Below are 72089 nucleotides of genomic sequence, written 5' to 3' on the forward strand. Positions count from 1 at the left end.
CGGGGTGTCAAGTGTCACTGAACAAGAATATAGGAACACAACAATGTAGCTACAAGACCTATACCTGTAAACGCAACTTAAAGCGGCAAATAGGCAGAGATACAAGATGGTTTGGTCCTAATAACAACCTTCATTTATTTACAAGTCTAGAGAATGTATTTAGTCTACGCATTATGCCTGTTGGTGGCTTCGCAATGATGGCACTTCATTCAAGGTTCACATATTTAGTAGAGCTCATATTACAAGGGTACCTCTGTCTAAATAATTGAGCCATGCAATACTACACTGGCTGGAAAGGAAGTGGAGGACAAGAACAATGTAGCCTACAACCGGCTCTACAAACAACCGTAAATTAGCAAATACAAAGTGATAAGAACATACAACACTAACATGTTTATGTGTTCTTGACATTCAATTAAATTAATCTACACTATGAACAAACTGTTGTGATCTCCAGAAGCAAAAAAAGGTGACAATAACTGCAAGAGGCATGGTCTTTAGCAAATCCAACACTTATCCCACCCACGGGTAAATACATGAAATGATGAGAATACCCGTTTGCTCCTAAGCACAACTGCCCTATCCTGGAACAGAGCAGAACACTATGTTCTGTGTTTCTATTTCTCCTTTTACTCTATCGCAAAGAAAATATGCCAATTCTTTTCCACAGAAATGATTCATTCCAAGCTAAAATTGATGCTCTCATCCATTGACACGAAGAAGTGAGTTCTCCCATATATAAGACAAATAGAACAATTTCCACATACATATGACAAGAGGATGTGAATCCTTTCTAATCTGAAGGAGAACCAAACACTTGTAGTAGATACTCTAAACATCCTAGAATAGGTAAAATCCTGGAACATAACAATAGGTTTTATTGAAAATCAAAGTGGTCTCAAATGCAATGACATTTTGTCATCCGTACTATGCAAACCAAAGTCACTTATCTAGATTACTGAGGTTCAGGCACCAAGCTCAAGAAAACAATTGCACAAATGTTAAAAAAACAACAGTTCATCAATAATCTCAAGAAAATAATGTGACAGTTCCATTGCGAGCATTCAAGGCTCACTTAGTCCCCAAGTTGCATCAATTTTAATATTCGACCATAGTTGAGTGCTATTCAATAAGAATAACGGAAATCTAATTTTACTCAGGAGCTCATGCACATCAACGGAGCTCACATAAATCTAATTTGACATTAATATTTTAGATTAATCAATGCTACAGGAAAGTTGAACCTTTATTCCATAACCCAGATAAGCTAGAGCCCCAAGGTTAGGCATAAGTACTCCATCTGTAAATAAATATAAGAGTGTTTAGATCACTACTTTAGTGATCTAAACGCTCTTATATTTCTTTACAGAGGGAGTACAAATTTCTGTTGGGAACAAAAAAAGATGGTAAATTTTTAAGTGCAGAGAGCAACTCCAGTCTGATCCTTGATTCCTTGTGGTCAATAAGTCCCTACAAAAAGGTTCTCGTTCAATTACAATCAATCGATCAACCAATCATCGAGGAGAGGAGAGCAGGTGCCTCGATTTATACTGCTTGTCCTTAATTAGTTGGTTCCAACAACAGATTGATCTCTGTGTCGCCTGTTATCGCCTATCATCAAGTTAAAACGTTACCAAAATTACTATGAGAAGAATCACCTCTACTGGCTTCCTTGGTAGACAACCAAAGCAACTCCACGGGAAAGGTGCTCTTTTGATCCACATAGGGGTGGTTTCAGGATTCAGCAGAGAGAACTAGCTCACATAAGGGGGGAAAAGAAAGACTCCAGCTTAGCATTATTACTTTTACTGGTCATGGGTGGAACAAGGTTCAGTGTGGGCAACTACTACAACTTATTAAGCACAAACTACTTCTCACCCACTAACTGGGGTACCTTAGCAGAATGACGAGTGGAGGCAGATATGTAAACTGGAGCTACTTGGGTTTGAGGTTACCAACACTTATGTGGCGATGCTATCGCACTCGAATACCAGATTAACAATTAGTAATTGTGTACCATGTAGAGTGGAATGATGGCAATAGACAAACAATGCTATTTTGATTGAATTGTCAGCAAGAGAAAAACATGCTGAAGGTATGTTGGAGATGTGATGCCAATAACATGAAAAGTCTATTTCTTATAAGATTCATACTTATAATTTGGACTTGTAATCTGAATCAATGAACTGCACTGTAGGAATCTCAGGAACACAACACAAGACAGAAAAAAGATGATGACAAAATAAGTAAGAATGGATTCATGGATCTTCACATTGTACAACAGCCTAACATGGACACGTGAGCTGGAAATAACCAAAAAACTAATACAATGCGTCTAACAAGGATAGCTCAGCATAACCTTTAAAAATAAAGTCCAACCAGAAATAATAAACTAAAATACAGTAGCAACAGAAGGAGTAACCAGCAAGTATGTGCACCAGTAACACCACTACATGCTAGAGATAACCCAACTCCACATAACGGACCATGACTGGTGAAAACTCTGCAAAAGAAATCAAGTTTTACGCCTACGAACATGATCATTGTGATTGCACTATACGAACATCATAGCCCATATCTCAGGTATAGCTCAGTTTGGGTTTGCGCAAGGGATACATGGGTCATTTGTGCAACAAGTAATCACTACTGGCTTTCAAAGGGCTGCCGCATCACAGAATTACAGGGCCGGACCACGAGTATTTCTAGGCATAAGTGGTGTGAATTCCAATCAGACCTGCTTAAATATAGTGCTTGTACTAGCACTAGGTGGTCCAAGAAGCAACCATTTCTGGATTCCTTTCTGATCCATATAATTGGGGACAGTTCTTGGTACAAAGGGAATTTCATCCTTGGTTCCATTAAAGTCCCCAGGAGAATCCGGAAGTGAAAAAAACTCCCATGCAAAACGTGCCAATGCCTAGTCACAAAGAGAAGAAGAAAACATTGTTAGAAAAATATTCAGATCTAGCTTAAGCTTTCAAGGAAACAACGATAGGATGTAATTTCCATTTAACAATGATACTTACTGACTCCCATATTTTTCCTTTGATGTTGTTCTGTCCTTCTTCCTCATAACAACAATCTTCATAAACCCAGAAATGTGTATCACGTGGAGACTCAACATTTGTAACCTGTAAGCATCATGCAAATGATGTGAGAAAAGAGCTCTTCTAAGGCACATCAGTTGCCTCTGTGATGAGAACAATAGATGAGGCACATCAGTTGCAATCTGTTTGGCTACTTCTAGATACTTCTGTTGTGGTCTAGTATTTCTTTTCTTTTCTTTATCCTACCAACTGTTTTCTAGAGTCTTCTAGTTGTGAGTAGCTATGAGTAGAATGGTGAACCTTAAATAATGTTTCTAGAGAGTATTCCAGCTATAAGTAGAAGCATGTGAAGTCTTCCCAAAGCCCTATAAATAGAGGTCCTCACCTCTACTTTGTACGAAGACTATGTACCCACTACCTATAATAGAACTTGTTGTTCTTATCTAAGATCTTGTTGTAGATCTTGTGCCCTAGGAGTTCTGGATTGAACTCTTGCTGCCCTATCAGCCTACATTCGCCTCTAGAGCGATATCTAGCACACCACGTTGAAGTTGTTCCTTCAACACTTGTGCTGAACACATTGTAGCAGCAAGGTGGAGTTGCTCCTCCACAACCTTTGTGCTGCTTCAGGTGGTATCAGAGCCTCGTTGACCCATAATCGTTCTTACTGTCCTCTTCGAGAGCAAGTTGCAGAAAGCAATGGAGATTTTGGAGAAGAGGATGGATGCTGCTGAACAACAAATCAAAGAGCTGCGTGAAGATCTTAATAGGAGATTTGAGCAGCTGGTTGAGATGATAAGAAAGGGTGTCCCCCTGCTACCAATGAAGGAGATTCATCTAAAGAAGAGGAAGATGTTCATCAAGCAAGAAGGAGAGGTAATCTTGGAGCAAGACCACCACGACAACATGTTGTTCAACGTGCTTCAAGAAGGCCAATTTATGTTGAAGCTTCTGAAGTTGAAGAATACGATGATGCCCTTGAAGAACCAAATCTCTACGCATATCGGAGAGCACCCAACCCTACATATGCAAGAGATACATACAAGGTGAAAGCTGAGATCCCAAGTTTTAATGGAAATGTTAACATTGAAGGGTGCCTGGATTGGTTATATGAAGTGGAGACTTTAATTCTTTGAGGTCATGGAGGTTTCGGAAGGTCGTAGAGTTCCTTTGGTCGCATACAAGCTGAAAGGAGGAGCCGGTGCATGGTGGCATCGCGTTCAAGAGGAGCGCGGGCTGAGAGGAGAACCTCGTGTTAGGACTTGGCGACAAATGAAAGGCCTCTTGAAAGGGAGATTTTTGCCCGCTGATTATGACCAGATCCTATTTATCCAATTTCAAAATTGTGCTCAAGGAAATAGGACTGTTTCAGATTACACAGAGGAGTTTCTAAGGCTACAAGTGAGGTGCAACCTTGCTGAAACTAAAGAGCAACAAGTTCCAAGGTACATCAATGGTCTCAATGATGCTATTCAAGATCGATTGATGATGCAACAAATCTGGTCCGTTGATCAAGCACAAGCTCTAGCCTTAAAGGCCGAGAGGTTTGTGAGGATGAGAAAGACAACTAAGGCTCCATATCCTCCATACCCTCATACCGAAGGCTCATCTAGGAGCCAACCTAATAGAGTGGAAGAGAAGATCACTCCACCAAAGACAAAACAGCCCATCCCAAAGCAAACTAGAGGCAAGGGTAAGGCAAATGAAGGCCCAAAGTTCTATAAATGTGGTAAAGAGGGACACATATCCAGCGGTTGCTCACTAAGGAAATTTGTTAACACGACTATCCATGATGGTGAAAGCGATGAGGAAGAATACAAATCTGAAGATGTAGACGGACAAGAGGTTTGTCAAGAAGAAGGTGAAGAGGTGGTATGTGTGATCCGTGTGTCCTATGTTCCACACCACAACTCGATGACACACAACGGAAGAAAATATTTGAGAGCAAGTGCATGGTGAATGGCAAGGTATGCAAACTAGTGATTGATAGTTGCGGCTGCGAGAATCTTATATCCCAGAAGTTGGTGGACCATTTAAAGCTTGAAACCCATGATCATCCAAATCCCTACACTATTGGATGGATCAAGAAAGGTGTGAATATGAGGATCACCATACAATGCAACATGCCACTTTCTTTGGGTAAGCATTATCGCTCAAATGTGTTTTGTGATGTGGTTGACATGGATGCCAGCCATGTTCTTCTTGGGAGGCCTTGGCAATTTGATGTGGATACTACACACAAGGGCAAGGAAAATTCTTACTCTTTCATTTGGAACAAGAGAAAGATCATTATCTTACCAAACAAAACCGAAGGTAATACCTCTAAAGGAGGAGGGAAAAACTATGTTAACTATCTCCCATACCTCTCATGAGTTTATGGAAGACTTGAAGGACGCAGATTTGTGTGCTGCACTTGTTGTAAAGGGAGAAGAGCACCTGACTGTTGAAATTCCAGCAAAGGTACGTGGTTTATTGGCAGAATTTCAGAACATACTTGGGGAGCCACATGGCTTGCCACCGATGAGAGGAATTCAACATAGAATTGACTTAATTTCGGGAGCAAGTCTTCCTAATCTTCCACACTATCGAATGAGCCCAAAGGAGCATGATATATTGAAGGAGAAAGTGGAGGAATTGTTGCAAAAGGGGCACATACGAGAAAGTGTTAGCCCATGTGTTGTACCAGCCCTACTCGCGCCAAAGAAAGATGGATCTTGGCGCACGTGTACGGACAGTAGAGCCGTTAACAAGATCACCGTAAGGTACAGATTCCCTATTCCCCGTCTGGATGATATGTTGGATCAGCTTAGTGGAGCAAGAGTGTTCACAAAGCTAGATTTAAGAAGTGGATATCATCAAATCCGTATAAGACCCGGGGATGAATGGAAGACCGCCTTCAAGACAAAGGAAGGGTTGTTTGGATGGCTAGTCATGCCATTTGGCTCTCAAATGCACCAAGTACCTTTATGCACTTAATGAATCAAGTCCTTAGACCCTTCTTATCCCACTTTGTTGTGGTCTATTTCAATGACATCTTGATCTATAGCAAGGATGAGGATGAACACTTTGATCACATTCGGAAGGTGCTAGAACTACTAAGGGAAAATGAGCTCTACGTCAACTTGAAGAAATGTGTTTTCCTGCAAACACAACTTCTTTTCCTAGGATTCGTCATAACATGTGACGGCATTCGTGTTGATGATTCTAAGGTTGAAGCAATCCGAGAATGGCCAACTCCTAAGACCATTTCTGAGGTAAGAAGCTTTCATGGCCTTGCAACTTTCTATAGGCGATTTGTGAAGAATTTCAGCACTGTCATGGCACCAATTACCGAGTGTTTGAAGAAAGGAAAGTTCCAATGGACAGAAGCAGCTGAAGCTAGTTTCAATGAGATTAAACAAAAGCTATCACAAGCTCCTGTCTTGGTACTACCTGATTTCAACAAGACTTTTGAGTTGGAGTGTGATGCAAGTGGAGTAGGCATTGGAGTTGTCCTATCTCAAGAAAGGAAGCCCATTGCTTTCTTTAGTGAGAAGTTAAGTGAAGCTAGACAGAAATCGAGTACCTATCAGCAAGAATTATACGCCGTTTTCAGAGTGTTGAAAACTTGGGAAGTCTATTTGCTTCCTAAAGAGTTCATTGTTTATAGCGACCATCAATCCTTGAAGCATTTTAGAAATCAAAAGCATGTTGACCGCATGCTAGCAAGATGGGCAACATATCTGGAGAGGTTTAACTATCTCATCATGCATAAATCTGGAATAACTAACAGAGTGGCCGATGCTTTGAGTCGTCGTGCATGCCTCTTAACTTCTTTTGAAGCTGAACTTCCGGGCATGGATCAAATAAAGGAGTTGTATGAGGGTGACGAAGACTTTGGCCATGCTTGGGTAAAGCACGCAAGGGGCCAGCCATTAGGTGATGACTATTTGATGCAAGATGGATATCTCTTCAAAAATGATCGTTTGTGCATTCCAAGAAGTTCTCTACGTGACAAGCTGGTTAGAGAGCTCCATTCAAGTGATCTTAGTCGCCATGTTGGACGGGACAAGACTATCGCTAACCTGGAAGCTCGCTACTTTTGGCCACAACTAAAGAGAGATGCTGGAAAGTTTGTTCAGCGATGCCCTATATGTCAAACCTACAAAGGCCAAGTCCAAAACACAGGGTTGTACATGCCTTTGCCTGTTCCTGTCGCTCCATGGGAGGACATCTCTATGGACTTCGTCTTGGGCTTGCCAAGAACAAGACGAGGGAGTGATGTTGTGTTTGTGGTCGTGGACAAATTCTCTAAGATGGCTCATTTCATTCCATGTCGCAAGACAACGGATGCTCATCATGTGGCAAACCTATTCTTTCGAGAAGTGATCAGACTTCATGGAGTTCCAAGGTCCATCGTCTCAGATCGTAATAGCAAGTTTCTTACTGCATTTTGGCTCACTTTGTGGAAGCAATTCAACACTAAATTGAAATTTTCTAGCACTGCTCATCCACAAACAGATGGACAAACGGAAGTGGGGAACAAGTTTTTGGGTAATCTGATCCGTTGCATTTGTGGAGAAAGAAAGGGGCAATGGGATTTGGCTTTATCTCTTGCAGAATTCTCCTACAATAACTCCAAGCATAGATCCACAGGAAGGAGCCCTTTTTCCATTGTCTACACTAAAGTTCCATCACATGTGGTGGACCTGGTGAAGCTACCATCAAGGGGAAACTCAAAATCAGCATTGTCCTTTGCTGATAATTACACCGAGTTATTTGAAGAGATTCGCGGTTCTTTGGAAGCACAAAATCAGAAATATAAACAACTTGTTGATTGCAAAAGGAGGCCAAAATCATTCCACACCGGTGATAAGGTGATGGTCTACCTTCAAAAAGAGAGGCTGCCTTTAGGTGTTAAAGGGAAACTTAGGCAGCGAAGGTATGGACCCCTCTCTATCGTGAGGAAGATAAATGATAATGCTTATGTGATAGATCTTCCAAGTGATAATGCTTATGTGATAGATCTTCCAAGCGAAGGTATGGACCCCTCTCCAACACTTTCAATGTTGCGGACTTGACTCTCTACCATCCAGAAGAAGCGCTCTATGAAGATAACTCGAGGGCGAGTTCCAAACAACCAGGGGAGAATGATGAGGAACAATAGATGAGGAACATGAAAATATAATCATATGTCAAACCTGTTTGGCTACATCTAGATACTTCTGTTGTGGTCTAGTATTTCTTTTCTTTTCTTTATCCTACCAACTGTTTTCTAGAGTCTTCTAGTTGTGAGTAGCTATGATTAGAATGGTGAACCTTAAATAATGTTTCTAGAGTATTCTAACTATAAGTAGAAGTATGTGAAGGCTTCCCAAAGCCCTATAAATAGAGGTCCTCACCTCTACTTTGTACGAAGACTATGTACCCACTACCTATAATAGAACTTGTTGTTCTTATCTAAGATCTTGGAGTAGATCTTGTGCCCTATGAGTTCTGGATTGAACTCTTGCTGCCCTATCAGCCTACATTCGCCTCTAGAGCGATATCTAGCACAGCACGTGGAAGCTGTTCCTTCAACACTTGTGCTGAACACATTGTAGCAGCAAGGTGGAGTTGCTCCGCCACAACCTTTGTGCTGCTTCACTCTACAGGTAAAATAACTCTTTAAATTGTGGCCATCTATCCAAGGGCACTAAGTTGAAACAGAGCATAAGATGCTAGTGCCAGTTACCGGTCCTACCTACAGCAGGGAACTTACATTCGTCAATTAATTTAATAGAGCACTCTACAGAATGACAAAACCGTCACATTTATGAAAGAAAAGAAAGTCCTAACTTGTCGTGAAATGGGAAGTCCTGACAGACGGCTCTATAGAATGACAAATGATGTGATCAAAGAGATCTTCTAAGGCACGTGGTCTGCAATTACAGGGACTATTTACATCATGACCGGGTATCCAAGGTTGCTGTGCTAAAACAGAGCATAAGGTACTAGAAGGCACATTGTTGGCCACTGCAAGTGTTCAGAGACTGATTAAATCATGGCCATGTACCCAAGGGCACTGAGCTAAAATAGAGCACAAGGTGCTAGTGCCGGTTACTAGTCCTAGCTATAGCAAGGAACTTCCATTCATGAATAAATATTTAATAGAGAACGACAAACCATTACATTTATGGGAAAATTATAATTTGTCGTGAACTAGGTAGTCTTAAAAGGCATATGGCATTTATCGTTTCAAGTGACAAATTGAAAATTTAACGAACAAACTGATTGCTCCTTTTTTTCTTGTCAGAACCTGATATATATACATAATGATTACTAGAGTTGGGGTTAGGCAGGAGTACGCATGTTTAGGGAACAGCCACTACAGATCCAACTTACACCCTATTTATTCTTAAACAAAAAAGGAAGGGGCTGATTAAGTAAGTAGGAATCAGGTGGGTTTTGCTTCAGATCAACAACATGTACAAATCACTCTACCAACGGTACAACTCTAGAGAGGAACCATGTTAACAACCTGTCCAACTCATGAAATTTTTTAGAACAAAGAAGAGGTGATTAATTAATGCACCACTTGATAGATAACACATGTGCTACTGGATTTGCAATCCTAGTGAGGAACCATGGAAATTGAATCTTGGATTTCCACATGGAGCCATAAGAGAAGTTCAAATATCATTGTTTCTAAGGATCAACATTACTATTATAGAAATTAGTTACGACAGAGAATGACTAGCATAGAGGCACCATTAGCAACAGGGGATGCATAACTACCATACACCATGGTCCAGGTTTAGGGGAGATAGCAGTGTGTGGTGTAGCCACTCCTCAGTTCAGTTATAACCAAATAATACAAAAACGAACTCAGCCCAGAAAAACATACCCTGTGTCTCTCGTTGCTTTTTTGCTGTAGACTCTTGCCCGACAACCCAGATCCGAGTCCTGGACTTCCTTTCTTGCTACAGATTCTTCTCCGATGACCCGTGTGTGTCCTGGACCTGTCAAAGCAACCTAGGATGGGTCATATGGCTCCTTGATGTGCTGTCTGCTTGGCATATTCCTTCCAATAGGATGAGATCCTTGAATCCTGGCGACAAACAAGAGAGTGAGCAGCAAGCATGCCGTATGCTAACAAAATAAATCATGGATTCCAGTAGTGAACTAATAAAACAGTAAATATCTGAGAAGCCAAACATGCTGAATTGTGAAGTGACAGACCAATACATAAGCAGATTCATATTTCTGCATCAATGAAGTGCCACATCTCTATAGCCATCTATTTATTCACGAAGAATTGAAAAATAATACAAGCAAGGTTGGATTGGTCTGCTTCTCAGTAGAACTACGGACCCAACTAGTAACCTTGGCAATACTACACCCTATTTTTTTTCTGAAACAAAAGGAAGGGGCTGATTAAGTAAGCAGGGATCATGAGGTTCTGCTTCAGATCAACACCATGTCCAAATCAAATTTATTCGTACAGGAAACTAAACATCCAACCATGTAGGATCAGAGCAGGTAAGCTGCATAACAGAAAGCTGTAATGTTGCACAATGTCCAATCATAGCAGAAATATATGAAGCCAGACACCATCTCTAGCTAGCTACTTTAAAACAGAGCAAGTTTACATACAATCTGTAGGTCAGCTACAAGTAAACATCACCTACAAACCTAATAATGAATCATGGAGTTCTCATAGATAGAATGGAAAACAAATTAAAGCAATTTGTCATGGCCGGAAAAGACACAAATAATCTATGTGAGGAAGTGCAGATGCAGATCGAGATAAACACAACATGTATGTGTGCTCCTACTGCTCCACTTGTCAAAATTTGAAACTATTAACAAATACATATGATTGGCCATTGACAAGTAACTAAGCAAGTTGAGGTCTCCTCTTCCTGAGAAGGATGAGAAATCTGCTTCCAAAGTAACATGCCGAGTGATTTACTTGATAATTACACATGTCAGTTTTCAAACAAGCACTTGACAGGAAGGGGAAGGAAGGAGAGGAGGGCATACCTCGGTTGGGACCTCGTCTAAGACCTGCAGCTTGTTAGGAAGGGGTTGGAGATGCTGCTGTTGCTACAAGCTCCCAGCCTTCTATGGGAGGTCGACGTGCCATATCGAAGGCCAGCAAGAGGGCACAGGTGGAGCCCATGACGGCCCTCGTGGGTACGAAACTGAGTTACATCAGTTTTAAGCCACCAGAAGAATAGCTATGAATCAGACGCTGCCTCTGAATGAACAGAGGAAAATCACAGTAAAGGGGTCACCCTGGAAAAACAACAGGGCACGAAAAAACAGCAAGGCAGTAGCAATAACAAATTTATACAATATGTAAGGCAGTTACTAGCTAGCCATTGTTACAACTATCGAGACAGAGTAGAAAAAAAAGTTAAAAATCATAAAAGCCTACATTTGTACAGCCGCCCTATCAAATTCCCTAGTACATTTCATAGTTAACTTAAAGCAATCGGTCATCGGCGGACACAAATAATTTATGTGAGGAAACAGTGCAGACCAAGATAAACACAACATGTATGTATGTGGATCTCATCCTAGAGATACATGCGTACAGAAGAGGCATCTTTTATTTGAAGTAAATAAATAGCTGCAGACACTTTGATACATGCGTACAGAATAGCTGCAGACTAAAACCCCAGATATTAATTCGACAAGCACAAACAAATGTGAAGATAAACCCCTAGATGGCCAGCGCAAAATTGAGGTACTTTATTGAGCCGTGGACACACAGAGCATGAGGGGAGCGAGAGAGAGCAGTGGCTTAGCACCTATGCCTTTGCCGGGGAGGAAGACGAGACGAATCATGGCCAATCTGGGTGGTCTCCCACGCATCAAAAAGGCAAGGGAACGGAACTGAACCAAATCGTCGATGGGCACCCAAACTGCACAAAACCAGCCGCACGGGTCACAAAACATGGGAGAGAACAAGTAAAACAGTAAATAAATATCCAAGAAGGCAAAGACCAGTAGATAACCAGGTTCATATTTCTACATCAATAAAGTGCCGCGTCTCTATAACCATTTATTTTTTCACCAAGAATTGGAAAATAATAGAAGCAAGGTTGGATTAGTCTACTTCTCAGTAGAACTACGGACTAGTAACCTTGGCAATACTAAACCCTATTTTTTTCTTAAACAAAAGGAAGGGACTGACTAAGTAAGCAGGGATCATCAGGTTTTGCTTCAGATCAACACCATGTCCAAATCATATTTATTTGCACAAGAAATTGAACATCCAACATGTAAGGGTCAGCAGCAGGTAAGCTACATGGCAGAAAGCAGTAATGCTGCACAAGGTCCAATCATAGCAGAAATATATGAAGCCAGACACCATCTCTAGCTAGCAACGTTAAAACAGAGCAAGTTACATAGAATCTGAGGTCAGCTACAAGTAAACGTCACCTACAAACCTAATAATTAATCATGGAGCTCTCATAGATAGAATGGAAAACAAATTAAAGCAATTCGTCATCGCCAGAAAGGAGACAAATAATTTATGTGAGGAAACAATGCAGATCAAGATAAACACATCATGTATGTGTGCTCCTACCAATGTTTTCGAGTCGACGAGTTGTTCTGTGATAGCGACTCTTGACTAATCAAGACTCATGGTCGACGAGTCGACATGCAACCAGATCCAAATGCAAGTAAATAAGTTCAACACTTCAACACCAAAACATGAATGGCAGATAGAAACAACACATCTTCAAGCAATCAAGCCTCAAGATCCATGTCTTATTGGTATTTTCTGATTTGCATGAAGTTTGAGTTATTTAAAATGCTCGCTTTCATTATTAAAGTTATTTTTCATATAAAATATATTCCGTGTATGCTTTTGGGCCTATGTTTTAGGATAATTCTTATTTATTGACTTCTTGTGATAACTTCCTGAAATTCTACTAATGGATTAACACTTTTTTTCTGAAGGGAACTGATGATGCGGGAGACCCGTAGGCCGTAGCATGAATGCATAGCGTAATTCAAAAAAGTTGATAGTTGAGGGGTCAATTTGGGTGGGTTAACCTTTAAAGAGTTTGGGGGTGGAAACTACATTTATATTACAACTGGAGGAATATGGGATGCATGATACAGGATAAACTAGAAATAAAAGTTGCAGGCAGGCAAAACACGAAGAATGTTGATTAGATGTCAAACGATATGTCAACCATATGAAACGATGGACAGGTCACAGGTGTAATTAAATGATATATCAACCATACGAGATGATGGACAGGTTACAGGTGAAATTAAAGAACCTTGGGTTGCGGTCTGGGACGATTATGTTGGTGGCTCTGACTTCGGAAAGGAAATCGGCAATCTGACGCAGGTACTGAAAGAGACGAACTGTCAGTCAAGAACAACTACCAGAAGAAGTGCACAGTGCAGTAACAAAACATGAGGGGGCAAGTTACTTTACCTTCATGTTATACTGATGAGGGCACTGTAAGGCGAGTATTGAGGGATGAGGAGGCGGGCGGGGAGGGTTCCATGGATCATCGGGCTTATTTGTGGCGCTTTTACCGTTGCCTTCATGGCAAACAGCATCATCCTCTTGGGGTTTTGTCAATCCGTCTGTGGCTTTGGTAGTAGTATATCATCTTGGCGATCAACAGCTTCCTCTGTTGCGTGGCTAGTTTTGTGGACTGTTTGCATCGGCGTTGGCTGGGTGAAAGAGGAGACCGGGCGAAACAGTTGGAGTGAACAGATCAGATGCCCAGATCTCAGCTCGAAGTGGTGGCCGCTAGGAGACCGACGGACCGATGAATCCTCCACACATGAGTCGGGGGGCGGGGCGGGGGTGGCGCTATCAGGACTTGCTTGGGCGCCGGCGTGCCTCCGTTGCCTCCTCCTTTGCCCTGAGCCGGATCGAGAGACGACGTGTGGGTGTGGCCTGTGGGGTAGGGCCCTACACGTTATACGACTACCGGCCGATATCGGTCTCGTTACCATCGACCAGATGGCGAACCGGACCCGATCGAATACCTACTTGTAGCCAACCTATAGTAGTATAAACCTTGCAGCCTCGTGACCATCGACGATCCCCATCGATTTCTCGGGGCTCCGCCCGTGATGAAGATCGCCCGACGTAGGCGGCGACAGGACCGCCTGAGCAAGCTCAGCGACGCCACGCTGGGCCGCATCCTCTCCTTCCTCCCATCCAAGGAGGCGGCGCGCGCGGCGTTGCTCTCGAGCCGGTGGCGCGACGCCTTCGCCGGCGTCGACGCCGTGTCGCTGGAGGAGCCCGAGAGCCTCCTCCCGGACTACGAGGACCACGGCGGCTGCGGCTGCATGGACTGCACCTACGGCCGCCCCGTCGACCCCAACCCGAAGCCGCCCTTCACCACCGCCGTCACTGCCGCCCTCCTCGCGCGCCACCGCGTGCCTCACGCTCCCGCGCCGCCGCTGCGTGCCCTCCGCGTCGCCCTCAATGGTTACCACCGCGAGAGGGCCTCGACGGTGGACCATTGGCTGTCCTACGCCCTCAAGCAGGCCGCCCCTGCACCTCATAGGCTCGAGCTCGACCTCCGCCTCAGCCGCGAGCCCATCTGCAATCGCCCTTACTCCCTCCGGGCCGCCGCCAGCAGCTTGAAAGACGCGCGGCGTGCTCGACGTAAACGCAGACGCACCCCCGACTCCGATGCGGACGAAGCGAGCCGCCGCTCGACTCGCAAACGGCGGGTGCCGGTCTCCGACGACGATTCTGAGCCGGACTACCATGGGTACACCGTCCCGAGGATGCTTTTCTCCTCCGTCGCCCTACGGTCGCTCAGCATCGGCCCCTGCAGGCTCTCCGTGCCTGCCGCCGTCAGCATGCCGTCTCTCCAGACGCTCCTCCTCACCCGCGTATCCGACCGTGAGCGACACGTGCAGAGGCTCATCGACGCCTGCCCTCGCCTCGCCGACCTCACGCTCGAGGCCTGCGCCACGGTGACCACACTCTGCCTCCTCGGCAACCGCCGCCTCCGCAAGCTCGCGATCCGGTGCTGCCACAACCTGGCCGTCGTGGCCGTCAATGGCAAGCTAGACTCCCTGGAGTACCGCGGCGCGGTGCCCGATGCTTCTCTCCTGTCCCTTCGCCGTGCCGACCGCTCGAGTTTCACGTCGTGCAGTATCGACATCTGTGGCGAGGAGGTCTCGTCGGCGGAGGAGCTCGCTAAACTAGGAGAGTTTCTGCAGCGAGTTGCGTCCATCAATCACCTGCACCTGCGGTCCGCGCGCCTAGGCTCCGGCATACAACTCGGCGCCATGGCCAAGTTACCGGCGTTCACCAACCTTGTCCACCTCGAGCTAACCGGGCGCCTCGCGCACGAAGACAGCGACGCCGCCATCCCCGCCTTGAGCAGGATCCTCCGGCATGCGCCGAGCCTGGAGGTGCTCTCGCTGGCCTTCGACACGGGCCCAGGCGACGAGGAGCTGCGCGCCACCCGCGAAAGCTGGGAAGACTGCAAGGTGGGGGAGCTCACGAACGCGCACCAGCTCAGGTACAACGAGGACGAGCTCCTCCTGCCCACGCCGACGGTGACCATCCGCTGCCTCACGAAGCGGGTGAGGGAGATCAACTTGGTGCATTACCAAGGCGGGAGGGCGCAGAGAACGCTGGTCAAGTTCTTGCTCCGCGATGCTCCGGTTCTCGCCAAGCTCTACTGCGGATTTGCTCCAGGGCCACTGTCGATTCAGACCAAGCTGAGATACGAGATCCAAGGTTGGGCGATGAACAGGCCGAAAAATTGCATCTTCGACTAATTCATATTGTATACAGAAGCTACTGTAATGCAAGTTGATTTTTAGCTTAGTTATCTGGCTCATGCACTGCCTTATTTTTTGGACGTCGATAACAACCGACCGTTCGGTCTAGGAGCACCCCAGACCAAACGTTTCCTTCGGGATGGAAGGGGTATCGATCGAACAACTTGTTCGGGAGGACAACGCCCCAGCCCGAACGCCCCACTCACCGGGCCCTACAGGTCTTTTTCCTGTGAAAAGAAAAACGAAAAATAAAACCCATGTATGACTAGTAAAAAGCTCAGTTTTTCTGCGACTAATAAACACTAGTCTGTTGCACGATAAAACTGCCATGGACTTTTGCCATTCTATGGAAGAAATTGCCATGTTCAAGTTTATGTTTTCAAAAATGGCGCAAAAATGGAAGAAGTCATGGAAACCTGCATCTCTACAGTACGAAAAGTTGCCATCACCACGAAGATTATAAAAAAAGGGAAAGAGTTTTTTTTTTTGAGGATCAACCTTGCCGCTTTATTTAATTGTATGCGTTCGGAATCTCATCCGAAATTACATCGAGAACACAATCCGGGGGAATCCCCAACCAAACCTTACAAAGTTCATCCCCGACACCGACTTTCGCTAACTTATGCGCGGCAATATTAGCAGAACGACGAACCCATGAAACTTTAAACTCGGAAAAAGAAGTGAGCATCGACTTTATCTCTTGTATCCACGGCCCAGCACTCGACAGCTCCTTATGATGATTATTCAGCATCCGGGCCACCCCCTGGGAATCCAGCTCGACGTGTACCTTCTCGGCATTAATTTCCTTCGCCACCTCAAGAGCTCTCTTGCAGGCTAGAATCTCCACCGATTCGGGGTCGTCAACACCCCTGAAACAATGAGAGAGCCCCGCCCGGAAAGCCCCGTCTTCGTCTCGGATTACCGCTTCGCCTCCACCATTCTTGCTCACCTTAGAGACTGCTCCATCAGAGTTAACCTTCAGCCATCCAGTATCTGGAGGTCGCCATGTTTGCTTGAGCTGCTCCATAGCCGGGCGCGGATCAGAAGCGTGAGCCTCTTGCCATTCCTTGATGTGGTTAGCTACGTTCAGCATGATTTCATGTGGTGGAGCTATCATTTTGCCATCCCTCGCCTCGTTGCGTGCCAACCACAGTCCGTACGCCCCCTGAATCATGGCCGCCTTCTCCCCGTCCGAAGCTTCAGCAAGCCACCCGAGCAGCCAGCTCGCTAACACACTCTGAGAGTCGATCGGACTCGGTGGGATCGCCACCGAAACTCCCTTTTCCGAATGCAGAAGCTGCCAGAACCGTGCAGTGTGTTGGCACGACCAGAAGCGGTGCAGCACCGTCTCCTCCCGTCCACACGCGGCACAAAAAACACCGGGTTTAATTCTCCGTCGGTGAAGCTCAGCCCCCACTGCGAGGCCATTACGAATCAGTCTCCACATGTGTATCTTAGCCTTGGCTGGAGCAGATGTTTCCCATAGTGCCAAATACCCTCTATGTTTCAGAACCGAACTTGAACCCTCCGGCCGTCCGAACTTGGCATTGTTCAATGACATGCACAAGTGATATGCAGAACGGGCAGCAAAGTCGCCATTTTTTGTGTAGTTCCAAGCCGGATAGTCTTCAGTGCCCGGGCCCCCAATGGCGATTTGCTTAATGTCGTTCACATCATCGTCAGAGAACATGTTTTGCAATTTGTGTATATCCCAACTTCTGCCATCTGTAGTCAGAAGATGAGCAACCTTGGTCATACCTGGTACAAAAACTTGCCCCAAGGGGCGCATACTTCCTGCTCTAGGGATCCAATTCGCATGATGTATATTCACTGAAATACCATCCCCAATGCGCCATATAAGTCCCTCCCTCAGCAGATCCCTTCCATGTAAAATACTCCGGAAAGTATACGATGCAGACGAGGTTGCAGTTGCCGTCAAAATTGAGTCGCTGCTGAAATATCGTGCCTTAAGCACTCTAGCGCACAAGGATGATGGGACTTGCAGAATCCTCCACGCTTGCTTAGCAAGCAGCGCTTGATTGAAAGCCTCGGGGTCTCTAAAACCCATTCCATCGTCCTTCTTCGATGTACACATTTTCCGCCAAGAAATCCAGTGTACCTTACGCTCACCATTCGTTGCCGCCCACCAGAATTTTGAAGAGATCGAGGTCAGGTTCCGGCACATCTTCTTCGTAAGCTGAAAACAACTCATGGTGTGGTTAGGTACTGCTTGTAGTCCAGACTTGATCAATACTTCCCTCGCTGCTTTGGAGAGGCCTTGGCCCTTCCATCCGCCTACCTTTCCTTTCGAGCACTCTGTCACATATTTGAAAGTGCCCTCCTTGGACTGTCCAACCAGTGTTGGCAATCCCAGATACCGCTCGCTCAAAGCTTCGGACTGGACACCCAATGCATCTTTGAGTGCAGTTTTGTTTCCTTCCTGAAAGCCCTTCCCGAAGAAAATAGAGGACTTTTCTAGATTGACTCGTTGGCTCGATGCCTCCTCATATCTTAACAGAATATCTTTCAACATAACCATGTTATCATGCGATCCTTCGAGGAAAACAACACTTTCATCCGCGAACAAAAGGTGTGTAACTTGGGGGCCAGTGCTCCCAAACGACACTCCTCTGATGCTGCCCTCTTCTTGTGCTTTTTTAGTAGTGCCGAGAAGCCTTCCACACAGAAGAGAAAGAGGTATGGTGATAAGGGGTCACCCTGTCTAAGTCCACGGGAAGGTGAAAAACCCCGAGACAAACCACCATTGAGCTTTACACAAAAAGTAGCCGACCTCACACATCGCATGATCATATCAATCCAGCCCTGTGCAAAACCAAAGTGTTCCATCATCCGTTGGAGAAAAGCCCATTCAACTCTATCATATGCTTTCATCATGTCTAATTTCACAGCACAGAGCGGCTTCTTTCTCTTCCTCTTCCGAATCGCATGGACACACTCATAAGCCACAAGAACATTGTCCGTAATCAGACGTCCCGGAACAAATGCACTCTGCTCCTCAGAAATAAGAATAGGCAGGATAACTTTCAGTCTGTTAGCTAGAACTTTCGTTGCAATCTTGTATAGTACATTACAAAGGCTAATAGGCCTGAACTGTGAGAGGAGCTCTGGCGAGTTGCATTTTGGAATCATCACAATGATTGTTGCGTTAAAAGCCTCAGGCGCCCCTACACCATGCAAAAAATCCTTGACCGCCCGACAGACATCATCTCGAACTAACGACCAGTGTCGTTGATAAAAAAGGGCCGGTAGCCCATCCGGCCCCGGCGCTTTCGTCGGACCCATCTGAAAACGCTTTCTCAATCTCCTCGTCAAAAAAGGGAAAGAGTTGCCATGAAGTGATAGGGTGAAATTTTTTCTCTCTAGACACATAGAAAATTTTCAAAAAAAAATGGAGAAAACATTTTAAGTTGTGATGATATCGCACATGTAATCCCCATGGCAAAACAAATTTCAAAGAATCAAAACTTTTTGCCATGGAAAAAACAATTTTGAAAGAACAAACTTGCCGTGTTCTCAAACTAATTTGTAATGGCCATGACAAACTTCGGATGGACATGGCAAAAAGACACAATGAACCATGGCAAAAAATGCATTTAGTTGCCATGAAAAAAAAACATTTATAAACAATACTGATTTTAGTTGCCATGGCAAGTTTGCCATGTTTTTGAACATCTTAGGTTGCCATGTTTTTGAACATCATTAGTTCCATAGCAAGTTTGCCATGTTTTTGAACATCATTAGTTTGTCATGTTTTTTAACATTTTAAATGCCATGGCAAGTTTGCCATATTTTTAAACATATATAACTTTGCCATGGCAAGTTTGCAATGTTTTTGAACATGTTAATTAAAGAAGTTTGCCATGGCAAAAATGTTTAATTTTTTGCCATGGCAAAAATGTAGTACTTTTGCCGTGGGAAAAAAATAAAAATGTCATCGGTACACAAGTATATTTAAGATGCTACATAGTAAAATTTGCCATGTTCTATAAAATGTAAATTCACCATAATATTTAAATTGAAATTGCCATGGCAACTTAAAATAAAATTTGCAATGGCAACTTAAACTAAAATTTCATGTGAAATAAAAGTATTTTTGACATGGCAAAAATGGAGTTAAATTTGCCATGGCAAAAGTGAAGTAAAAATTTGCCTTGGCAAAAAATGGAGTTAAATTTGCCATGGAAAAAGTGAAATAAAAATTTGCCATGGCAAAAAATGGATTAATTTTGCCATGGCCAAAATGGAGTACTTTTGCCATGGAATAAATTGAAAAAATGGCATGGCTATACAAGTATACTTACCGTGCTATGTAAATTTGCCATCATATTTAAAACAAAATTGCCATGCTCTTTACAATAAATTTGCCATGGTAACTTAAAGTAATATTTGCCGTGTGAATAAAAGTATTTTTTCCATGGAAAGAATGGAGTAAACTTTGCCAAACAAGGGCTTGACAGAGGCTGTGTATGCTCTTAACATTCAGAAAAATACATAAAAAAAATCTGAAACCAATGCCACCGCTTGAATTGATTTGTAAAATACATACAAATACATAAAATACATAGAACATAATGTGACCATGAAAGTGATGTTCTAAAACATAATGCTAAACTATCTAGTAGAAGCCCAATTCTTGACCTCGCAATCAGCATGTGCCATGCATCATCTTTTTTTCTTGGCAATCTACAACAACAAAGAAACAAGATCAGTAACTTATGGTAGAGAAAAACCAGGTTGATAGAAACGTAAAATTTAAAGAAGCAACATATAAAGGTTGAAGGTCATGCGATAATTATTCCTATTACATATATTTAGTGGCATGTTCTAAACCATCAACACTTTTCCACCTTGTATATGAAATGAATGACCTGATACAATGTGCATTGTGTAGTATTGCACAAATAATACTAACAAAGAACTAAGAAGATAGCTTGATTATCACACCTCTTTACCGTACTAAAATTTAAAGCTACGTTGTTTGTTGAATTGCAAACATAAGAAACCATAGAGGAGAAAACAATTGAAACTTCAATATCCAGCCATAAAGAATGCTTACAGACCCTTTTCCATTTTTAGATGCACTATTTGCTCAACCAAATAGACAAGAAAACATGACAGATGCACAAATTGTACATTTACTAGTAGAAATAAAAACATATACAAAAAAAAGTAGTGGTGAAATTGAATGGAAAACATGTGCGTGCAGTTTGTTAGTTTGTCACCAAATAACAGAATGTTCACTTACAATATAGCATGTCTCATTTCTTGGTAAGATTGCAGAGAAACACAAATAACATCAATAAGCTCAAAAGCCAAATTTATTACATCTTTATAGGAAAAAAGGCTGCCAACTTGCTCTTATAAGAGTGTATCCATTTGTCATTATGTAGTCTTCGGATGGAAACAAGACGTGCCCTGCAGTACTCACAAGTAGAGGTTACAATTCATTGCATTTAGAATTGATTTACCTCCATATTCCACAGAATTAGTTCATACTCTGATGAACCAAACGCACTCATGCTAATTATTTTTAAGTTATACAATGTACTACAACCAAGGTGGAGTGAATTGATATATACTCCCTCCGTCCCATAATGTAAGATGCCTTTTGACACTACACTAGTGTGAAAAAACGTCTTACATTATGGGACGGAGGGAGTAATATGTAAGCGCTTGATCGTTGGTGAGATATGGGCATGGTCCTGATGCTGGCCTAGTCATTGTTTGGTAACTGCTACAGACTGCTAATCCCTAAGCTGAAGCGACCAAGCTATGAGGCATCATGCGCACGTAGCGACACCATGCGAGTGAGAGTGATGGACCCTACCGGCTAGCTGACTAGTCCATTGTGGCAACAACGGCGGCTAAACGGACAATGGTCGGCGACGGCAGGCAAGCAAACATCGGCAAGAGCAGCGGACAGCTTTAGTGTTCGCCCTACCCTAAATAAAATTTATCCTCCGCACACAACCATGGGCCTACATGTGTGGACAAACAACAATCATAGTTTCCCAATAGGTTGAAATTTCTCAATATTAAGGAATACCTGATTCAACAGATGACTGAATCTATTCTTTAAGTCTGTCATTTTCTCTAGACCCTTCTCCTGCATTACTGCAACTTTAGTAACCATAATAATGTATGCTTGAAGGAGCTGTATCAAAAACTACAGAATAGTACTCCATTGGACTAATCTACAGTAAGAGAACAAATGTTAGACTAGGGGAGTATGTATATAACTTGGATCATAAAAGTTACGAAAACTGATGCAATAATAAGTGTTCAACTAACATGAAATATCTCTTTGCAGCGAACCAGAGGGAATTGCTAGATAATTACTACTCTTTTTTCTCCAAGTCAGCCACCTCAATCTTGACTGCTGAAAGTCTGTCCTCGGCAGAATATATTAAAAAAAGGAAACTTCCAAATAGCATACTTATTTTCCACTAGTCATAGAACTTATGTGAACTGTATTTTTTAAGGAAAGCATAAGATGAAATCACCGCCATATTACAAGCACAAGTAGAATCTCCATTCTGTTCGTGAAGATACAGGTTCATCAGTAGGCAACCAGCCACACGTACCTCAAATTAAGTACTAACGCAGATCCCAGGGCCGATGGAGTGAACTGGAGGAAAGCAAACAGAGAGGGAAGAAAATAATCACCTTGGCGTAAAGGTTGCAGAAGCCCTTGACGAGGGTGAAGAACTTGGTGAAGCACTGCTGGAAGGCGTCCCTGAGGATGAAGAACAGGGTCGCTGGAGATGACGAACACGGACTAGCAGACGCAGATGGAGACGATGGAGCTGCAGATGGTCTTGCCGACGCCGCCCATGCCACCGACGAAGATCCACTCGAGGGTGTCCTGCTCCAGGTGGTTCCGCACCGTCGGGTCCGGCACGTCGCCGACCTGCACCATCGCCGCGGTCGACATCATGTCGCTCCTCCGATTCCGCGGGGTTGCCGTTCGGGGTGGGAGGGAAGGGTGGCGCCGGACTCATGAGGAAACCCTCGACGTCGGGATCGCGGAGCACGGTTGAGGCGGCCTGAGTGGGGAGGGAGGAGGGAAACCGGAGGAACCGGATCTGGCCTCGCACGATAGGATGAAGGTAGCGGTGGCGATGTGGGTACTTTATCGCTAGGATGTGTTTCTTTTTTCTTTTTCAACAAAGTGGTCAATAGTCGTGCGAAGTGGGAAGTGGCAAGTGGGGACTTTAATCCTAGCAACGCATCGATGTTTCGTTGGAGGGAATGCGTGGCTGTAGGGGGTTCTCGTTGTAGTGGATCTTGTGAAAGTTTGTTCTTATCCCCTAACTGGGGATCTTCTGACAATATTTTACTACCGGAAAAATGGGCTTTCCCGAATGTCCGTATCTTTACTGAAAGTGAAACACCGGGAGCTTGGCAAAGGCCACGTAAATTTACTTGCGCGTATGTGAGGATCATTATAATTATCATTGCAATATATTTTAGTGATATTTGAATGTATAAATATTAATATTTGAATTAGTAATATGTGAAGTAAACTAAAAATGTATATTATCTACGGATTTGCTAATTATCATCAAAGTTCTACTCCGGCCGATTTTCATGTGCCAAGATTTGTGTTTTTGTGCCGAACTAGCCTGGGTTGTCTCATGTTTACGTTGATGGTTGGCGAAGGTTTTCCGCAAACTAGCGTTGTATTTTTCGTGTCTTGGGATTTTTTGGGGTTTTCAAGTCAAGTGTTAAACCATACCTTTTCAATCAGGTGGCTACATATGTCGTCATGTTGTTTGAGCTCCGATGAGTAGTTAGAGAATGGGGGAAAATAGACAAAGGTGTTTCTCAATAGAAAATAATAGACAAATGTGGAAAAAATATATGCATTAAAAGTGTTGTAAATGTAGACGAAGAAACTACTCCCTCCGTCTCAGTTTACAAGTCCTACGCGTATACCTAGGTTGTCAATTTTATCACCATAATATAAACTATATAACACAAAAATTATACCGTTTGAAAATAGAACATCTGAAGTTTATATTGGTATATTTTTTGTAATATATGACTTGTATTAGGTTGGTCAAATTGACGACCTAGGGGTACACGCACGCCCTGTAAACTGAGAGAGAGGGAGTAGATAAAAGAGTGCATCATTCACGAGTGCCTTGTTTTGGGTTTTAATTCAAAAAATGGCACACCCATCGCATGCGAGCAACTGCACCTATTGCGACCCACATATAACTATATACATGTCACAATCACACGCAATTGTAAGGGTACACCGTGCTTGGAGAAAGGGCTGCATGGTCCCTAATGCGGTGTAACTACGGTAGAAGAGGGTTTGTTGGTCAGTTGCATGTCCATCACTAGACTCACAACTATAAGTATTGCAACTCAACTGCAACTGCATGACCACCAATATGATTACAACTAGGTTGGTAGGAGGTTGTTGCCTAGTTACATGTCTACCACTTGACATGCAACTGCAAGGGTTGCAACCCGGTTGTAACTGCATGTCCGCCAAGACGGCTGCAACTGGTTCGGCAGAGGGCGCTCTTGGCCAGTTGCATGTCCACACTTAGATTTGCAACTGTGAGTGTTTGTATCTGAGTGCAACTACATGGCCCATGGCTCCTGACGTGACTGCATCTAGGGGTGGGAGGAGGGGTTGCACCCAGTTGTATATCTATCATTACTTCATTAGACATACAACTGCAAGTGTTAGAACCCGACTACAAACTGCATGCTCCATGATATGTCTGTGATTGGGCAAGAAGGGGGTTACCGGTCAGTTGCATGCCCACCATTATGATGCAACTGCCAGCATTGCAAAACGAGTGCAACTAACCCACCATGCGGTTGCAACTAGGGGGTTGTTGGTCAGTTGCATGTCCATAAAAATGATTCTTATTTGTGCATTCTTTCATTTCCGTTTTTTGTCTTTTTATGTTGCCAACCAGATTTTTGTTCTAATTTTATTTTCTTCACTTACGTGTACAACACAAGACAACAAATACAATGAATAAAAAGCTAATCCTAAAAGTTCTAACAAAGCAATAACCACGAAACAATCGAACCCACTAAAGGCCCCACCCAACAAACATATGATGTCACCTTAGATGTGGCATAATATATCACTACTAATTATTTTTACACCTTATTATATATTGTATAATTGAAAATATTTATCGAATACAAGTAGCATAACATAGCAAAGATCTTTCCCAATGCATATTAAAGTGAGCCTTTTATGAGGTGGTATGTATGGTGAGGTCGGACACGAACCGGGACTAAAGGCCGCGGCCACGTGGAGCTCCACCTTTAGTCCCGATTGGTAACACCAACCAGGACTAAAGGAAATCTTATGATTTTTTTGATTTTTTTTATTTTCAAATTTCTGAATTATTTTAACCTCTAATCTCTAATCACCACCCCTCATCACTGCTCAATTTATCCTCTAATCTCTAATCACCCCTCATCATCTAACTTCCCAAACGGTCACCCATCCTCCCACTCCCCCAGCCTGAGCACGCTTAACTTCCGGGTTCTATTCTCCCTCGTTTCCAAGTCTGCACTTGTTGTTTTCTTGACAATAGTAAGATGTCAATCCTATTAACCCTCAGGAATTTAGCATGAGCATGAAGTGACACATTTCACTATTTGAGTTTGAAACTATTGTTTTAAAAAACAATAATTATTTAGTAACACTAATATTTCTTGAATAATTAGTTTGACCATTGTTTGACCACAGTTTGACCAGATTTGACCAAAATTCAAAAAAAACTGAAATAATTATTTAGTAACACTAATATTCTAGAATAATAGTTTGACCACAGTTTGACCAGATTTGACCATATTTTTTCCAAATATAAAATTTGAAACTATATTTTTTCTGTTACTAGTAAGTTTCCCACTAGTAAGTTTGAAATTTTTTGAATTTTTTTGCCTCTAGATCTTGAAAGCCCCGTACTTTTTTTCTGTTAGGTTTTTGAGGATTTTGAAAATGTTTAACGGGGTTCCCCCAATTAAATTCGGATGTAACTTTTCGAGTAGATGATTTTTCATATAAAAAACTTTTTAATCCGAGTTCGTATGCAAAAGTTATGCCCATTTTACAAATTCCAGAGAGATTTTGCAAATAAAGTCGAAATTCATATTTGTAAATTTTCCCAACAACTAGACCACATATCGCATGGGAAACTTATTTTATTTTATTTTTTTGACATTTCCATCATTTTCTTTTGTTTTTACGAAAACTGAAAAGGCGGTCCAGGGGGGATAGAGTTTGAAAATGGGACCTTTAGTACCGGTTCGTGCCATGAACAACCTTTAGTCCCGGTTGGTGCCACCAACCGGTACTAATGGGCATCGCACTCTTTAGTCCCGGTTCGTGGCACCAATCGGGACTAAAGGGCCCAGGTGAACCGGGACTAATGCCTTAGCCGCACGAACCGGGACCAATGCTCACATTAGTCCCGGTTCGTGACTGAACCGGGACTAATGTGAATATTGCCCTGTGACCAAAGCCCTGTTTTCTACTAGTGTTACGTCCCACTGTAAATTGTAAGACATATACTCCTTCAGTTTCTATGAATATGATATAATTTTTCATTTGTTAACCCCATGGAGAGTCCTCGAGCGACCGAACTTACTCATGCTACCCTTGAAAAATCTCACGTAGCATTTTTTTTGCGGGAACACTAACATTAGATAATGATATCCTGGGGTGACATGTATATATAGGATCTGGCATTAGGTGAGATCATAGGATCAACACCAAAATTTCATATTTAGACAATCCAAAAAATTCTGATATTTTTTCAACATACCTGCGAGGTATGTTTACAACTCTAAAAAACAGCTCCAAACTCGGTCTACAGTAAGAGATTCAAAAAAGACAAATTTGACTATGAATAGTGTCGGCTGGGGGTGAATAGTATTTGATACTATTCACATCTGATTTTGTCTTTTTTGGTTCTCTAAGTGTACTTTGAATTAGGACCTGAAATTTTTGAAGATTGTATATCAAACACAGATGTGTGTCTACAAAAAATTCAGAATTTTTGAACATGTTTTGAGTCTTCAAGAAATTGATCACATTGATCTCACCTAATGCCAGATCCTATACGAGTCTCCCACATGATATCCTCGCATGTTGCGCATGGCTTCTCGTATCCTAGACCCATACAACACCTCATAACCCCCCCCCCCCCCCCCCCCATGTCTCACACGATGCTACATCGCTGGAATTAGGGACGATAGATTAGGGATAGTTTGGGGGAGAAAGGGGTCTACGTTGTACCATGCACTTTGTTCAAACAGAAAAACCAGAGAGAGAAATTTATGTCCTACTTATGAGAACGAAGGGAGTAAATGCGGAACTCACATCGTTGTTATAGGTACTTTGTGAAAACACATCGGCACTTTATTCCTGAATAACACAATCATATCATACATCATATTCTCATGATATTATGAGAAGTTCCTAGAGACAGAAGTACCTAATAATTTAATTAGTGTGAGCGAGCTCTAATGACTGGCCCTTGTTTTTTTTTGGAATTTGATCATGTGTAGTGGCGAGAGTTGTGGTTGTAATGGTGGTAGGGATGTCCTCATGAGAATCGGTGTTATACATTGTCTTAAGTGTTGTGAATGCCTGCAATCTCTCGCTGGACATGAGCCCTACTAAATCCTAAGAGCCTTCATCTCTCTCTCTCTCTCTCTCTCTCTCTCTCTCCCTCCTTCTATCTGTCTACCTACCTATATATTTATTTTAGAGAAAAGACAGGGGCCCGACTTTACAAATTTTAGAGATCCATGCTGCTCTTTTGTTGTTGTCAAAATTTATCTTGTTTCATTCTTTTTTCTTGTTTCAAAGTATACCATCATTATTGTGTACCATCAAAAAAGATTAATGCACTTTTTTTTATCAGGTTTGCTGATACACAATGAAACATTATGATACACTTTGGAATGAGAGAAAATGGCTAATGTAACACTTTGAAGCAAGGCAAGATTTGAAAACAGTAGAAAAAAGTAGCACAAATTTCAAAGCAACCATGGACGGTGGATCCATGCACGTTGTCTAGTTTCATCTTGCAAGAGACAAGACTTAATTGAATCCTTGTTGCATCTTTTGAGTTCTTCCTCCTTCTCTCGGATGAACTAGCAATCCATTTCTCAATTTTGTGATTCATGTGCTCATGTATTCTCTCGTTTCCAGCGTCGACGCACATTGTTTCCAGAACCTTGGCATTTTCGGCGAAGAATTTGATGAGCCTGACTCCAAAGCAGTTCGTCTTCTCCTGCTGGAATTGCAGGCCGACTCTTCTTAAGCTCCTCCGCAAGCATTCGAACGAGCGGCCACGCAGATCAGAAGCCCCATCGTAGTTAACACCGTCATCCTCGTCTACGGCCACCATCGACTGTGATCTGCGACGCTTGGAACGACGGACGGACTCTTCGAACTGGGATGGGTATTTTCTTTTTAGGAAATCGAACCCGTAATAGATGCTCTTGTTAGTATCTTCATGCGCCGTGCTGAGCTTGATCTCGAGGTCGCGCAGCGACGGGCTGCAGCAGAGTAGGTTCGCGATCACCACCGCCGCCGTCTTGCCAGTAGGCGTGTACACTCCCACGAGCTCTAGGTGCTCGAGGCTGCGGAGCTCGGGCAGGAGCTTGGCTTTTCTTGTCTCGTTGGTGATGGCAATCTCCTCCAGATGGCGCACCCTCAACTTCATCTCCTTGGCGTGGATGAAACCTTGGACTGTTCCCCAGAAGCTCCGGCGGGCCGTGTGTGGGTCCCTATGTCGTTTGTAGCCGTGCTCAAGGAGAGTCAGTTCCGCCCGAGCCAACAGCGGCGGCGGCGGTTTCAGCGAGATATGTCGGACGACCCCTTGGTACCGGAAGTGGCGCAACATCGGCGCGTAGATCTCCATGGTGCCCTCCTCCTTCAAGGAGCACTTGTCAAGCACGAGTGCGGTGGCCGCCGGGAAGCTGAGAGAGCGGAGCTCGCCTTTTTCCGGCGGCGGTGGCGAGATACCTTCAGTGTTGTTCGACCGGCGTTCCTCCTCGAGGAGTATGGCCTCAAGATGGATGAAGGCTAGCAATGGCGCGGCGTCGACGATGCGCTGAAGTTCCTCAAAGGGAACATTGCAGTGTCGCATCCGCAACGACGACAACCGAGTGAAAAACGCGCCGGCGGCGGCCGGGGTGAGGCTGCTGCAGTTGGTGAGCTCCAGGACGCGGAGGGTCTCTGAGGGCAGGGAGCCGAGACCGAGCGGGTAGATCCCAAGCCCACGAATGTTGGCGCTGGCCTCATACTTGCTTCTCTCGAAGTACATGGGCTTCCCGTCGACGGAGTCCACCGCGGCGATCCGGAGCTCCTCAACGCTGCGCGCCGCCGGGTGGGAGAGCAAGCCGGCGAGCACGTCGTGGTGTTTGTAGTCCATGTCGCGGTGCAGGAAATCGTGGATCTTGCTGGCGCCGTTGGCCTCCACGCGGATGGTGAGCGCCCTGATGGGACTCTCGCCGTCGGCTTCAGCCGCCTTGTGGGCGGCGTCGAGCGCCTCGTGGGCGGCGGAGACGAAGGCGTCGCGCCTGGCGTAGAAGTGACGGCGGGCTTCGTCGCTGTAGAGGGCGTGGGGGTCGTCGTCCTTGTCCTCGTAGGCGCGCCCCACGAGGTTGAGGGTGCTGCCGGAGCGCCAGACGCCGCAGGAGAGCCAGAGCGGGCGCCACCGCCTCGAGAGCGCGGTGGTGAGCGCGCCCTCCCTGACGGGGAGGAAGCGGAGGACAAGGCGCAGGAGGTGGTCGCTGAGGCCGGAGAGACGGTCGTTGCCGCCGGAGGCCATCGTCGACGAGCCGCGAATCAAGCGATCTGCTTGTATTGTATCTCGATGGATCGATTCTGTGGAGGGGTCCGACCAATTGGGACCTAGATTTATTTGAGCTGGCTTGCGTCGCCGGGCGTGGTACGAGTTCGACTCAGACAGCGTGTTTGGCAATATTTGGGAGGGGAAATGGGAGTTTAGAATAGGGAGTTGTATTGAGATTAGACATGGGATGAGTTGTTTTATTCCCAATCCTCTGTTTGGCACACGATAGAAATTATGTGTGATAATTAAGGACAAATTGTATTCCCTTGTTTGGTTCATGGGAATTGACGAGGGACTTTACAAAGAAAGTCAAAATAAGTTATGATGAACGGTTAAGATTGACTCACTAAAACAATTCCCTTCCAACTCCAACCCCCTTCTGTGTTAATAAAACGGTGGGCGTTGGAGTCTCAAGTCCCATGACTATTCCCTTATAAATTCTCAATCCCTTCAATCAAACAATATATTTAAAGTCTTGTACCCCTTCAATTTCCATTTCCTAGCTCTAATTACCCCCAACCAAACATGCTGAGAGTGGAAGTCGAGTCCAGCTGCTCTACCATTAATCAGGGTGGACGACACTGGCCCGCTCGTGGCCCGCTCGGTCCCGACCAGCTCGGTCCTGGCCCGCTCAGAAAATTAGCCGGTCTGGTCCCTGAAATATGGACCGAAAATTCTTCGGTCCGGTCCGATTAAAGCCCGGTCCGCTCGGTCGGACCGAAGAAGACCGAGAGAAAAGGGGCGATTCGATAATCATGGCGCAATCACGCGATAATTCGTTGCTACACCTACATGGAAATAACTGCCCAGGATTCTTCAATTGATTCTCCCCTTATTTGCTCCTTCCGTAAAAGTAGTTACCCTAGCTAGCACGGTCGTATCAAACTATCAATCCCACGACTAACTCCACGATCTTTGTTTCCTTTTATTCGCAACTAACGAGAGAAACAACTACGATCCGATAATTATGGGGCCATCCCACAATTAACTCCACGACCAATTTTATCCACTCATCCACGGCAAGGCCAGACATGAATAATCGTGGGCACATGCACGCGATAGACTGCTTGCATGCAATAGAGAAAACCGCTAGAGATAAACATGCACACGTTCATGGCTAACATCACTTCCAACAGCACGTCGTCTACCTCTCGCCGCCGGCTCTCGCACACAGACGCCTCCTCGCCACAGCACCTGCGCACGTCGCCCACCTCGCATCTGCGCCCGCGCAAGTCGTCGACGGTGATGGTTGGTCGGTCCACTCGGTCCGGCCCGAGCTTCACCGCCGCCGGTCCGGTCCCTGGAAACAGAACCGTGAGGCTGGTCGGTCCGGTCCGGTCCGGACCGCCGCCGGCCGGTCCAAATGGCAGCTCGGTGAGGGACCGGACCGGCCCGGACCGTGTCCACCCTGAACCATTAAGTCCTAATCCATAATTCCATGCTTGAATCAATATTTTCATCGGAAATACGCTTGAATGAACTAATTGATCATCTAGTAATTATGAACTTAGATCGATGGGGCTCACAATCTGAGGACGTTATCATTTCTCTGTTAATGTGTCTATCATTTGTCTGCTATTTTTTGGAAGAATGGTCTGCGAAAGTGTCGACCTGTCTCGAACTTTTTGTTCCGTCAGAAAAAAAACATACCTCAACTTCTCAAAGCTAACGTGGTAATCAACTCATGTGTATAGGAGGTGAGTTAGAGCATCACAAAGCTCTCCCACGGCCGGCCAAAAAAACTGAGCACTCCACTGGTCTGCTCCACTAATAGAAAAAGGGGCTTTCGTTCGGGCCTGGCCAGCCCATTAGTCCCGGTTCTGCCACGAACCGGGACCAATGGAGGCATTTGTCCCGGTTCGTGAGCCCAGGGGGCCGGCCAGGGCCTCGTGGGCATTGGTCCCGTTTCGTCTGGACCCATTTGTCCCGGCTCTTGGCACGAACCGGGACCAATGAGCCTCGCTCCTGGCCCACAACCATTGGTCCCGGTTCGTGGCAGGAACTGGGACAGAAGGATGGCCTTTAGTCCCAGTTCCAGCCACGAACCGGGACAAATGAGTTGCCTATATATACCCCATCGCCGGCGAGCAGAGAACTCCACAGTGCTCTGTTTTTTACTGGCCTGCGAGGAAGGGCATTTGGGTGCTCTAGCTCACCTCTTATGCATGTGAGGTGTTCGATGAAATGCCCGAGCCACACTAGTTAAGCTTTCTCCTCTCGAAGCTCGACCTCCGAGCTCCATTTTTTCCGAGATTTGTCTAGATTTAGCGGTCCGTCACGCCCCGTCCTCATCTTCACTGCCGTCGATCGCCCGCGCCGATCTCGTCGCCGGCACCACCGTGGTGAGCCTCTTGTTCTTATCTTCTTTCTGAAAAAAAAATCTTACTTTAGATATATACTTGTCTAATTTTCTTACTTTTGACACACATAATTATATATAATGCACGCAGATGAACCGACAATGGATGTACGGTGACAGACACACCTCTGAGTACATTAAGGGCGTGCATAATTTTCTCGAAGTGGCTGAGGCGAACAAGCAGAATGGTTTTATGTGTTGTCCATGCCCTAATTGTGGGAATACGAGGTCTTACTCTGACAAAAAAATCCTTCACACCCACCTGCTTTATAAGGGTTTCATGCCACACTATAATGTTTGGATGAAGCATGGAGAAATAGGGGTTATGATGGAAGACAGCGAAGAAGAAGAGGACGATGACAACTATGTGCCCCCTGAATACAGTGATGCTGCAACGGGGGAAGCTGAAGATCAAGAGGAAGCTGAAGATCCAGAGGAACCAGACGATGTGCCCGATGATGATCTCCGCCGGGTCATTGTTGATGCAAGGGAAAAGTGCGAAAGTGAAAAGGAGAAGCTGAAGTTCGATCGCATGTTAGAGGATCACAAAAAAGGGTTGTACCCCAATTGCGAAGATGGCAACACAAAGCTCGGTACCGTACTGGAATTGCTGCAGTGGAAGTCAGAGAATGATGTGCCTGACAAAGGATTTGAGAAGCTACTAAAAATATTGAAGAAGAAGCTTCCAAAGGATAACGAATTGCCCGACAGTATGTACACAGCAAAGAAGGTCATATGCCCTCTAGGATTGGAGGTGGAGAAGATACATGCATGCCCTAATGACTGCATCCTCTACCGCGGTGCGTACAAGGATTTGAACGCATGCCCGGTATGCGGTGCATTGCGGTATAAGATCAGACGAGATGACCCTAGTGATGTTGAGGGCGAGCCCCGCAGGAAGAGGGTTCCTGCGAAGGTGATGTGGTATGCTCCTATAGTACCACGGTTGAAACGATTGTTTGGAAACAAAGAGCATGCCAAGTTGATGCGAAGGCACAGTGAGGACCGTAAGAACGACGGGAAGTTGAGAACACCTGCTGACGGGTCGCAGTGGAGAAAAATCAAGAGAAAGTTCTGGGCTGAGTTTGCAAGTGACCCAAGGAACGTATGGTTTGCTTTAAGCGCGGATGGCATTAATCCTTTTGGGGAGTAGAGCAGCAATCATAGCACCTGGCCCGTGACTCTATGTATGTATAACCTTCCTCCTTGGATGTGCATGAAGCGGAAGTTCATTATGATGCCAATTCTCATCCAAGGCCCTAAGCAACCTGGCAACGACATTGATGTGTACCTAAGGCCATTAGTTGAAGAACTCTTACAGCTGTGGAATGGAACAGGTGTACGTGTGTGGGATGAGCACATGGGGGAAGAATTTGACCTAAAGGCGTTGCTGTTCGTGACCATCAATGATTGGCCCGCTCTCAGTAACCTTTCAGGACAGACAAATAAGGGATACCATGCATGCCCTGTTTAGATGACACCGAAAGTGTATACCTGGACAAATGCAGGAAGAATGTGTACCTGGGCCATCGTCGATTTCTCCCGACCAACCATCAATGTCGAAAGAAAGGCAAGCATTTCAAAGGCGAGGCAGATCACCGGAAGAAGCCCGCCATGCGTACCGGTGATCACGTACTTGCTATGGTCTCTAATTTACACGTAATATTTGGAAAGGGTCCCGGCGGACTAGCTGTTCCGAATGACGCTGAGGGACGCGCACCCATGTGGAAGAAGAAATCTATATTTTGGGACCTACCCTACTGGAAAGAGCTAGAGGTACGCTCTTCAATCGACATGATGCACGTGACGAAGATCCTTTGCGTGAACCTGTTAGGCTTCTTGGGCGTGTATGGGAAGATAAAAGATACACCTGAGGCACGGGAGGACCTGCAACATTTGCACAAAAAGACGGCATGCCTCCAAAGCAGTATGAAGGTCTTGCCAGCTACGCTCTTACCAAAGAAGAGAAGGAAATCTTTTTTGAATGCCTGCTCAGTATGAAGGTCCCAACTGGCTTCTCGTCGAATATAAATGAAGTAATAAATATTCCAGAGAAAAAGTTCCAGAACCTAAAGTCTCATGACTGCCACGTGATTATGACGCAACTGCTTCCGGTTGCATTGAGGGGGCTTCTACCGGAAAACGTCCGATTAGCCATTGTGAAGTTATGTGCATTCCTTAATGCAATCTCTTAGAAGGTGATCGATCCAGAAATCATACCAAGGCTAAGGAGTGATGTGGCACAATGTCTTGTCAGTTTCGAGCTGGTGTTCCCACCATCCTTCTTCAATATCATGACGCACGTCCTAGTTCATCTAGTCGACGAGATTGTCATTCTGGGCCCCGTATTTCTACACAATATGTTCCCCTTTGAGAGGTTCATGGGAGTCCTAAAGAAATATGTCCGTAACCGTGCTAGGCCAGAAGGAAGCATCTCCATGGGCCATCAAACAGAGGATGTCATTGGGTTTTGTGTTGACTTCATTCCTGGCCTTAAGAAGATAGGTCTCCCTAAATCGCGGTATGATGGGAGACTGACTGGAAAAGGCACACTAGGAGCGGACTCAATAATATGCAGGGACGGGCATTCTTGGTCTCAAGCACACTACACAGTTCTACAGAACTCTACCTTGGTGACCCCGTATGTCGATGAACACAAGAACAGTCTGCGCTCCAAACACCCGGAGCAGTGTGACGACTAGATTACATGTGAACACATCAGGACTTTCAGCAGTTGGTTGGAAACACGTCTCAAAGGTGATAACACTGTTTGTGATGAGCTGTACTCGTTGTCCAGGGGACCATCTTCGATTGTATTGACTTACAAAGGAGACGAGATAAATGGGAATACATTTTACACGATCGCCCAAGATCAAAAGAGCACCAACCAAAATAGCGGTGTCCGCTTTGATGCAGCAACCGAGAGGGGAAAGGACACATATTATGGTTACATAATGGACATATGGGAACTTGACTACGGACATGATTTTAAGGTCCCTTTGTTTAAGTGAAAATGGGTCAATCTGTCAGGAGGCGGGGTACATGTAGACCCACAGTACGGAATGACAACAGTGGATCTGAACAATCTTGGGTACACTGACAAACCGTTCGTCCTAGCCAATGATGTGGCACAGTTTATCTATGTGAAGGACATGTCTACCAAACCGAGAAAAAGAAAAGATAAGGAAGCGAATACATCATACGATGAGCTAAAGCGCCACATAGTTCTTTCAGGAAAAAGGGACATCGTGGGAGTGGAGGGCAAGACAGACATGTCTGAAGATTATGAAAAGTTTCATGAAATTCCTTTCTTCAAAGTCAAGGCTGACCCAAGCATCCTGATAAAGGATGAAGATTATCCATGGTTATGGCGCAATAAGCAATTCACACAAGCGAAAAAAAGTGAAGACTTTCTCTCCACAACTATTATGATGATACCATGCCAACTTTCAACCTTTTCGTGGTTCATTTGAAATGCCTGTTGTAACAGATGAGTTTCCTTATGAAATCCTGATACTTTGAAACAGATTGTCCGTTTTGTACACGAAGTGCATCCAGTTTTTGCCGTAACCCTCTCTACTTTCTTGCACATGCTATGTGGGTGAAATGATGATACCATGCCAACTTTCAACCTTTTAAGAGTTCATTTGTAGTGTTTTTCAATTTCATGGTCTTATAGCTCAAAATAATCAGTAAATGCATGGAAAATAACAAATGAAGTCAGAAATGGTTGAAAATTGATGATGTGGCTTTGAATGGTGCATTTTGAACACAGAAAAACTATGGAGTTCAAATAAGTTCTAAAAAATGAAATCCCTTTGTAACAGACGAGTTTCCGTATGAAATCCTGATACTTTGAAAGAGATTGTCCGTTTTGTACACGAAGTGCATCTAGTTTTTGTCGTAACCCTCTCTACTTTCTTGCACATGCTATGTGGGTGAAATGATGATACCATGCCAACTTTCAACTTTTCAGAGTTCATTTGTAGTGCTTTTCAATTTCAGGGTCTTATAGCTCAAAATAATCAGTAAATGCATGGAAAATAACAAATATCATAAAATAAAATAAATAAGTAATTAGAAACAAAATAAAATAAACTTTAATAAAATATATAAGTAGAAACAAAATAAAATAAACTTTAATAACATAAATAAACTTTATGAAACTAAAATTATCAACGTATTTTCTGTTCAAAACATTATAAGCAACCTCTAGTATTATTGAAACTAAAATTATATAAAATTGATGCAACTAAAATTATCAAAGTTTTTTCTGTTCAAAATCATTTAAAGCAAAAAGAATTTTCATAAAGAACTTTTTTTGTTAGAAACTTTAATAGCAAAAATAATTATCATAAAATAGAATAAATAAGTAATTAGAAACAAAATAAAATAAAATAAATAAGTATTTTGTTGTAAGTAGAAACAAAATAAAATAAATAAAGCAAGAAAAGAAATAAACTGGGAAAAATAAAAAAAGCAACCTACTGGGCCACCACGGCCTGAATACGACTAGAAACCCACCCATGGGCCAGGATTCAGGCCCGTAGAAGGCCCAATATAGATACAGTGTGTTTAGGACCGAAAGCCTGCATTTGAGAGAAGCTCGAGAAGGCAGCAGGAGTGGGGCTTATAAACCACTCTCGAGCTCCCTCAGCTAGCGAGGTGGGACTAAACTTTCGTGCCGCGATGCGGGCAGCACAAGGCCTTTAGTCCCGGTTGGTGCCACCAACCGGTACTAAAGGCATACATTGGTACCGGTTCATGCCAACAACCGGTACCAATGCGCACCCTTTAGTCCCGGTTTGTGCCACCAACCGGGACCAAAGGTCTCTGCTTCCCGCCCTTTGGGCTGCTGAAAAGCGACCTTTGGTCCCGGTTGGTTGCTCCAACCGGGACTAAAGGGGTGCTTTGGTCCCGGTTGCTGCCACGAACCGGGACTAAAGGTCTGTCTATATATATAAGCCACGCTTGTAAAATTTTCGGTTCAGTTCTTTTTCACACTGCCCCGACGGCGTCGCCGCGTGCTCCCCTGCCCCGACGGCGTCGCCGCGCGCTCCCCTGCCCCGACGCCGTCGCCGCGTGCGCCCCTGCCCCGACACCGTCGCCGCACCGCCCCGCGTCGTCCCCGCCCCGGTCCGCGCCGCCCCGCGTCGTCACCGCCCCAGTCCGCGCCGCCCCTGCCCCGACGCCGCCCCCAGTGAGCCCCGGCCCCCGCGCCCCTGTCCTGCCCCCCGCTGCCACCGTAAAAAATATATGATTAGATGATTTTTTTTCCATAGATGTGATTTTTTTGTTCATATATCATATGATGTTTTTATATTGTTCATAGATGATTGATCATATTTGTTCATATGTATGCAAGCGAAGTCGTTGTAGTTAGTTGTACTATTTAGGGTTAGGGTCGTCGAGGAAAGAAATTAAGGAAAGAAGAAAAGAGGAAGAAAAGAGGAAGAAGGAAGAAGAAGAAAAATAAGAAGAGGACGAAGAGGAAGAGGAGAAGGAGAAGGAATAGAGGAGAAGAAAAAAATAGATTAAAATCTATTTTTTCTTCTTCTCCTCTATTCCTTCTTCTTCTCCTTTTTTTTTCTTCTTCTCCTCGGACATTGGTGACCAGGGGGGAGAGGAAAAGGGAAAATAAGAAGAGGAAAAGGAGAAGAAGAAGGAGAAGAAGAGGAGAGGAAGAAGTGGAGAAATAAATAAGAAGAGGAAAAAAGAAGAAGAAAAAGAGGAGAAGAAGAAAGTAATAGAGGAGAGCCTCTATTCCTTTCTTCTTCTCCTCTTTTTTCCTCTTCTTTTTTTCTTCGATCTTCTCCTCTATTCCTTTCTTCTTCTCCTCTTTTTCTTCTTCTTCTTCCTCTTTTTATTTTTATCGGGTATCTCGTTGTCGATATACCCCCTTCCCGATAACTTCGACATGAGGGGGGCGGGGGGGGGGGGGGGGTCGATAAATAATAGAAGTAGTTAAACAAGTTTATTTTTAGTAAGTACTACTTTATTTTATTTATAGTAAGTGCTTAGTAGTTGAACTAGTTGATTTAATAAAACTACTTTATTTTACTATATATAGAAGTAGTTTATTTTTAGTAAGTACTACTTTATTTTATTTATAGTAAGTGCTTAATTAGTAGTTGAACTAGTTGATTTAATAAAACTACTTTATTTAACTATATATAGAAGTAGTTTATTTTTAGTAAGTACTACTTTATTTTATTTATAGTAAGTGCTTAATTAGTAGTTGAACTAGTTGATTTAATAAAACTACTTTATTTTACTATAGAAGTAGTTTATTTTTAGCAAGAAAATTAATAGAACTAGTTTATTTTTTTAGTTCAAGCAATTATTCCCGCATCGACGTCGACGATGCCTATCCCGCATCCTCGTCGTCGACTCGGCGGAGGAGGCCAGCTTGATCAGAGGGGCCATGTCCGGGACTGGGCTCCGCCGGGCTGGTATTGGGAGGTGCTACCTTCCGGGGGGCGTAGGTTGGTGAGGAGCCAGCCCGTCGTTGACCCGATCCTTGTTTGGTGCCGGTCGCGTGGGCCAGTGACGGTGCCTAGGCTTCCGGACACCGCGGAGGTGGTACGTCACCGTGTCAGCGAGGAGGACGAGCACGTCCGTCGCTACATGGTTGCGTTGGAGGGCAGGTTCGACAATACCTGGCAGGTTCTTCAGGGATCTCACTGGAGCTATGATCCTGTGATGGTTCCTTCCCTTTGGGTGTCCACCGCCCGCGCCGATACCCGTCGGGCGCTACGGTTCTAGCTGTACTAGCGATGCTATATATATGTATGATAGTATTCGAGGTGTATTATGTTGGAAATATGCCATAGAGGCAATAATAAAATGGTTATTATTATATTTCCTTGTTCATGATAATTGTCTATTGTTCATGCTATAATTGTGTTATCCGGAAATCGTAATACATGTGTGAACACATAGACCATAACATGTCCCTAGTGAGCCTCTAGTTGACTAGCTCGTTGATCAATAGATGGTTACGGTTTCCTGACCATGGACATTGGATGTCATTGATAACGGGATCACATCATTAGGAGAATGATGTGATGGACAAGGCCCAATCCTAAGCATAGCACTAGATCGTGTAGTTCGTTTGCTGAAGCTTTTCTAATGTCAAGTATCATTTCCTTAGACCATGAGATCGTGCAACTCCCGGATACCGTAGGAATGCTTTGGGTGTATCAAACGTCATAACGTAACTGGGTGGCTATAAAGGTGCACTACAGGTATCTCCGAAAGTGTCTGTTGGGTTGGCTCGGATCGAGACTGGGATTTGTCACTCCGTATGACGGAGAGGTATCTCTGGGCCCACTCGGTATTGCATCATCATAATGAGCTCAATGTGACTAAGTAGTTAGTCACGGGATCATGCATTACGGAACGAGTAAAGTGACTTGCCGGTAACGAGATTGAACGAGGTATTGGGATACCGACGATCGAATCTCGGGCAAGTAAAGTATCGATTGACAAAGGGAATTGTATACGAGATTGCTTGAATCCTCGACATCGTGGTTCATCCGATGAGATCATCGTGGAACATGTGGGAGCCAACATGGGTATCCAGATCCCGTTGTTGGTTATTGGCTAGAGAGGTGTCTCGGTCATGTCTGCATGATTCCCAAACCCGTAGGGTCTACACACTTAGGGTTCGATGACGCTAGGGTTATAAGGAAGGTTTGTATGTGATTACCGAATGTTATTTGGAGTCCCGGATAAGATCTCGGACGTCACGAGGAGTTCCGGAATGGTCCGGAGGTAAAGATTTATATAAGGGAAGTCACCATACGGTCACCGGAAATATTCGGGGGTATACCGGTATTGTACCGGGACCACCGGAGAGGTTCCGGGGGTCCACCGGGAGGGTCCACCTGCCCCGGAGGGCCTTATGGGCTGTAGGTGGAAGGGAACCAGCCCTTAGTGGGCTGGGCGCCAACCCCCCTAGGGCCCATGCGCCTAGAGTTTGGGGGGAACCCTAAAGGGGGGCGCCCCCCTTGCTTGGGGGGCAAGCTCCCTCCCCCCTTGGCCGCCGCCCCCCCTCTAGATCTCATCTAGAGGGGCAGGCCCCCTTCCCCCTTCTCCCTACAAATAGAGGGGTGAGGGGAGGGCTGCAGCACCACATCCAAGGCGCAGCCCCTCCCCTCCCCAACACCTCTCCTCCTCCGCGTGTGCTTGGTGAAGCCCTGCCGGAGAACTGTCACTCCACCACCACCACGCCGTCGTGCTGCTGTTGGAGCCTTCTTCCTCAACCTCTCCCTCCTCCTTGCTGGATCAAGGCGTGGGAGACGTCACCGCTCCGTACGTGTGTTGAACACGGAGGTGCCGTCCGTTCGGCGCTTGCATCATCGGTGATTTGGATCACGACGAGTACGACTCCATCAACCCCGTTCTCTTGAACGCTTCCGCCCGCGATCTACAAGGGTATGTAGATGCACTCCTCCCCTCTCGTTGCTAGTAAACTCCATAGATTGATCTTGGTGATCCACCGACTGACATGCACTAGTTGCATAAGGTGGCTAGCGGGGGTCTGTCTCTCCCACTTTAGTCGGATCGGATTCGATGAAAAGGGTCCTTATGAAGGGTAAATAGAAATTGGCATATCACGTTGTGGTTTTGGCGTAGGTAAGAATCGTTCTTGCTAGAAACCTATAGCAGCCACGTAAAAGTTTGCAACAACAATTAGAGGACGTCTAACTTGTTTTTGCAGCAAGTGTCATGTGATGTGATATGGCCAGAAGGATGTGATGAATGATATATGTGATGTATGAGATTGATCATGTTCTTGTAATAGGAATCACGACTTGCATGTCGATGAGTATGACAACCGGCAGGAGCCATAGGAGTTGTCTTAATTTATTTATGACCTGCGTGTCAACTGGAACGTCATGTAATTACTTTACTTTATTGCTAACCGTTAGCCATAGTAGTAGAAGTAATAGTTGGCGAGACAACTTCATGAAGACACGATGATGGAAATCATGATGATGGAGATCATGGTGTCATGCCGGTGACGATGATGAACATGGCGCCCCGAAGATGGAGATCAAAAGGAGCAAAATGATATTAGCCATATCATGTCACTATTTGATTGCATGTGATGTTTATCATGTTTTACATCTTATTTGCTTAGAACGACGGTAGCATAAATAAGATGATCCCTCGCTAAAATTTCAAGAAAGTGTTCCCCCTAACTGTGCACCGTTGCGAAGGTTCGTTGTTCCGAAGCACCACGTGATGATCGGGTGTGATAGGTTCTAACGTTCGCATACAATGGGTGTAAGCCAGATTTACACACGCAATACACTTAGGTTGACTTGACGAGCCTAGCATGTACAGACATGGCCTCGGAACACAAGAGACCGAAAGGTCGAACATGAGTCGTATATCAGATACGATCAACATGAAGATGTTCACCGATGATGACTAGTCCGTCTCACGTGATGATCGGACACGGCCTAGTTGACTCGGATCATGTATCACTTAGATGACTAGAGGGATGTCTGTCTGAGTGGGAGTTCGTTAATAATTTGATTAGATGAACTTAATTATCATGAACTTAGTCTAAAAACCTTTACAATATGTCTTGTAGATCAAATGGCCCACGCTAATGTTGCCCTCAACTTCAACGCATTCCTAGAGAAAACCAAGCTGAAAGACAACGGTAGCTACTACACGGACTGGGTCCGTAACCTGAGGATTATCCTCATAGCTGCCAAGAAATCATATGTCCTTGAAGCACTGCTAGGTGATGCACCTGTTTTCCCAGCAACTCAAGACGTTCTGAACGCCTGACAGGCACGTAGTGATGATTACTCCCTGGTTCAGGCATGCTTTACAGCTTAGAACCGGGGCTCCAAAAGCGTTTCGAGCAGCACGGAGCATATGAGATGTTCCAAGAGCTGAAAATGGTTTCCAAGCTCATGCCCGGGTCGAGAGATATGAAGTATCCGACAAGTTCTACAGTTGTAAGATGGAGGAGAATAGTTCCGTCAGCGAACACATACTGAAAATGTCTGGGTTGCACAACCGCTTGTCTCAGCTGGGAGTTAATCTCCCGGATGACGCGGTCGTTGACAGAATCCTTCAGTCGCTCCCACCTAGCTACAAGAGCTTTGTGATGAACTTCAATATGCAGGGGATGGAAAAGAACATTCCTGAGGTATATTCAATGCTAAAATCAGCGGAGGTGGAGATAAAAAAGGAATATCAAGTGTTGATGGTGAATAAAACCACTAAGTTCAAGAAAGGCAAGAGTAAGAAGAACTTCAAGAAAGACAGCAAGGGAGTTGCCGCGCCTGGTAAGCAAGCTACCGGGAAGAAGACAAAGAATGGACCCAAGCCTGAGACTGAGTGCTTTTATTGCAAGGGAAACGGTCACTGGAAGCGGAACTGCCCCAAGTACTTAGCGGATAAGAAGGCCGGCAATACCAAAGGTATATGTGATATACATGTTATTGATGTGTACCTAACCAGCGCTCGTAGTAGCTCATGGGTATTTGATACCGGTGCGGTTGCTCATATTTGTAACTCAAAGCAGGAGCTGCGGAATAAGCGGAGACTGGCAAAGGACGAGGTGACGATGCGCGTCGGGAATGGTTCCAAGGTCGATGTGATCGCCGTCGGCACGCTACCTCTACATTTACCTACGGGATTAGTTTTAAACCTCAATAATTGTTATTTAGTGCCAGCTTTGAGCATGAACATTGTATCTGGATCTCGTTTAATGCGAGATGGCTACTCATTTAAATCCGAGAATAATGGTTGTTCTATTTATATGAGAGATATGTTTTATGGTCATGCCCCACTGGTCAATGGTTTATTCTTAATGAATCTCGAACATGATGTTACACATATTCATAGTGTGAATGCCAAGAAATGTAAGGTTGATAATGATAGTCCCACATACTTGTGGCACTGCTGCCTTGGTCACATTGGTGTCAAACGCATGAAGAAACTCCATGCAGATGGACTTTTGGAGTCTCTTGATTATGAATCATTTGACACGTGCGAACCATGCCTCATGGGCAAAATGACCAAGACTCCGTTCTCCGGAACAATGGAGCGAGCAACCAACTTATTGGAAATCATACATACTGATGTGTGCGGTCCAATGAGCATTGAGGCTCGCGGTGGCTATCGTTATGTTCTCACCCTCACTGATGACTTGAGTAGATATGGGTATGTCTACTTAATGAAACACAAGTCTGAGACCTTTGAAAAGTTCAAGGAATTTCAGAGTGAGGTTGAGAATCAACATGACAGGAAAATAAAGTTCTTACGATCAGATCATGGAGGGGAATATTTGAGTCACGAATTTGGCACACACTGAAGGAAATGTGAAATTGTTTCACAACTCACGCCGCCTAGAACACCTCAGCGTAATGGTGTGTCCGAACGTCGTAATCGCACTCTATTGGATATGGTGCGATCTATGATGTCTCTTACCGATCTACCGCTATCATTCTGGGGTTATGCTTTAGAGACTGTTGCATTCACTTTAAATAAGGCTCCATCGAAATCCGTTGAGACGACACCATATGAATTATGGTTTGGAAAGAAACCTAAGCTGTCGTTTCTTAAAGTTTGGGGATGCGATGCTTATGTCAAGAAACTTCAACCTGGAAAGCTCGAACCCAAGTCGGAAAAATGCGTCTTCATAGGATACCCTAAGGAAACCATTGGGTATACCTTCTACCTCAGATCCGAAGGCAAGATCTTCGTTGCCAAGAACGGGTCCTTTCTGGAGAAAGAGTTTCTCTCGAAAGAAGTAAGTGGGAGGAAAGTGGAACTTGATGAGATGACCCCTCTCGAACCAGAAAGTAGCGCAGCACAAGAAAATGTTTCTGTGGTGCCCGCACCGACTAGAGAGGAAGTTAATGATGACGATCATGATCAAGTTACCACTGAACTTCGTAGGTCCACAAGGACACGTTCCGCACCATAGTGGTACGGCAACCCTGTCCTGGAAATCATGTTGTTGGACAACGGTGAACCTTCGAACTATGAAGAAGCAATGGCGGGTCCAGATTCCAACAAATGGCTTGAAGCCATGCAATCCGAGATAGGATCCATGTATGAAAACAAAGTATGGACTTTGACAGACTTGCCCGATGATCGGCGAGCGATAGAAAATAAATGGATCTTTAAGAAGAGGATGGACGCGGATGGAAATCTTACCATCTATAAAGCTCGACTTGTCGCTAAGGGTTATCGACAAGTTCAAGGAGTTGACTACGATGAGACCTTCTCACCCATAGTGAAGCTGAAGTCCGTCTGAATCATGTTAGCAATTGCCGCATTCTACGATTATGAAATATGGCAAATGGGCGTCAAAACGGCATTCCTTAACGGCTTCCTTAAGGAAGAATTGTAGATGATGCAGCCGGAAGGTTTTGTCGATCCTAAGAATGCTGACAAAGTATGCAAGCTCCAGCGCTCAATCTATGGGCTGGTGCAGGCATCTCGGAGTTGGAACATTCACTTTGATGAGATGATTAAAGCGTTTGGGTTTACACAGACTTATGGAGAAGTCTGTGTTTACAAGAAAGTGAGTGGGAGCTTTGTAGCATTTCTCATATTATATGTGGATGACGTACTATTGATGGGAAATGATATAGAATTCTTGGAAAGTATAAAGGCCTACTTGAATAAGTGTTTTTCAATGAAGGACCTTGGAGAAGCTGCTTACATATTAGGCATCAAGATCTATAGAGATAGATCGAGACGCCTCATAGGTCTTTCACAAAGCACATACCTTGACAAGATATTGAAGAAGTTCAATATGGATCAGTCCAAGAAGGGGTTCTTGCCTGTATTGCAAGGTGTGAGATTGAGCATGGCTCAATGCCCGACCACGGCAGAAGATAGAGAAAAGATGAGTGTCGTCCCCTATGCCTCGGCCATAGGGTCTATTATGTATGCCATGTTGTGTACCAGACCTGATGTAAACCTTGCCGTAAGTTTGGTAGGAAGGTACCAAAGTAATCCCGGCATGGAACACTAGATAGCGGTCAAGAACATCCTGAAGTACCTAAAAAGGACTAAGGATATGTTTCTCGTTTATGGAGGTGACGAAGAGCTCGTCGTAAAGGGTTACGTCGATGCTAGCTTCGACACAGATCTGGATGACTCTAAGTCACAAACCGGATACATGTACATTTTGAATGGTGGGGCAGTCAGCTGGTGCAGTTGCAAGCAAAGCGTCGTGGCGGGATCTACATGTGAAGCAGAGTACATGGCAGCCTCGGAGGGAGCACATGAAGCAATCTGGATGAAGGAGTTCATTGCCGATCTAGGAGTTATTCCCAATGCATCGGCGCCGATGACTCTCTTCTGTGACAACACTGGAGCTATTGCCCTTGCCAAGGAGCCTAGGTTTCACAAGAAGACCAGACACATCAAGCGTCGCTTCAACTCCATTCGTGAAAATGTTCAAAATGGAGACATAGATATTTGTAAAGTGCATACGGATTTGAATGTCGCAGATCCGTTGACTAAACCTCTTCCACGAGCGAAACACGATCAACACAAAAACTCTATGGGTGTATGATTCATCACAATGTAACTAGATTATTGACTCTAGTGCAAGTGGGAGACAGTTGGAAATATGCCCTAGAGGCAATAATAAAATGGTTATTATTATATTTCCTTGTTCATGATAATTGTCTATTGTTCATGCTATAATTGTGTTATCCGGAAATCATAATGCATGTGTGAACACATAGACCATAACATGTCCCTAGTGAGCCTCTAGTTGACTAGCTCGTTGATCAATAGATGGTTACGGTTTCCTGACCATGGACATTGGATGTCATTGATAACGGGATCACATCATTAGGAGAATGATGTGATGGACAAGACCCAATCCTAAGCATAGCACTAGATCGTTTAGTTCGTTTGCTGAAGCTTTTCTAATGTCAAGTATCATTTCCTTAGACCATAAGATCGTGCAACTCCCGGATACCATAGGAATGCTTTGGGTGTATCAAACGTCACAACGTAACTGGGTGGCTATAAAGGTGCACTACAGGTATCTCCGAAAGTGTCTGTTGGGTTGGCTCGGATCGAGACTGGGATTTGTCACTCCGTATGACGGAGAGGTATCTCTGGGCCCACTCGGTATTGCATCATCATAATGAGCTCAATGTGACTAAGTAGTTAGTCACGGGATCATGCATTACGGAACGAGTAAAGTGACTTCCCGGTAACGAGATTGAACGAGGTATTGGGATACCGACGATCGAATCTCGGGCAAGTAAAGTACCGATTGACAAAGGGAATTGTATACGGGATTGCTTGAATCCTCGACATCGTGGTTCATCCGATGAGATCATCGTGGAACATGTGGGAGCCAACATGGGTATCCAGATCCCGCTGTTGGTTATTGGCTAGAGAGGTGTCTCGGTCATGTCTGCATGATTCCCGAACCCGTAGGGTCTACACACTTAAGGTTCGATGACGCTAGGGTTATAAGGAAGGTTTCTATGTGATTATCGAATGTTGTTCGGAGTCCCGGATGAGATCCCGGACGTCACGAGGAGTTCCGGAATGGTCCGGAGGTAAAGATTTATATATGGAAAGTCACCATACGGTCACCGGAAATATTCGGGGGTATACCGGTATTGTACCGGGACCACCGGAGGTGTTCCGGGGGTCCACAGGGAGGGTCCACCTGCCCCGGAGGGCCTTATGGGCTGTAGGTGGAAGGGAACCAGCCCTTAGTGGGCTGGGCGCCAACCCCCCTAGGGCCCATGCGCCTAGGGTTTGGGGGGAACCCTAAAGGGGGGGGCCCTTGCTTGGGGGGCAAGCTCCCTCCCCCTTGGCCGCCGCCCCCCCTCTAGATCTCATCTAGAGGGGCCGGCCCCCTTCCCCCTTCTCCCTATAAATAGAGGGGTGAGGGGAGGGCTGCAGCACCACATCCAAGGCGCATCCCCTCCCCTCCCCAACACCTCTCCTCCTCCGCGTGTGCTTCGCGAAGCCCTGCCGGAGAACTGTCACTCCACCACCACCACGCCGTCGTGCTGCTGTTGGAGCATTCTTCGTCAACCTCTCCCTCCTCCTTGCTGGATCAAGGCGTGGGAGACGTCACCGCTCCGTACGTGTGTTGAACGCGGAGGTGCCGTCCGTTCGGCGCTTGGATCATCGGTGATTTGGATCACGACGAGTACGACTCCATCAACCCCGTTCTCTTGAACGCTTCCGCTCGCGATCTACAAGGGTATGTAGATGCACTCCTCCCCTCTCGTTGCTAGTAAACTCCATAGATTAATCTTTGTGATGCGTAGAAAATTTTAATTTCTGCTACGATCCCAACATATTAGTGATAATATTCGACGATGTATGGACGGAAGAGATTATGTAGTTTTGCTTATAATTGAATGCATGCTAATTTGAATACTACTTTATTTTACGATTTGGTTTTGCTTATTGAATGCTCAAATTGGAAAACTACTCCTACTTTGAATGCTAAAATTGGAGAGCACTATGCAAGGCGTATGCATATGATTAGTTGATAGCTTATAGGGTTTTTGTTGTCGCAGAAATCTAGGAGCCCCCCTCCATCATCCCCGCCGTCGTCCCCGTCACCGACCCCCTCCGACCTCGAGGTGAGACCAGCCAAATCCTTTTTTAGAAAGATAATTAAACGATATTTCGGGTTGACTTTAAGTCTGTCGAGTCTCCACCATATATGAGAGGACGAAGAATCCCGACTGTTGTCGTGGGGTAGCTTCTCCTTCGTTCCCGTGTGCTAGACAATTTGGTGTAATGCACTCGGGAATGAAAGGAGGAGCTACCATCACCGACGGTCACAAACGTCAGAGAGGAATCAGTGAGGGTGAGTTCCACCATATATATATGAGAGGACGAAGAATCCCGACTGTTGTCGTGGGGGTCGCTTCTCCTTTGTTCCCGTGTGCTAGACATTTTGGTGTAATGCACTCGGGGACAAATGGAGGAGCGACCATCACCAACGGTCGAATGTATACACCACGTGAGCTAAGAGTTTTCAAGAAAAGACTCGACAAACCTATAGTCAACCCGTGATGAATAATAATGATCTAATTTAGTTTTTGTAGTACATATATTTAATTGTACAAGTTTAATCTTTGAATTATGAACGTAGGAAATGTCGTCATCGGACGATGAAAGTCTCCCGGGGCAGTGCGGCTGGTGCCACGATGATCTAGGTTTGTGCGACAGGCCTTACCTGGACGATGATCGGCGCTTCAGCATTAAGCTCGAGGAGATCTTCGATGTTGAAACAGTACGCAACGGCGACAAGTGTTTTTTTCGTAATTAAGCATGACTTCAACTATTTCAACGTGTAATTTTCATCTTTTACAATTTGAGTATAGCTTATCCCATGCCATGCAAGACGCTATGTCTTGGAGAGGATGGATTTTGAAGACCATGGAAATTTTGAAACGAAGAAAATTCACCTAAGGACCCATCATGATGTGGATTTTGAAGTAAATCTGTATAATGCTGAGAGCATAACCCATTTTTGTTGCAAAAATTGGGAAGCATTTTGCAAGATGTATGGTTTTGATGAGGGTATGCTTGTCACCATGGATCTTGGTGATCCTGACATCGACCAAGACAATATGGACATTTGGGTCCTTGTTGATACGCCTCCAGTTCTACCGCTATGTGAGTTTCTCAAACATAGTTAATTATTAACTAATTTATATTGTTTATTTCAAAATAGTTGACAGCTTATTTCCATTGACAGCTTATTTTGATTGTTCAAACAATGTGCGGAACATGGTAGACAAAACCCACTACACCGATGGCTCCGAGTTAACTTATCAGAAGAAAAATCATCTGGTCGGATTTTGTACTGATCTTGAGAATTACAATATCTAAAATCAAACTCCTCAACATTATGATCAATACGTGCCACTAGTGCACGTGTTGAACTACGGTAACTACCATGGAGATACTCTGGTAAGATTTTTTACTATTACGACATCCGTGCATCTTTTGCATACTTCTAAAACTAGTACATCATTGCTAACTATGAAGTTATTACTATGTTTTTCAACAGAGAATCCCAGAGGATTGTGTGCCTCATTTGATGTATCAGAATGGCAGCCTTCGTGTTTTGAACATATATCCAGGTCATCCTACGAATCTCAACTGTCCATACCGGATTTCTAAAAAAAGTGGAGACATGCTAATCAGAGAATGGAAAAAATGTATGGACAGTCGTAAGGAGGTTCTTGGAAGCAAAAGGAAGCGCCACGCAAGAATTGGAGATAGGATGATCTCCATTCTCCATAATGGAGAGTCGGGGTCTATATTGTTTTATGCTATTTTATCTTAAATAGGGTATTTAGGTCCTGCATAATACTGATGATCATGTGCTAAGAACAATTAAGTAGGGCTGGTTCGATGACTATCAGGATGATGATCGTATGACTTGTTATTAATAACGAGTAGAAGTTGTATGATGATGATTAGTAGGACTTGTTATTATGATGATGCATGATGCGAGCATGAAGAGTTATTATACATATGTGGGTGAAATGAACATGGATTGGATTGAAGTGAAGGCAACATGCATGTCAAAAGTAGTACAATCCAAACTTGATCAAGTTAGGATTAGTATTACTTTCGACATGGACCACATGTTGCCTCACTTCAATCTAAGTCATGTTTAGGCATAGCAGTAGCAGTAGCACGGAGATAAGAGAGGACACATCTCTCTATTAGCTACCTATAACAACCTAAATTAACCCCCAAAACCCCTAAACCACATCCTTTCAAAAAAACCAGCCCCTGAAATGCTGACGCGTGGAAGCTTATTGGTCCCGGTTGGTGCTACCAACCGGGACCAAAGGCCCTCCTGCCTGGGCTCGCCGGAGCGGCCACGTGGAGGCCCATCTGTCCCGGTTGGTATAAGAACCGGGACTAAAGGCCTAGGGCATTAGTAACGACCCTTTAGTCCCGGTTCCCCAACCGGGACAGATGGGCCTTATGAACCGGGACAAATGGCCCTTTTTCTACTAGTGCTCACGGGCAAGGAGTATATATAGGCATCTCTTTGGTCCCGGTTCGTAGCTAGAACCGGAACTAAAAGGCCCCATTTGGTCCCGGTTCCAGCCACCAACCGCGACCAATGATTGTGGGCCAGGAGCTAGGCCCATTGGTCCCGGTTCGTGTCTGGAACCGGGACCAAAGGGGCCAGACGAACCAGGACCATTGGCCCCCGAGGCACGGCCGCCCCCCTGGCCTCACGAACCGGGACCGATGCGGGTCCCGGTTCGTGAGTGAACTGGGATTAATGGGTTTACCCGGCCTGGACCAAAGCTCTGTTTTCTACTAGTGATGGTGTACGCTTTAGGTCTGCTGCGCTGGCTGTGGGTTTCGATATGTTATGTGGATGGATCAGCGACAACACCGGTTTTAGATATGGGGAGTGAGAGCACTTCACATTATCGAGTTTTTTTAGAAATGGAGGAGGACCCCGGCCTCTGCATCTGGACGATGCATGCAGCCACTTTATTAATTATTCACACAAGACCTTACAAAGTCATACAACAGTAAGACTAAAGCCACCGTCTAGGCAACATCTGTCGCTACTCCTATCCAGTTGATGTAGGGATGCTGTTAGTCTGGGCCTAATACCAAACAGACCTCGCAGCCAAACCTAACATCTAAGACCTGAGGTCCCAACCAGGACGCCTGCCGGGTATGGGGCACCCATCAGTCCGGCGCATTCCTCAACCAGGACGCCTGCCGGGTATGAGGCCGCCGCAGCCACCTGCCACCAATCCATCTTCAGTGCCGTACTACTGCATCTACCTTGCCCGGTCTAGTTGCCATCGACGCCACCACGACGCCAGACAATGCCACCATCCTGCGCTCGTCCATCATCACACGCCCACCGGCGAGACCCCGCTGCTCCATGCCGCTGAGACCCGCCGTTGTCGACGTGCTAGATGCCACGACGATCCTCCGACACGAAACAGCACCTGCTGCCACTGGTCCCATCCCCTCAGCCTGCAGTTTCTCAAACCGAGCACCCAATAGCCCCAGGCGGCGCCTCCAAGAAGGGCACGACACACGCAGTGCCGCCGCCGCCCAATCTAAGGAGATTTAGGGTTTTCACCCGGGCATGGGGTCGAGGTGGAGGGCAGGGACCTCGACGGCGTCTGCAAGTAGGAGAATGGCGACCCTGGTCGTCGCCACCTTTGGGATGAATGAGTCCTCCAGAGTTTCATCCGGTCCGATGTCACCTCTACCAGCCCCCGCGAATGCACCGAGGCCGACTACCGCGATCGTAAGCCACCAAGTGCAGCGGGAGAGAGCCCGCGGCATGGAAGAGATCCACCGGCGACTCACCACCCACGCGGTCAAGACGCCGTCCATCCACCCCCCGTGAACGTCGCCATGCCTAACGGGGTCGCCGCCCCTAGTCCAGGTTCCTCCGCGAAGGCCGGAGTGGCGAGATCCGCCGCGAGCGACGAGATCCGGCACCGCGCGGCCGACGCCATCGCCCAAGCCCGCGTCGATCGATCCCGCCGCCGCCGGGAGCCCGCACACTGCCGGGAGTCCCACAACCATGGATCTGGGCACCCGTGCACCGCCGTAAGTCCGCCGCCTCCGGGATCCGCCACACCGCCGGGAGGGCCGCACCCCGCAGATCAGGACGCCCGCGCCGCCGTGGATCCGGGAACGGGAGGAGAGACCCTCCGCCGCCGCCGTCACGCGCACGGGCTTTGCCCGGCGCCGACCATCGGCAGCGGCGGAGGGGGAGAAGGGCGCTGGAGGGACTAGGCGGCGGCGGCGGAGCCCTCCCGAGTCGCTCGTGGGGGAGGCAACCCGAGAGGTACGTGGATTTCTGTTAGTGCGGCCAGATAGGTCCGGGCTTATCGAGTTTTGTAGGTGTGAGTGGTAGATTCGGGTGGTTTGATGTATGTTCTTGTTAGACCTATGTTGAATACTCCCTCCGTCCGAAATTACTTGTCGCACAAATGGATAAAAATAGATGTATTTAGAACTAAAATATGTCTAGATACATTTATTTCTCCGACAAGTATTTCCGGGCGGAGGGAGTAATAAATAAAGATGGCGGGGTCTTAACCTCCTTTTCCAAAAAAAGAAGAGTTACCCCTTTACTTGTAGACAATGCTATTTTACTTATGAATGAAAGAAGGAGGAGAAGTTTATCAAAAGAAAAAATACACAAATTTTTTTTGAACTGTAATTTACAAGAATTATTAGGGCGACGTGTACGAGCTCCAGTGTCCAGTCAAAATAAATAAAGAGAACTGCTCCAGTGCGTTTTCGCCTACAAAGCAGAGGTATGTACACTTAAATCCTCTGCGTGTTTTAGTTGTAATCGGAACAGTGCTAAAAAAAAGTTGTAATCGGAACAGTGCTAAAAAAAAGTTGTAATCGGAACAGGTTATTTCATCGGAGCTCTTTTATGGTACCCTGCTTCAAATATTGGCCGTCCAATCGTGAAATCTAATGGTGGCGATCGTTCAGTACTGCTCCAATTTGCCAAAAGAATGGCAAGCGGTATAGCTTGCGCTCCTTCGCTCAGGTCCTCCAGTATCAAATCCTGATGCCATTTTGGGAAGTAACAGCCCGCCCGTCTCGACCTACGGCCGGGGACTCGACCTCCGCGGCGATGCCGGCTGGGCCGGTAAGGTGCAGCACCTTCGAACGGGCACGCTGCTCGCCCGCGATGGCGGCTGGCTGCGGGCTGCCCCAACCTGCCCTCTCGGATCGCGCTGACTGCGGAGGCGGGAGCGGACGAGTAGCAACTGTTGTGCTGCGGCGTGTGCACGGCAGCTGTTGATGCGGGTGTGGACTGTGGAGGCGAACGGGCACGCGTGGCTGGGTGTGTGCATGCGGGACAAGCTCCAGGGGCTCATCAATGGCGGACAGACGGCACCGGCTTTAGCAAGACGATGCTACGGTAGATGAAAACGACTGGAAAGAGGCGCGGAGGAGCGGCAGGTCAGCACAGGCTCGATGGACGCGACGTGATGGCCAGGGACGCAGTGAAGACGGCGAGGGAGCGCGTTGGTGCCGGTGGTGATCCTCGGGTGCGTCGAATAAGACGAGCTTAAGGCGGAGGTCGTGGTCGAGGACGACGGCTCGGGGGTGCCTGCGTCCAGCTACCGGAGCAGGAGGTCGAAGGAGACCGTGGAGGAGTCATGGGACATGGCGGCGGGGCTTCCCGTCTTGGTTCTCCGATCCGTCACCATTATCTGCCGATCGACGACGTCGCTAAGGTTCATTCAGAAATCTATCTCTATCGCTATCCTACCCTCACAAAATCAGTGGTCGGATTTTAATATACCTCTCCCTTCCCTATTAGCAATATAGGGTACCGTAGAAACTCTCTTTCGAGTCGAAAAGCCTTCCTAAGTACGTGAAGTTAGTCCGGCGAATCGAGATGCAGATTTTCGTGGAGACTCTCGCCGGCAAGACAATCTCCCTCAATGTCGATCCATCAGAGACCATCTACATTGTCAAGGCGAAGATCCAGGATCAGCAGCGCCTCACCTTCAACGGGGAGCAGCTGGACGACGGCCGCACGCTGGCCGACTACGGTATCCGTGACGGATCAACTCTTGGCGTCCGCCCGCATCCACTCCATGATAAGATGCAGATCCACGTGGTCGAGACGCTGACGGGCAGGGCCATGAACCTCGCGGTCACAAGCTCAGACACCGTCGACAATGTCAAGGCCAAGATTCACGGGTGGCACGGCTTCCCCAAGGACCAGCAGTGCCTCATCTTCGCCAGCAGACAGCTAGACACTGACGGAGACAAAGGCAGGACCCTGGCGGACCTCAACATCCGCAACAACAGCACCCTCCTCCTCGTCCTCCACAGCCCGTGCCCGAGAGGGAGTCGGATGAACATCTACGTGAAGACTTTACGAGGTAAATTCTATAATCTTGAGGTGAGGAGCATAGATATCATCTATAATGTCAAGGAGAAGATCTGGTCTACGGAAGGCATTCCCCCTGACCAACAGTTCCTCATATTTGGCGGCAAGATAATGGAGGATGGCCGTACCTTGACACACTACAATATCCAAATGTATGATTCTTTATTTTCTGCTCAACTTAAGTGGTTGAATATGCATCACATGGTTATTGCACCATGAGGTGTACTGCCGTGGTCTTCATACACACTACAATGTGTGATCTCAATATTTTGACATTCTTGTAGACTTTCTTGTCTTGTATTACATGCCACTTAGTAATTGAAATTGTCGGCAGGAGTATTGCCGATAATGTGTTGTGGGAGTACTCTTGCTGAAGCACTCTTTGGAAGTTCTCAACATATAGTAATTAAAATTGTTGGTTAAGGATTTTCAGTATCATTTTGTGTGATGGCTACAATGAATTGGCCCACTACGTAGTTGCCATTGTTTATAACCAATAATATGTCTGTGTGCAGCAACCTCGCGTGTGCATGCTGCCAATTAGTATGAATCCCCTTGTGGCTAGTTGTCTTGATTATGATCAGCTTACTCCTTTTTTTTTGCCGATGATTAGATTACTTGCATGTTGAGCTAATCTATGACCCATGAACATACAACTGTTCCATCGGCAATATATAATAGTGCGTCAAATCACATTGCAATACATGAAAGAGAACAAAGGCCATTCCACAAACTTGCCTAACAAGCAGTTATAATAGTGAGTCATGGTTCAAGCTGAATATGATATATGTTGCACCCTTCAGGCACATGTCAAGCCTCAGAAAGATATATACTACTCCCTTTGTTCACATATACAAGATGTTTTGAATATTGCAATATTCACTACATACGGACTGAAATGAGCGAACAAAAGACACAGCGTATTTATATACCTTCAATTCAAAAGAAGATAAATTACACTAGTAGAAAAAGAGGCTTCCATACACCCCCATTAGTCCCCAAAACAATCGAACCGCGACAAAAGGGGCCTTTAGTCGCGGTTCGGGAGGAGACCCGCGACCAACTATCTGGGCCCAGCGCGCTCGGTCGACAGCTGGCGGACGGGAGGGGCTTTAGTCCCGGTTGGCCTGGCCAACCGGGACTAAAGGTCCCCGAAGGCCTTTAGTCGCGGTTGGCCAGGCCAACCGGGACTAAAGGCCCATCCAGCTGGCGGACGGGAGGGGCTTTAGTCCCGGTTGGCCTGGCCAACCGGGACTAAAGGTCCCCGAAGGCCTTTAGTCGCGGTTGGCCAGGCCAACCGGGACTAAAGGCCCATCCCTATATATAGGACTCAGCTCACTTCACTTCACTCAGCTCACTTCACAATTTTCAGAAGGGGGTGGTGGGTTTGCTTTTGGTTCCTCCTATGCACACAAGGTGTTCGATGAAATGCCCGAGAGCCTGAAACAAACATGATATGAAGTGTCCGAGCCACACTTGAGCTTTCTCATTTATTTTTCCTCCGCGATCGCGGTTAGCAACTTGAACCTTTCATGTGTCATTGATAAAATACGCATGTGTGTAGTTCATTGTTTAATTTGTATTATTTCTAGCTAGTTAGTTTAACAAATGCATGATGGTTAATTATATACTTTATATAATAATAATGCAGATGAATCGGCAATGGATGTACGGTCCCCGACTCTCCGGCGAGTTCACTACGGGTTTGAAAGATTTCCTCGTAGTGGCAAATGCGAACAAGCAGCAAGGTTTTATTATCTGTCCATGTGCTGTCTGTAAGAATCAGAAGGGTTACTCCTCCTCAAGAGACGTTCACGTGCACCTGCTTCGGCACGGTTTCATGCCAAGCTATAATTGTTGGACCAAGCATGGAGAAAGAGGGGTTAGAATGAAAGAAGATGAAGAAGGGGATGATATCGATGACAACTATCATGATCATTTCGGTGATACTTTCATGGAGGATGATGCTGAAGGTGGGGAAGGGTTAGGTGAAGGTGAAGAAGAGGCACATGATGAGCCCGCTGATGATCTTGGTCGGACCATTGCTGATGCACGGAGACGCTGCGAAACTGACAAGGATAGGGAGAATTTGAATCGCATGTTAGAGGATCACAAAAAGTCGTTGTATCTAGGATGCGATAATAGTCTGAAAAAGCTGGGCTGCACACTGGATTTGCTAAAATGGAAGGCACAGGAAGGTGTAGGTGACTCATCATTTGAAAATTTGCTGAAAATGTTGAAGAATATGTTTCCGAAGAATAACGAGTTGCCCGCCAGTACGTACGAAGCAAAGAAGGTTGTCTGCCCTCTAGGTTTAGAGGTTCTGAAGATACATGCATGCATTAACGACTGCATCCTCTACCGCGGTGAATACGAGAATTTGAATGAATGCCCTGTATGCACTGCATTGCGTTATAAGATCAGAGGCGATGACCCTGGTGACGATGTTGAGGGCGAGAAACCCAGGAAGAGGGTTCCCGCCAAGGTGATGTGGTATGCTCCTATAATACCACGGTTGAAACGTCTGTTCATGAACAAAAAGCATGCCAAGTCGTTGCGATGGCACAAAGAGGACCGTAAGTCCGACGGGGAGTTGAGACACCCCGCTGATGGAACGCAATGGAGAAAGATCGACAGAGTGTTCAAAGATTTTGCAGCTGACGCAAGGAACATAAGATTTGGTCTAAGTACTGATGGCATGAATCCTTTTGGCGAGCAGAGCTCCAGCCATAGCACCTGGCCCGTGACTCTATGCATCTACAACCTTCCTCCTTGGTTGTGCATGAAGCGGAAGTTCATTATGATGCCAGTGCTCATCCAAGGTCCAAAGCAACCCGGGAACGACATCGATGTGTACCTAAGGCCATTAGTTGATGAACTTTTACAGTTGTGGGCCAGACCTGGTGTACGTGTCTGGGATGAGCACAAAGGAGAGGAATTTGACCTACGAGCGTTGCTTTTTGTAACCATCAACAATTGGCCTGCTCTCAGTAACCTTTCGGGACAGACAAATAAGGGATACAATGCATGCACGCACTGCTTACATGAGACTGAAAGTGTACGTTTGGTTAATTGTAAGAAGAACGTGTACCTGGGTCATCGTCGATTTCTTCCCCGAAATCATAACGTAAGAAAGAAAGGCAAGCATTTCAACGGCAAGGCAGATCACCGGCCGAAGCCTGCGGAACGTACTGGTGCTGAGATATTTGATATGGTCAAGGATTTGAAAGTCATCTTTGGAAAGGGTCCTGGCGGACAATCAGTTCCGCGGGGAGTTGACGGGCACGCACCCATGTGGAAGAAGAAATCTATATTTTGGGAGCTAGAATATTGGAAAGTCCTAGATGTCCGCTCTGCAATCGACGTGATGCATGTTACGAAGAATATTTGCGTGAACCTGCTAAGCTTCTTGGGCGTGTATGGGAAGACAAATGATACAAAGGAAGCACGGCAGGACCAGCAACTTTTGAAAGACCCAGATGACCGGCATCCGGAATGGTTTCAAGGTCGTGCCAGCTACGCTCTTACCAAAGAAGAGAAGGTCATTTTTTTTGAATGCCTGAGCAGTATGAAGGTCCCGTCTGGCTTCTCGTCGAATATAAAGGGAATAATAAACATGGCGGAGAAAAAGTTCCAAAACCTGAAGTCTCACGACTGCCACGTGATTATGACGCAATTGCTTCCGATTGCTTTGAGGGGGCTCCTACCGGAAAATGTTCGAGTAGCCATTGTGAAGCTATGTGCATTCCTCAATGCAATCTCTCAGAAGGTAATCAATCCAGAAGATCTACCACGGTTACAGAACGATGTGGTGCAATGCCTTGTCAGTTTCGAGTTGGTGTTCCCACCATCCTTCTTCGATATTATGACGCACCTCCTGCTCCACCTAGTCGAAGAGATTTCCATTCTCGGTCCTGTATTTCTACACAATATGTTCTCCTTTGAGAGGTTCATGGGAGTATTAAAGAAATATGTTCGTAAACGTGCTAGGCCAGAAGGAAGCATCGTCAAGGGCTATGGAAATGAGGAGGTAATTGAGTTCTGTATTGACTATGTTCCTGACCTTAAGCCGATTGGTATTCCTCAATCGCGGCACGAGGGGAGACTAAGTGAAAAGGCAAGATCGGAAGGAAATCCACGATATGTATGGACGGTCATTCTATGACTGAAGCACACCACACAGTTCTGCAAAATTCCAGCTTTGTGGCTCCGTACTTCGAGCAACACAAGAATATTTTACGCTCGGACAACCCGGGGAAGCCTGAATCCTAGATTAGAAAGGCCCACATGGAGACTTTCGACAGTTGGTTGCGAAAACATTTAATGAATGACAATGATGTTGGAGATCAGCTGTACATGTTGGCCAAGAAACCATCTTCGACTATAACGATTTTCCAAGGGTACGAGATAAATGGGAATACATTTTACACCATCGCCCAAGATAAAAAGAGCACCAACCAAAACAGTGGTGTCCGCTTTGATGCAGCAACCGAGAATGGGCGAAAGGTCACATATTATGGTTACATAGAGGAGATATGGGAACTTGACTATGGACCCTCCTTTAAGGTCCCTTTGTTCCGGTGCAAATGGTTCAAGCTAACAGGAGGTGGGGTAAAGATGGACGAGCAATACGGAATGACAATGGTGGATTTCAACAATCTTGGTTACCTTGACGAACCATTCGTCCTTGCCAAAGATGTCGCTCAGGTTTTTTATTTGAAGGACATGAGTAGCAAACCGAGGAAACGGAAAGATAAGAAAACGATCAGTACATCATGTGATGATCCAAAGTGCCACATTGTTCTTTCAGGGAAAAGAAACATCGTGGGAGTGGAGGACAAGACAGACATGTCAGAAGATTATAATATGTTTGGTGAAATTCCGCCCTTCAAAGTGAACACTGACCCAAGCATTAAGTTAAATGATGAGGATGCTCCATGGATACGGCACAATCGTAAGCAAGCAGGGACACAAGGGAAGAATTGATGTGTAATAATTTATTGTACCAAACTTTGTATTTGGTCGATGAACTGAATGATGTATCAAACCTTTTGTCAAACCTTCAAGGGATTTTAAAATGAATTAGTTTTATTGTTCTGATTTTTTTGATATATAATTGTATTTTTAAGATTTTAAAATGAATTAGTTTTATTTTTCTGATTTTTTGATATATTATTTGTATTTTTAAGATTTTAAAATGAATTAGTTTTATTTTCTTATTTTTTTGATATATAATTGTATTTTTAAGATTTTAAAATGAATTAGAAACAAAATAATATAAACTTTAATAAAATATATAAGTACAAACAAAATAAAATAAATTTTAATAACATAAATAAAATTTATGAAACTAAAATTATCAAAGTATTTTCTGTTCAAAACATTATAAGCAACCTCTAGTATTTTTGAAACTAAAATTATATAAAATTGATTCAACTAAAATTATCGAAGTATTTTCTGTTCAAAATCATTGAAAGCTAAAAGAATTTTCATAAAGAACTTTTTTTGTTAGAAACTTTAATAGCAAAAATAATTATCATAAAGTAAAATAAATAAGTAATTAGAAACAAAATAAAATAAAATAAATAAGTTTTTGTTGTAAGTAGAAACAAAACAAAATAAATAAAGCAAAAAAGAAAACAAAAACAGGCAAAAAATAAAAAAATATGCCACCTACTTGGCGACCACGGCCTGAATACGACTAGAAACCCATCGACGGGCCAGGATTCAGGCCCGCAGAAGGCCTAGTAGGCCCATCAGGCATAGCAGTGACAATTAGGCCCGTAAGCCTGCAATGGAGAGGAGCTCAAGAGGGGAGCGGCAGTGGGGCTTATAAACCACTGCGCGCCCCTCTCAACTAGCGAGGTGGGACTAAACTTTCGACGCGGGCGTAGCAGCACAATGCCTTTAGTCCCGGTTGGGGAGGCGGACCGGGACTAAAGGGTACCCTTTAGTCGCGGTTGTTGTCCCCAACCGCGACTAAAGGCTCTTTCTGCGCGGGAACAAAAGCGGCGCCAAAACCCTTTAGTCCCGGTTGGGGAGGCGGACCGCGACTAAAGGTACCCTTTAGTCGCGGTCCGCCTCCCCAACCGCGACTAAAGGTATGTGTATATATACTGCACTTAGCAGTTTCCGCCACTTCCCATTCTCCTCTCTCGACGCCGAAGCCCTGCCCCGACGCCGATCGACGCCGAAGCCCTGCCCCGACGCCGACGCCGACGCCCTGCGCGCCGCCGCCCCCGTCCCCAGTGAGCGCCGCCGCCGCCTGTGCCCTGCCCTTAGCGCTCCGCCGCCGCCGCAGCGTGCCCCTGCCCTTGCCCGCCGCAGCCCCTGCCCTTGCCCGCCGCCCGCCGCCCGCCGCCCGACGCCCTGCGCGCCGCCGCCCTCGTCCCCAGTGAGCGCCGCCGCCGCCCGTGCCCTGCCGCCCGCCGTCGCCCGCCCGCTGCCCCTGCCCGCCGCCCGCCGCCCTGCCAAAAGAAACCAAAAAGAAAGAAGAAAGAAAGAAGAAAGAAAAAGGAAGAAGAAAAAAGGAAGAAGAAAGAAAACGGAAGAAGAAAAAAAAGAAAACAAAACAAAACCAAAAGAAAGAAGAAAAAAAAGGAAGAAGAAAAAATGAAGAAGAAAAAAAGGAAGAAGAAAAAAGGAAGAAGAAAAAAAGGAAGAAGAAAAAAAAAAGAAGAAAGAAAAAGGAAGAAGAAAAAAATGAAAACAAAACAAAACCAAAAGAAAGAAGAAAAAAAGGAAGAAGAAAAAAGGAAGAAGAAAAAAAAAGGAAGAAGAAAAAAGGAAGAAGAAAAAAAGGAAGAAGAAAAAAAAAGGAAGAAGAAAAAAGGAAGAAGAAAAAAAGAAAGAAGAAAGAAAGAAGAAAGAAAAAGGAAGAAGAAAAAAAGAAGAAAGAAAAAGGAAGAAGAAAAAAATGAAAACAAAACAAAACCAAAAGAAAGAAGAAAAAAAAGGAAGAAGAAAAAAAAGGAAGAAGAAAAAAGGAAGAAGAAAAAAAGAAAGAAGAAAGAAAGAAGAAAGAAAAAGGAAGAAGAAAAAAAGAAGAAAGAAAAAGGAAGAAGAAAAAAATGAAAACCAAATGAAAACCAAAAGAAAGAAGAAAGAAAAAGGAAGAAGAAAAAAAGAAGAAGAAAGGAAGAAGAAAGGAAGAAGAAGAAAGAAAGAAGAAAGAAAAAGGAAGAAGAAGAAAGAAAGAAGAAAGAAACCAAATGAAAAAAGAAGAAAAGAAAGAAGAAAGAAAGAAGAAAGAAAAAGGAAGAAGAAAAAAGGAAGAAGAAAGAAAAAGGAAGAAGAAAAAAAAAGAAAACAAAAGAAAAGAAACCAAATGAAAACCAAAAAGAAAGAAGAAAGAAAACCAAATGAAAACCAAAAGAAAGAAGAAAAAAAAGGAAGAAGAAAAAAGGAAGAAGAAAAAAAGGAAGAAGAAAAAAAGAAGAAGAAAGGAAGAAGAAAGGAAGAAGAAGAAAGAAAGAAAAAGGAAGAAGAAGAAAGAAAGAAGAAAGAGGAAGAAGAAAGGAAGAAGAAGAAAAAAAGAAGAAGAAAAGGAAGAAGAAAGAAACCAAATGAAAACCAAAAAGAAAAACAAAGAAAACAAAACAAAATACTTGGCAGTGCTCAATAATCTTATTTTTTAATTCCTCCTCCTCTATGTCCCCTTAATCTTATTTTTTAAATCCTTTATACTTAAAGAATTTTTACTACATGCAGGAGTGACATATGGCGGACGATAGAGCCGAGCCGCTTAGGGATCCGGAGGCTGAACGTTATTTAATGGGCATCATCAACAACGAGATTCCTTATGTGCCGGGCTCAGAATATGAGCAAGAAGAGGATGTAGTCTCTTCTTTTCTGAACCTTGACGGTGGAACAGAGATTGTCGATGATCAAGAAGGTGAAGGAACGGACATTGTCGACGGAGGTCAACCGTCAACAAACGACGATCTCGAATTGCAAGTAGCAACCACCTCCTGCGAGGTATATATATACATTGAGCCTCTCGTGATACAAACTTACTGAAATGTGAATACATATGTATTAACGCGCGTGACTCTCTTTCTTTTTTTAGCCCTCCGGATCGAGTACGACAAAGCGTGGCAAATCCAAGGCGATGAAAACAGGAGAAACATATGCCATTGAGTTTGTCAGTGAAACCGGCAAGCCCCTACAGCACACCTCAAAGTTTATCAACCAATGCGGAGTCGTTGTTAGAGACAACGTCCCCATCACCGTCCAGGAATGGAAGGAGCCAAAGAAGGCACGTCTTGGTTTCAGTTTTGTCGACAAGAGAACGAAAAAGGATTGCTGGAGAAAGCTTATGGAACATTTCATTCTACCTCCGGAATACAACAAAGTCGATGAATTCGGTAACGAGGTTCCGGGTGGACGTCAGAGGAGGAGGCTAGTTAAAGAGTTCGCTCTTTAGAAGATGGGCGAAGCATTCCGGAACTTCAAGAAAAATTTAACCCGTGACTATGTCAACAAGGGCAAGACTCCGGATTTCAATGGACAACATGAGAAACTGAAAGATGATTGGCCAGAATTTGTGAGGCAAAAGCAATCGGAGCATTTCAAGGAAATATCGAAAAAAAATAAGGATAATGCGAGTAAGAAAAAGTTCCATCATATTATGGGGCCAGGAGGATACCGCCTTTCGGAGCCTAGGTGGCAGAAGATGGAGGAGGACCTGAGGGTGCGAGGAATCCCTCTAGGTACAGAGGGATGGGACCCAAGGGCCAAAAGCTGGTGGTACGGGCATGGGGGATCGCTAGACCCGGAGACAGGGGTGTGTGTTCACCGGCAGAGACAGTTTGCTCCCACCCAAGCCCTTATTGATGCAATGACCCAAGCTCAAGAGGGCTTGATCAAGTTCAACAGAGAGAAAGACGCACTGACAACAGCCCTCGGGAATGATGAACACGGAGGACGTGTACGAGGCAAAGGCAAAGTTCCGTGGAAAGTAGGGTTTTCCCAGGACAATGACCCGTACTGTTACAGAAGCCGTAAGAGAAAGACGGACCGGGATGCAGATCTTATGACGAAGTTTGCATCGGAACTCCATGAGTTGAAGCAGACCGTGCATGAACTAGTAAAAGAAAAATCGGCTGCAGGGCCGCATGAAGATCATGAAGCGGATCGCGGAAGCCAGCAACGGAGAAGCAGCGTGGCTTCCACGGATGCCCCGCCTGGTGCTAGTGCACCGATGATCGAGATTCGTGCACCGGAGCCTCACTACCCCGTGGATGATGTAAAGGAGATGAAAGAATGTGATCTGCATTATCCCGTGGGGAACGTTTCCACGAAGGTAGCTAGCGGCAGTGCTTTACCCTGTACACCTAGAGCACTCCACCACAACAACCCCATTGCATATGGCTATGCTCGTGTCACGGTGGAAGACATAGTCCAAGGGTTTGAGGACCTGGAGATTGACAAACCTACACCCGAAGGGGAGAGAAGACTTGGAGATGTCAAGCGCCAGATCATTCTATGGAAAAAGAAGTACATAGTGTTTCCAGGCGAGGCGCCAAGGCTAGCAAGTCCACCCCCCTCCGATGGTGGTGGTGGTGGTGGCGGTGGTGGCGGTCGTGGTGGTCGTGGTGGTTCACCTACACCTCCTTCACGCCATTCGACGCCGTCCCCCGATCCACAACCTCCGGCGGGTACGACGCCCCCCAATCCTCCTCCGGCGAAGAAGCAGAAGCAGGCGGACAACAAGGAAACCCGCTCCTGGACTATTAACCCGGACCCTTATGTACCTAAGACCACAAGGGTACCGGAGCCATCACTGAAGCCTCTCCTCCCAAGGCCTGGGGAACTTAGTGAAGCTGAAACCAAATTGGCCGCGTCTGCTGATTATGAGAAATGGAAGGCGGATATGAAGGCGATAAAAGAGCCTGAGCCCAAGCAAGTATTCACTGAGAAGCAAAAGAAGTGGGCTAAGGATTTTTTGACGACACCGTCCCAAGCCGAGCTGAATATGCCTGACGATTATGGACATGAACTTCGTAGGCAAGCAAAAATATTGAAGGAGGAGAAAGAAAAAAGTAAAAAAGCGGGAAACAAGTTGACTAGCTCGGGATGCAGAAGAAACAATCGATCCCCCCGCTCATAGTGAAAGACGGTCCGGAAGAGGACCCCGAGATCATAGCAGCTGCGGCAGCACTTGGATTGACTGTAGCGACTGCCATGAAACAAGCGTCCGAGATGGGTTTGACTCTTCGTGCCTTCTTAGGCCTTGAGGATGCGCCAGTATGTGAGATAGCATTACAATATGTGCGGAATGGGCCTCTCGTCGAGCCTGCGCGGGAAAAGAGTCTACCACCACAAATGCGAAATCTGCTACGTTGGTACAAGCAATTCATAACATGGGCCGACAAAGAATATGTTTATGCGGATGTTACAGATGAGCATCACACCAAACGGTACTCTGTACAAGTTCATATGAGTGAATTGTTCCAGCTGTTCAATCTGCGCGACCTCGACAAATCTATGCTGAGTTGCTACGTTCTGTAAGTGATTTATTTCTACCTCATCTCGTTCTTCATTGCCTGCACTATATATATATATATTGTCCTAACTATATTGTTGCGTACGCTATTATGCAGATTGAAGATTTGGGAATGCAAAATAAGAAACATCCATGATGTTGGGTTCATTGACCCACATATCGTTAATGGACATGTGTTACAACATCACCCCGAAGACGTGGAGAAAGACTTGTACAAGTTTCTTAGAAAGCATCAACTCAAAAGTCATATTCTATTTCCTTACCATTTTGGGTGAGTGTTTCTCTCTTGTGCCCATTCTCTTTTGTTTACTCCATGCATGGTATGTCTAATCGATGAGTTATGCATGACTGTGCATGTAACGTGTCCGCAGGTTCCACCGGATTCTGCTAAATATTGAACTTCACACCTCCAGAGTTCTAATCATGGACTCTATGGATTCGGATCCAAAGCGTTGGGCCGACATGAGAAAAATGCTGCAAAAGTAATTATTTTTTCAATCATTTGAGCTCTATATCGATCGGTCTCTTTCGTTCATTTCCTAATATCAAGTAACTAATAACTCCCTTGTTCATTTAATTTTCTTTGCCCTGTAGGGTTTGGAGACGGTTCTCAGAAGAAATTGTCGGTGAATTCAAACATGAGCTAGATTTCAGAAGGTTAGTTAATGTGGATAAGCAGCCACCGGGGACCAATCTATGTGGATACTATGTTTGTGAGAACATCCGGAGACACACCTCTGAGCGGAAGGCATCGGATAGCGTGCGGAACGCGACGGATAACTTGTGGAGGAGGCTTAGTCCAGAAGCTCGCTTCCGACCAATTCAAGAAGAATTAGCAGGATTTTTCATGAGGGAAGTCATCAATCCTAAAGGAGAACACTATACCGAGGACAAAGAAATTTATATGCATACCCGAGATTGAAACTTGTTCGAAGTTGTATATGGTCATCCATCCTAATTGTGTATGGAAACTTGTTCGAAGTTGTATATGGTCACCCGAGATTGAATATATATTATATATTCCTCTTGAATTCTTCTTGTTTGAAATTTCATATGCATGTATATAGTAGCGTAGAATATGTGTACTGAAACTTCATCAAAATTAAAATAAAACACAAAATAAAATATATAAAAAACAAAACACTCCAAACTAAAAAGAAACCAGGTTTAGGGGGGCTAAAACCCTAAACCTGCGGAGGAGGCCTTTAGTCCCGGTTGGCCACGAGAACCGGGACTAAAGGTCCTCCGCCCCGACGGACCACTGGCGCCCACGTGGACGGGCCTTTAGTCCCGGTCAGCCACAAGAACCGGGACTAAAGCCTTTAGTCGCGGTCCGTAAGAGGCGCGACTAAAGGGGGAGGTCTTTAGTCGCGCATATTTAGTCCCGGTTGCACAGCCGGGACTAAAGACTGTTGCGAACCGGGACTAAAGGGCTTTTTTCTACCGGTGTTATCTTATATCTGTGAACGGAGGAAGTACTAGACAACAGTTTTAGAATGATAACGAGATTGAGAGCGTTAACAGACAAGGATCAGCATCTGTGGTGGACAAAACGACACAAATCGATAACCATCTCGACAAACTGCAGGAGAATGGATGCTCGTCTCAGCGCACCTGCACAGTGAATTTGCACAGAAGACATCAGTGCAACTCAAGCTCAACTTCTATTCCTATATATGTTACAAAAGCTTGGACTAGTAAAATATTATACCTTCCTGCTCGTGTCTTCATACGCGCTTCAGCATCTTCAGGACAGTCGATGCAGGAGTGCCAAACAACCTTCTGGACCGATACTTGGCGTCGGCTTACTTGCTACTCTCACTCTCGGATAATTCCTCTCCAACGTGTGCCAAGAAGGATATGAGAGTGCCTTTCAGCTCTCAACTTCTCAGAGCCCCCATCACTAGTATACAGCGGCAACTCTTTCTTCGGTGTGTAGGGCGGAAAGATCTTCGTAATAAACCGAGCTGTCAGCACTGATCTCCATACCGGGAAAAACTGATCTCTTGCATACAGGTGGTTAACTCGTCGTTTCTTTGCCACAGCCTGGTTAACATGTACATAATCAAGATATCAGCGTCAACAACACACACATAAAACATACATATACCATTTAGTCTGCAAAAAATCGTGTGCTTAACAGCAGGTGCAGACTGTACATACTACAACCCAAGATCCTAAACTCACTTAGACCGGATTTCCCTCTTCTTCTTTTTTTGTTAATTCAGAGTACAAAAGGGAACAAAAATGGCATGTGTGTCTTATGCATAAAATTTTACTACAACAATTGTCGGAGATAATGGCGACGGGTAGCCTAACCGACTCCCCCTGGCTCTTCGAAAAAATTATCAAGCCATTCGAGCCTTCAAGCATACAAAGCATAGGGCCGCCTTCCCCGGCATGCAGGCTATCCCCGGGGCCGACTACCAGAAGGCGACCCGGCCTCAGAAACCTCCTCCAAGAAAGATACGAGATGGCCGACTCCAGAAAGCCGGCCCCAAGAAGACCGACTCCCAGAAGCCGGCCACGAAGAAAGCCGGCTCCCAGAAGCCGGCCAAGACTGCACCCACCAAGACTGTACCCACATAGCGGCGGTACGATAGGGTGTGGCCACAGTACAGCCCACTACCCCCGAATCCCGGAACAGGCATGGCCATAGGGCGCCGTACGGGCGAGCCATCTCCCGTCCGGTGCGGCACTATAGCCATGTTGGCCTCGATGTCACCCACGACGGGTGCCAGTACGGCCCGTGGGCGGCGGGCCCCTTTGCCAGAGAGACATCTGAAGGCGGCCTGGCCTCCTCTAGCCAGCCAGGGATGTGGCTGGCACCCAATAGCCGGCTACCTCCCCCATCGAAGCGTGCGCCCCATTAAGGAGACAAGACGAGGTAAGGCTACAGTGAGAGCTCGCAAGGCGGCGACACTGTAACCACGCTTACCTCGACAAAGCCCTCGTCATCAGAGGTGAGGCAACAGTAACCAGCCGCCGACAAAGCCCCCAAGCGGTGGGGCCGGCCTGCCGGCCAAGAAGCCGGCAGCCGGCGGGACTCACCAGTCGGCGGGCCCCAATGACCGGCGGAGAAGCCGGCGAGCATAGACACTGACGGCTGGGACCCGCGCCTAGCCGGATTACCGTTGTACCCCTGGGGGTAGGCCTATATAAACCCCAGGGCACCCATGCAAAGGGTTGATCTCATAGAGTTTCACACACCACATAAAGAGAAAAGGAGAGCTAGCCTTGCCCTTCTTCTTCCTCTAGCCAGACAGCTCAAGGAGCACTTGTAGCTACTTGTATTGATCTAGTGATCATGCGGAGACCCCGCAGAGCAGGACTAGGGGTGTTATCTCCACGGAGAGCCCCGAACCTGGGTAAGATCCGCTGGCGTGCATGTCTTCGCCTCATCCCTTTTCCAGGCACCGGCGACGTCTTACTGGCTCCCACAATGATAAGCCACCCGTTGGCATATGTCGCACCTACCACCCGACATTTGGCGCCCACCGTGGGGCCAGGTGCACCGTCGTCCGGAGATCTGTTCTGGACGGGAACCCTTTTCCTCCCCCGCGAGCGCAGCCAGCCTGCTGTACCCGATTGCACTTGCCCCGACGCGCTACGAGGCGTTGACGACGCCTGCGCAGCAAGCTGCCTCGCCGATCTTCTTGGCGAGACTCGCATCTCCGACGAGACCGCGTCCGGCGCGGGCACGGACTACCCCGAGAGTCGCCTCGTCAGCCTCCTCAACCAACTTCACGTCTCCAGCGAGCTTGCTGTAGACTTGGAGTCGGTCGGCTCCACCGACCCGATGCTTGTCGACTCCGACACAGCATCGCTCGACGCCTACCCCTCCGACGTAATAGTCTTCAACGACCCTTTCCCTCGAGCCGACAGCGGCAGCAGCGCTGTCACTGAGGTGCTGGTCATCAGCCACATCGCCGACTCGGGCGAGAACGCCCACGACGCCCTACAAGCGGCGATGCATGACTTGTCCGTCCCCATCCCGGCGGACGCCGACGCCGAGATCCTGGAGGCACGCCGCCTTGCCCTCATCGCGGGGGGCCAGAAGATAGCCTCCATGAGACGCCTCACCGAGGCTCACTAGCGCGAAGTCGACCGCGCTGCCTTCGGTACGCCGCCTCATGGCGGGCCGAGCCGAGCCGGCCTCGTCAAGAAGCGCGGCGCGGCCATCGCCAGCATGCTGGGAGTAGACCGCCCCGTCTACGCCACACCGCTCGAGAATCTGCGAGCCGCTCAGGCGGCCGCTGAAGAGCTAAATGGGCTGGGGGCTGATGAGCTCCCCTACATGAGAAGGCGCATCCAGCAGCTGATCGACGCGGCCGCAGAACGGCATGAAGCCGGCGCCCACGCTGAGAGTCCTCCCCCACGCCGAGAGCACGCCGCGACATCCCGGTCGCCGACTGCGAGCGGCGCCCGCGCAAGGAAAGACAAGGAGCCGGCTGCTAGCCGCAGCAGGACTCGGATCACCATCGAGCGCGACGCGGAAGGCCGCCCTCGAGCAGTGGAGCGCCAAGGCAATCCGCCTCCTCCCCCGCCTCAGGGGGAGAGGCATCCCACCCCGCCACCTGTCACACATCCGACTCTCGGTGGCTGACTAGGCCACCGCGAAGGAGTCGGCGAGAACGACGCCCGCCACCGGATCGACCGCCTAGCTCGATCCCTGGCGCTAGAAGAAGAAGACGATGTCGGCCCGCCATGCTTTGGACCCCGCATCCGCGACGAGCCCTTCCCCAAAGGGTTTTCGCTCCCCAGAGACACGACCAAGTACAACGGCTCTATGAAGCCGGAAGATTGGCTCATCGACTACTCCACCGCTGTCAGCATAGCGAACGGCAACATGCGCGTAGCCGTGAAGTACGTCCCTCTCATGCTGCAAGGCACGGCACGCACCTGGCTCAACAGCCTCAAGCCCTACAGCGTCAACAGCTGGCTGGACTTCACGGAAGTCTTCGTCCGCAACTTCACCAGCACGTACAAGCGGCCTCCCAAGCCCCGCCAGCTCTCCCTATGCGTCCAAGGGCCCAACGAGTCGACCCGCGACTACCTCACGCGGTGGGCCGAGCTCCGCAACTCCTGCGAGGGGGTGCATGAGGTGCAGGCCATCGAATACTTCACCACCGGGTGCCGAGAGGGCACCCTCCTCAAGCACCGACTCCTCTGCGATGAGCCGGCTACCCTCGACGAGCTGCTGGTCATTGCAGACAAGTACGCCACAGCTGACTCCTCGATGAAGACCGAGCTCCGAGTAGGCGCCTCTGGGAAGGTGCTCGCCCCGGCTCCTAAGACGCCGGCTGGCGACTCCAATCGGCGCCCCTACCAGAACGACCACAAGCGCAAGGCCCCTATGCCGCCTTCCACCAGTCGGCAGGTGGCCACGGTCGAAGACGAACAGCCCGAAGAGCGGCCCGCTCCCAAGAAGAAGGGCGGCAGGCCGGCTTGGCAGCCGGCCTTCTCCTACGAGCAGACTCTCGACGCCCCCTGCAAGTTCCATAGCGGCGCGAAGCCATCCAACCACACGACCCGAAAGTGCCACTGGCTCACCCGGATCTCCAAGGGCGAGGGGCTGGTGCCGCCTCCGCCTCCCGGCCCGCCGCCTCCAGCCCCCCAGCAGCCGGCTGCTCGACCAGCAGTCGGAGCCATTCAAGATGAGTTCCCTGATGAGCACGCCGCCTACGTCGTCTTCATGAGCCAGGTTGAAGACAAGCGCAGCCGGCGCCAACAGCATCAAGAGGTCAACGCAGTCGCCTCCAACAGCCCCGAGTTCATGCATTGGTCCGAAAGGCTTATCAACTTGAGCCGGGCCGATCACCCAGAAGTGATGCCGTCCCCTAGCTCCTACGCGTTGGTGTTGGATGTCACTCTGGCAACAGAGAGGCGGGCTGCCCGATTCTCCCGCGTTCTGATTGATGGCGGGAGCAGTATCAACATACTGTACCGCGACACCATGGAGAAGTTGAACCTCAAGGCGAAGCAACTCATGCCGAGCCGGACCGTTTTCCATGGCATCGTACCCGGCCTGTCCTGTTCCCCGATCGGCAAGATCAAGATGGATGTTCTCTTCGGAGACAAGGATCACTTTCGCCGAGAAGCGATCTGGTTCGAGGTAGTGGATCTGGAAAGCCTTTACCACGCTTTGCTCAGCCGACCTGCTCTAGCCAAGTTCATGGCTGTGCCCCACTGCGCCTACCTGAAGATGAAGATGCCGAGCTCAAAGGGGGTCATCACAGTGGCCGGCGACTACAAGAAGTCCATCGAGTGCGCTGCAGCCAGCAGCCGACTGGCGAGTCCCTCGTAGTGGCAGAAGAGAAGAAGATGCTGGATCGAGTTGTGGCCATGGCCGGCAAGCAGCCGGCCTTGTCCCCCAACCCCAAGGAGTATGATGCGCAGGGCTCCTTCCAGCCGGCCAAGGAGACAAAGAAGATACCTCTGGACCCGGAGAACCCGGAGAGGTTTGCAGTCATTGGTGCAAACCTGGACAGTAAATAGGAAGGCGAACTCGTCGACTTCCTCCATGAGAATCGAGATATCTTTGCATGGCCCATAAAGGACATGCCGGGTGTTCCGAAGGATTTCGCCGAGCACAAATTACACGTCCGAGCGGATGCGAAGCCAGTCAAGCAGCCCCTCCGCAGACTGTCAGAAGAGAAGAGAAGAATCGTAGGAGAAGAGATAGCCCAGCTCCTCGCCGCCGGCTTCATTATGGAAGTGTTTTTCCCAGAGTGGCTTGCCAATCCAGTCTTCGTGTTGAAGAAGAATAACAAATGGCGTATGTGTATAGACTACACTAGCCTCAACAAGGCCTGCCCCAAAGATCCGTTTGCTCTGCCACTGATTGATCAAGTAATAGACTCCACAGCCGGATGCGAGCTGTTGAGTTTTTTGGATGCCTACTCAAGATACCACCAGATTAAGTTGGACCCAGCAGACCGCCTGAAGACCGCATTCATCACACCATTCGGAGCTTTCTGTTACCTGACTATGACATTCGGCTTGTGGAATGCCGGTGCCACTTTTCAGCGTTGCATGCAGAAATGCCTCCTCAAGCAACTCGGCAGAAATGCCCACATCTACGTAGACGATATTGTGGTGAAGACAGAGAAGCGAGGCACCCTGCTGCAAGACCGCAAAGAAACATTTGCCAACTTGCGCCGATTCCAGATCAAGCTCAACCCCGAGAAATGCGTGTTCGGAGTACCAGCCGGTCAGCTTCTAGGCTTTCTGGTCTCCGAACGTGGCATTGGGTGCAACCCTGTGAAGATCAAGGCCATTGAGAGAATGGAGATTCCCACCAAGTTGCGAGACGTTCAGAAGTTCACCGGGTGCCTGGCCTCCCTAAACCGCTTTATCAGTCGGCTAGGAGAGAAGGCTCTCCCCCTGTACCGACTCATGAAGAAATCCACTCATTTCAAGTGGAATGACCAAGAAGACCAAGCCTTCCATGAGTTGAAGAAGATGCTGACCACTCCACCTGTCCTGGCGGCGCCGACTGAGAAGGAGCCCATGCTCCTCTACATTGCCGCAACTAGCCGAGTGGTCAGTACAGTCGTCGTGGTCCAGCGCCCAGAAGAAGACCGAGCACAGCTAGTCCAGAGGCCGG

The 72089-nt window shown here is 46.4% G+C and overlaps 2 protein-coding genes and 1 long non-coding RNA gene across 4 annotated transcripts; 2 read left to right on the top strand and 1 right to left on the bottom strand.

Moving 5' to 3' along the window:
• Positions 1 to 14126: 14126 nt before the first annotated feature.
• Positions 14127 to 15800, top strand: LOC141027477 (uncharacterized). The gene has a single exon (XM_073504529.1). The coding sequence runs from the start codon at positions 14127 to 14129 to the stop codon at positions 15798 to 15800; it is 1674 nt and encodes a 557-aa protein (XP_073360630.1).
• A 4527-nt stretch (positions 15801 to 20327) lies between these two features.
• LOC120972616 (uncharacterized) lies at positions 20328 to 22132 on the bottom strand. 2 transcript variants are annotated; one of them, XR_012201627.1, is made up of 2 exons: positions 21871 to 22132; positions 20328 to 20507 (listed from the first exon to the last, which is right to left on the bottom strand). It is a non-coding gene; the product is annotated as an uncharacterized lncRNA (long non-coding RNA). The 2 variants fall into 2 exon arrangements; XR_005766935.3 differs by lacking the exon at positions 21871 to 22132 and adding an exon at positions 21150 to 21365.
• A 31340-nt stretch (positions 22133 to 53472) lies between these two features.
• Positions 53473 to 54192, top strand: LOC109762963 (polyubiquitin 11-like). Its single transcript, XM_020321840.1, has one exon. It carries the CDS (start codon positions 53473 to 53475, stop codon positions 54190 to 54192), a length of 720 nt encoding a protein of 239 aa, XP_020177429.1.
• The last annotated feature ends 17897 nt before the right edge of the window (positions 54193 to 72089 follow it).

This window comes from Aegilops tauschii, chromosome 1 (genome assembly GCF_002575655.3).
Source record: "Aegilops tauschii subsp. strangulata cultivar AL8/78 chromosome 1, Aet v6.0, whole genome shotgun sequence".
NCBI classification, from domain to species: Eukaryota; Viridiplantae; Streptophyta; class Magnoliopsida; order Poales; family Poaceae; genus Aegilops; species Aegilops tauschii.

What these genes read in the sequence shown, in the direction of transcription:
- LOC141027477 (XM_073504529.1), top strand. Translation starts at nt 14,127, where the DNA reads ATGAAGATCGCCCGACGTAGGCGGCGACAGGACCGCCTGAGCAAGCTC.
- LOC109762963 (XM_020321840.1), top strand. Translation starts at nt 53,473, where the DNA reads ATGCAGATTTTCGTGGAGACTCTCGCCGGCAAGACAATCTCCCTCAAT.